The sequence below is a fragment of the Peromyscus californicus genome, unplaced genomic scaffold (assembly GCF_007827085.1).
Source record: "Peromyscus californicus insignis strain IS unplaced genomic scaffold, ASM782708v3 Scaffold_8__1_contigs__length_139910024, whole genome shotgun sequence".
NCBI lineage: Eukaryota > Metazoa > Chordata > Mammalia > Rodentia > Cricetidae > Peromyscus > Peromyscus californicus.
The window spans coordinates 126,579,717-126,651,805 of NW_026294606.1; the positions used below are offsets into that span (position 1 = coordinate 126,579,717).

General features: G+C 40.8%; 1 long non-coding RNA gene and 1 pseudogene across 1 annotated transcript; one reads left to right on the forward strand and one right to left on the reverse strand.

Moving 5' to 3' along the window:
- Window positions 1-14,490: 14,490 nt before the first annotated feature.
- Window positions 14,491-14,687, reverse strand: LOC128104601 (zinc finger protein 431-like; annotated as a pseudogene).
- A 10,080-nt stretch (window positions 14,688-24,767) lies between these two features.
- On the forward strand, window positions 24,768-37,086 carry LOC128104434 (uncharacterized). Its single transcript, XR_008216001.1, has 3 exons — window positions 24,768-24,868; window positions 25,616-25,656; window positions 33,555-37,086. It is a non-coding gene; the product is annotated as an uncharacterized LOC128104434 (long non-coding RNA).
- The last annotated feature ends 35,003 nt before the right edge of the window (window positions 37,087-72,089 follow it).

A 72,089-nucleotide genomic window follows, 5' to 3' on the forward strand; every position in this document is an offset into this window, starting at 1 on the left:
TCAGGATTATGTTGGCTCTCTTGAGTCTTTTGTGGTTACATATGTATTTTAGAATGTGTTTTTCTATTTCTCTGAAGAAGATTGGGGATATTTTGATTGAGACTGCATGGAATCTGAAAATTGCTTTTGGTAGAATGATCATTTTTACAATATTACTTTTACTAAAATCCATGATCATGAGAGATCTTTCCATCTTCTAGTGTCTTCTTTGATCTTTTTTCTTCAGAGATTTAAGGTTTTCATTGTAGAGATCTTTCACCTCCTTGGTTAGGTTTATTTCTAGATATTTTATTTTATTTGAGGCCATTGTGAATGGGAATGTGTACATGATCCCTTTCTCAGTTTGTTGTTGGTATTTTATAGAAAGGTTACTGATTTTTATAAGTTGATTTTGTATCCTGCCACTATGCTAAATTTTAATTGTTTCTATAAGATATTGGTGGATATTTTTTGGATCTCTTATGTATAATATCATACCATCAACAAATAGGGATAATTTAATTATTCTTTTTCTATTTGTATCCCATTAATTTCATTCTGTTGTGCTTTAAATACTATAATGTAAAGGAGTGGGGAGAGTGTTCATCTCTATTTTGTTCCTAGTTTTAATGAGATTGATTGCTTTGAGTTTTTCTCCATTTAAGGTAATGTTGTCTGTGATTTTGTCATATATTGTCTTGATTGTTTTGAGGTATGTTCTCCCCAGTCCAACTCTCTCTGAGATTTTTATCATGAAGGTATGTTGCATTTTTTGTCAAAGGCTTCTTCTGAATCTATTGAGAAGATCATGTGATTTTTATCTTTAAGTCCATTTATATGATTTCTTACATTAATTAACTTATGCATGTTGAACCATCGCTGTATCTCCAGGACAAACCAATTATCATGGTAGATGATCTTTTTTTATGTATGCTTGTATTTGATTTTCATGTGTTTTACTAAGTATTCTTGCATTTATGTTCACTGGGACATGGGACATTGGCCTGCAGTTTTCTTTGTTTCTTTGTTTTCTTCTCTCTCTCTCTCTCTCTCTCTCTCTCTCTCTCTCTCTCTCTCTCTCTCTCTCTCTCTCTGTCTTTCTCTCTCTTCCTCCCTCCCTTCCTTCCTTTTGTGGGTGCATGTGCATGCACATGTGTGTGTGTGTGTGTGTGTGTGTGTGTAAAGTAATATTGGCTTCTGGCTTCGAAGCAAGATTTCAGAAGTGTTTCAGTGTTTCTCCAGTTTCTTCTTTTTCTTCTTCTTCTTCTTCTTCTTCTTCTTCTTCTTCTTCTTCTTCTTCTTCTTCTTCTTCTTCTTTTCTTCTTCTCCTTCTTCTTCTCCTCCTCCTTCTCCTCCTCCTCCTCTTCTTCCTCTTCCTCCTCCTCCTCTTCCTTTCTTTTGAATAAGAAGTATTGGCTATATATTTCTGAAAGTCTGCTGAAATTTTGCTGTGAATCCATCTAGGCCTGGGTTTTTTTCTTGCTTTTTCTTTTTCTTTCTTTCCTTTTTTGGACTGGAAGACTTTTTTATTTCTGGTTCAATTTTCTTATTTGTTATAGGTCTATTTAGTTTAACTTTGGTGGTTTGAATGAATCTAAAATGTAAATCTAAAATCTTTTTCTATAGTTTTCAACTTTGTAGAGTACAGATTTTTAAAGGATTCCCTTCTTTCTTTGGTGTCTGTTGTAATGTTTCCCTATTCGTTTCTGATTCTATTTATTTAGGTCCTGGTTATTGGGTGTATTTATCTCATTTATCTTCTTAAAGAACTGGCTCTTACATTCATTGACTCTTTGCATTGTTTTGCTTCTAGTTGTTAATCTGCTCTGATGTTTATTATTTCTTGCCATATGCTAGAATTGAGCTAGGTTTATTCTTTTTTCTAAATTCTTGAGTTGCATCATTAATTTCTTTTTTTGTGTTCCTTCTGATTTTTTAATGTAACAACTTAAAGCTATTAATTTACCTTGTAGAACTCTTTTAATGTGTCCCAGAGGTTTTGTTGTCAACACATTTTTGTTTTCATTTTCACATACTTACAGAAATTTTTAAATTTCTTTCTTCATTTTTTTCTTTGACATTTAGTGTCCTAGGATGTCATCTATTTTATAGATGCTTCAGTGGTCTGCTGAGTAGAATTTATGTTCTTTGGTGTTTGGGTGGAATATTCTATGTCTATATTAGGTCCATTTGATTAATGATGTCATGCAATTATGATGTTTCTCTGTTTATTCTTTCTCCAGATGACCTGTCTACTAAAGAAAATGGAGCATTGAAATCACCTGCTATTGATGAATTTATCTTCATCTATTTCTTTAATTCCAGTAACTATGCTTTTCATGAACCTGGGTTGTCTTATTTAGGGTTTCTATTGTTGTAATGGAAAAAAAAGGGAAGAAAAGGGTATATTTTTATTAGATATCCACATCACAGTCAATCATCAAAGAAAGCCAGGGCAGGAATCTGGAGGCAGGAACTGAAGCACAGGCCATGGAGGAGTGCTGCTTACTGGCTTGCTTTTCATGTCTTGTTCATCCTGCTTTCTTTTTCCCACCCAGAACCACCTGGCCAGGGGTGGCACTGCCCCAAATTACATGGACCCTTCCACACCCATCACTAATCAAGAAGCCACCCTACAGACTTGCCTACAGCTAACCTTATGCAGGTATTTTCTCAGTTGAGAGCCCTTCTTCCCAAATGACTAGCTTGTTTCAAGGTGACAAAAAACTAACTAGCACATTGGTACACCAGCATTTGGTGCATACATGTTTAGGATAGTAATGTCTTCTTGGGTAATTGTTCCCATGGTTAGAAAGAATGCTTTTCTTGATCTCTTCTGATCAGTAGTGGCTTGAAATCTATTTTGCCAGCTGTTAGGATGGCAACTGAGTTTGCTACCTAGACCCATATGCTTGGGATACAGTTTCCATCCTGTAGTGTCTGTCTTTTTTTTTTTTTTTAATTTTTTTTTTGTAGTGTCTGTCTTTAAAGCTGAGTTTCTTATAGACAACAGAATGATGGATTATGTTTCCTAATCCATTCAGCCAGCTCTAGCTTTTTTGTTTGTTTTTTCAAGACTGGGTTTCTCTGTGTAGTTTTGGTGCCTGTCCTGGATCTTGCTCTGTAGACCAGGCTGGCCTCAAACTCACAGAGATCTTCCTGGCTCTGCCTCCCAAGTGCTAGAATTAAAGGCGTGCACCACCACTGCCCAGCCAGCTGTAACTTTTGATTGGACATTAATACTTAAAGGTATTATTGAAAAGGGTAATCATGATACAATCCACAGACCCAAAGGGGCTAAGTAAAAATGAAGGTTCAAGAAAGGAACACATAGATCTCCCTGGGAAGGGAAATAGAATAGATTTTGCAGGTGGACTGGGGGCTGGTAGGTATGGGAACAAGATGGCTCATGGGGGGGTGTGGAGGGAGAGTCTACTGGGAGAGACGACTGGAACTGGGGGTCAATGTTGAAACCTAGTGCAGTGGAAATTCCCTCGAATCTAGGAGAGTGACCCTAGTGAAGTCTCCAGTAATGGGGGATACAAAGCCCGAACTGGCCATCTTCTGTAACCAGGCAAGGCTCCCAGCAGTGGGACTAGGACATCCCACCTGAAAGATGTGCTGGAGTAATTGGGGCATAGAACTTGTGGGAGTGGCCAACCAAGAACTGATACAACTTAAGGCCCACACTACAAGAGGGAGTTAATGCCTAACGCTGTGTGGATGGCCAGGAACCAGAGGCTGGTCAGCCTGGAGACCCAGAACAGAACCAAATACTACTATACTACTGGAAAAAAAAAAGTCAATGAAATGATTCCTTATGATATCCTGCTGTACTCATAGATCAGTGCCTAGCCCAATTGTCATCAGAGAGGCATCATCTAGCAACTGATGAGAACAGATGCAGACCCACAGTCAAAAACTGGCAGAGCCAAAGGAACCCCATAGAAGAGGGAGAGGAAGGATTCTAGGAGCTAGAGGGGTCGAGGACACCATGAAAACATGGCTTACAGAATCAACTAAGTGGGACTCATAGGGGCTCACAGACTGAAGAGACAAGCATGGACCTCGTATGTGTCTGAGCTAGAACTCTGCATAGGTGTTATGGTTATTAGCTTGGTGTTCTTGTGTGACCCCTACAATGTGAGTTGGGTGTGTCTCTGACTCTTTTGCCTGTTCTTAGGACCCTTTTCCTCCTACTATGTCACCTCATCTAGTCTTGATATGAGGGTTTGTGCCTAGCCTTGTTGTAACTTGTTATGGCATATTCAGTGGATATCCCTGGAAGCCTGCTCTTTTTTTAAAAAGTGAAATGGAGTGGGAGTAGATCTGGGGGAGAGAGGAGTTGCAGTGGGGGTGGTGGTGGGAGGAGTGGAGATAGGGGAAACTACAGTTGGGTTGTAATGTATGTAAATAATAAAAATTAAAATTAAAAACAGAAAAGTGTATGTTGATTGCAGTCATTTGTTTTCTGTTTGTGTTCTTAGGCCTACTCTGTGTTTCAGTAATTAATGCTGCATTTGTTTTCTTCCTACAGTCTTTTGGTTATGCTTATTCCTCTCTTCATTCTGAAGTATTGCTTTCAGTATTCTGTTTAGGAATGGTTTGGTGGACATGAATATTTTAGCATGTTTGTATAATGAGAATTTTTTTTTCCTTCAGCTGTGGCTAGGTAGTGTAGTTTGGCAACCATGGCCACTTAGAACTTGGAATGCATTGCTTCAGGTATTTCAGCTTTCAAAGTTTCCTTTGAGAAATCAGCTCTTATTCTGATGGGTTTTCCTTTGTATGTGACTTGTGTATTTTCTCTTGTAGCTTTCCTACTCTTTCTGTGTTCTGTGCATTTAACTATGTAAGACATGGGGAATTTCTTTTCTGGTCTTATCTATTTGGTGTTCTAAGTGCTTCTTGTATCTATAGCTGTGTATTCCCTTAGTTTGGAGAGGTTTTCATATATAATCTTGCTGAAGATATGGTCTATGCTATTAACCTGGAAATCTTCTCTATCAACTATGCCTATAATTCAAAGACTTGTCTTTTGATGGTATCTCAGAGTTCCTACATATTCTTTTCCTGTGATTTTTATTTTTTCACATTGTTTAATTGTGTGATCTAGTTCCTCTCTCTCTTCAAGACCTGCTTGATGCACTCCACTTTAAGTTTTTCCTTTGAGTTTTCCAGTTGGGTTATTGAGTTTTCGAACTCTGTCTTCATCTCAGTGTCTATCTTGTATAACTTAACATATGGCTTCTTCTTTCATTGTGATAATGGATAACAAGACATGCCCATTTTTTATGACTAAAATGTATTCAGTTCTGAATACATTCTATATATTCTTTATCCATTCATCTGTTGATGGACACTTAACATGATTTTTATATTTTGCACATTTAAAAATGCTACAGTAAATCTGGAAGTTCAAATGTCTTTATGAGACACTAACTTCCTTTTCTTTGGATATTATTATGCAAATCCAATGCTTGAAATCCTCAACATAATGTTTTGAAATACCAGAGAAAGAACTCAGAGAACTCTGTGTGATTTCAACATCTTTTATTACTTGTACAATCACCAGAAGATGCTAGACAGAAGACAAGGGACTATACTGTACTTCTAAAGAGCAACAGTATCTAGAATGTTCAGAACAGAAAACAATGAGGTCATAGCACTAAAGACAGCATTATTGATTCATGTACTTTATTTGTCTACCAAACCTTATTTTTTTCCCCTCATTTCACGATCTTCAAAGAAGAGGAATGGCCAGTAGCTCTTGTCCCACATCAGCAGTTACTGTCACAATCTGTAGAACATCTGCAGGAACCAGGTTTAAGTTTCCTATGGATATAAACACAATGGAACTTCTGAGTCAGATGGCATTTCCAGTACTAACTTCCACAGCTTTGGTCCTGCACAAGAATTCTGTAGGCATTCTGAGGTTCACACCCACATGAGCCCTGACTTTAGTGTAAAATGTTAGATTCAGTAGGTTGTCTGCCTAAACTTACTTAACATTCATTTCCGTGTGCTTCCCTGCTGTCATGCTTAATCGTCTTGGTTAACTTGAATGGATTAATAAAGACCTAGAAGGTTATTGAAGCACAACTATGGCTGCTTCTGTGGGGACATTTCCAGAAAGGAGGGGAGACCTACAGACTAAAAATGAGGCTGAACAGGGGCCCAGGTTGAATAAAAAGGAAAAAAGAGAAAGCAAGCCACAGCAATGATACTATCTCTGCTTCTGGCCCACCACTTGACCCTCTGTGACCTAAAGACCAACATTGACTGCAAACTGAAGTTATGAGCCAATATTCTCCTTTTATTTTCCTTTTTCTCACATACTCTGTCAGTACTAAAGAACTAGTATACTGCTTGGCAAGAAACCAAATATATAGACTTGGATCCTGATATATTAATTTTGGTAATTTCATGGACTTTATGTGTGAACTGAATACTGTTTTAAGCTATAGAAATTTACCTCTAACATGGCATATGTTCAATAGATAGCACCCATTTTTACTATTTCCTTGTCCCCCATTTGTTAAGTTCACTGTGGTTCTCAACAGTTAGTTGGGACAAGAAGTGTGCCTGCCATTACCCTGTGCCTGGAGGAGAGCAATGGTAATGGGGAAGGGAGATGTCCACCCAGGGACCATGCAGCACTCTCAGAGTCCACCCTTTATTCTCTGTATATCTTACATCATTTATGACCTCCTTATTCAGGCTCCAAATAGCAACATTAAGACTTCTAAAGTCTTGACATAAGTTTTACTATGTGTGCTTCTGGAAGTTAGTTATAAAGCTGACTTTTTATAATTATTCCTCTTTATCAATTCATGGTCCTTTGGCCAAATCTACATAGCTGGTGATTTACAAACTTTTGATATCTATAGAAGTATGAACTCTACCATATCTATTTCTGCCTTGGTAGAATTGTTTTAGTTTTGCTTTTAAGTTTATTATTTATTTATTTATTTATTTATTTATTTATTTATTTATTTATGTGTGTGTGTGTATTTCATGTGTGTGCATGTGCAGTTAGAGGCTAGCAGAGGACACTGGATTCCATGGAGCTGGAGTTACAGGCAGTTGTGAGCCATCTAACATAGGTGCTAAGAACCAAACTCAGGGCCACTGGAAGAGCAGCAATCATTAACCACTGTGCCATCATTTCAGCCCCTAGAATTTTTAAAGAGACAATAGATGGTTACTCTAATTTTTTTATGCATGAAAATCACAGGACCATACCCATTGCTTTTGGTCTTAGCAGATCCTTATTTGATATATGTTTGAATCCTTCCAGGGTGACTTTAGACTTGCACCAGTTGATGGTTATGTTTTAGTGTCAGCTTGAGTAGATTGAGGGATATTATGGGAATTGGGAAGTCATTCCATATGGGTGTTTCTGAGAGAGAGATCCAGGACAGGCTCCAAAACTACACAGAGAACCCGTGTCTCAAAAAACCAAAAAAAAAAAAAAAAATCAAAAAACAAAAAACCAAAAACCACACACAAAACAAAAAACAAAAAAACAAAAAGCAAAACAAAACTCTAAGAGAGGGAGAGATGGCTCTGCAGTTAAGAGCACCTGTTGCTCTTCAAGGGAACCTGAGTTTGAGTCCCAGTAACCACATGGCAGCTTTCAACCACCAGTAACTGTAGTTCCAGGGGATCCAATGCCCTTTTCTGGCCTCAGGGAGCACCAGCCACAAACATGGTACACAAATATACATGTAGCAAAACGCTTATACATGTTTTTTAAAAATGGAGCAAGTATAGAGTATTAAATCACTTTACCAAATGAATTTTATTCTCATGAAGGACAAGATGCTAGTGGGGTAATTTTGTCTAATTTTAGTTTATAAGAATTATTCAGAGTCCAGTGAGATAGATCAATAGGTAAAGTGTTTTCATGGGGCTGACAACCTGAGTTCAGTCTCTGGAATCTACATCATAAAAGGATGGAATGGACACCTGGAAGTTGTTCTCTGACCTCTACAGGAGCACCATAGCATGCCCTTAGTCTGTTCCTCAATAAATAAATAAATAAAATCAAAAGAACTTAAAAAATTAACTCTGATGCTAAAAGAAAACAACCTTCCTAACACAACCAGAGTAAGAAAGCCCATTTGTTTCATTAATAGCAAACATAGAAAACTATCCCAAATAAGTTAGGTTAGAAAATATATTCATTACATACTAAATATGATGACTAGGTTATAGGCAACTCAAAGAAGCAATACACTTCTTATAGTGGCAATTGATTTGTTACCATATAATGAGTCAGAAGAAGGCATTCTGAACATAGTAAACTCATCTTTATAGGTGCCAAAGACAACTCCATGGACATAATTCTGGGCAAATTCTGAATGCAAGGATCTTGCCAACCATACAAAACAGCTTCTTTATCAGCTAATATCCATACAAACATGAAATTATAGGAATAATTTCCATTAAGCTCACATTGAAGACAAATATTCATACCTACTACTGTGACTACCTAGTATTGTTGTTATGAATCTTCAAACCAATGTGATTAAAGAAAAAGTGATAATGCTTCAAACTATAAATAAAAGCAATTTAACTATTTTCAGATGAGAAAATGACAGTATAAATTGATTGAGAAGCTATTGCAATCAAAATGTGTATTGTGTAAGGCTAAATATTTAAGCATAAAACATGGCACTTTACTTACTATCAGCAGCAATAAACAGATAATTTGTAGAAAATGGCACATACCTACCCAACTTTCTGGAGCTGGTGAGGTTCTGAATCCTAGAGTAGAATGTCCTAACACCACTTTACTAAACTAGTCTGATTCCTAACTGCATTTTGAATACTTATCTTTATATATTTTATACCCACATATGAGTGTAGCTCTCATTCCTCATCAAAGATCACACCTCATCACCCCTTGTCTCTGTAGAGATGGTAGAGAGACTGTAAGAGCCAGAGGACCAGGAAGTCTGCTGTGAGACTGTGTCTCCTAGGAATGACAAGGAAGCTATACCCATGGTAACTCAACAACATGACTGTGTATACAGAATCTGAACAATGACCACACCAGTAGACATGCTAGCATGGAAGGGGGACGGCTCGGGGGTCCCATCCCTAGATGGAGAACTACAGGCAACTAAGGACTGCTGAGAGAGGGAGAATTAGTCATCCTAGGGATGAGCCTCTAACTCACTGATTATCCGATACCAAGTGGTCAGCCTTAACAGCATATGCATACAAGCAACTAAATGGACTCAGCATGTTTTATTTATATACTTATGCAAATATATAACAGCACTTAAAGAAAAAGAAGACATAAATTTGAGGGAGTGAGGGTTACATGGAAGGGATTGAGGAAGGAAAGGGAGAAGAGAAATGATGTAAGTATATATTAATTAAATATATATTAAAAAAATCTAGATTAAACAAGCAAGTAGAGGGGCCAGGAGAAGTATAGCCAATAACGTATTGGGGGTGGGGGTGAATATAATTAAAGCACATTGGATGCATGTATGAAAATGTCACAATGTAGCCAATTATTTTGGAAATGAAAATATATGAGTAAACGTCATCATAAAGAAAAAGAATATTTCAGAGTGAAGGTGTGAAACTCCACAGCCTCAGGATGGCTGTTCTAACTGTACAGAAGTTCATTGCAATGTGTAGAATTCAGACCTGGTTAATTTTGGTGTGTGATGATTTTTACTTACAAGTTTTTATAATAAAGCTCTTTTTTCTTTTTTCTTTCTTTCTTTTTTTTTATTTCAAGATAGGGTTTCTCTTTGTAGACCAGGCTGTCCTGGAACTCATAGAGATTAGCCTGCCTCTGGTCATGAGTGCTGAGATAAAAGGCATGTACCACCACTACCCTGCAATAAAGCTTATTTTTAAAGGCAAAAATTGTGACATGCACAGAGAAAATTTTGGACATTGAAAGAGATCAGCTTACAAATGAATAAGCCATATTTATAGTGCTTACATTTACAGGAACTATATTAATCTTTTATATGTTGAATGACTTCATTGCATCCAATCCATATCCTCAGAAATACATGGAAGGGGGAGCTGTCAACCATCTTTCATAGGTAACTGAAGGAGACTTTAATAAATGATGGATAGATGTGTGAGCAATGAGGTGCAAGGTAGATAAGGACTAGTAAATGATCCGAAGACATGAACATTGAATAAAACACAAAGGAAACCAAACAAAACCCTGGGGAGAAGCAGGAAAATCTTACAGCTGATGGGAAAAGAAAGCCTGTAGATAGGATGTCAGGAAGACCAAGGAGCAAGAGGGATGCTGAGTATGAAAAGCTGCAGTTAAACCTGAGGCTTCCTTTTGATTAGTCACTTGCCTCTTGTAAATTGTTTTTGAAGCAGTGACATTTCCTTGTTTCCTAAGCCAAGGCTGTTCAACAGGAAGAATTACTTCTCTATCCTCTTATTTACTGTACTCAATCAGATGCTCATTTTCAGATGTGTTGTGCATCTTACCTTTCAGAAAAGTGGATGGTGGAGCTAATGCATCTGCAAGGCCATGGAGATGGTGTAAGGAATGATTCCTGAATCACAGTAATGTTCTCTGGAGCAGAAGGGATTTTTTCATATATGCTTGGATTCATGAACTCATGGCATTGTCAGGATCTATACTGTTTATTTAGTTCCAGAAACTTAATTCTCAGAGCCTCTCATTAAATATAAGTTTTTAATGTCATAATCTCTGGGCAATATATTTGCTAGGAATCTGGGGACCAAAGCATTAATGACAAAGTCCCAATTAATTTTGTTCCCTTGTGGTTATTGTATTCAGAAATGGTGCCACTTCCCCCAAGGGTCATTACAAAACTACTGGTAAGTATGTAAAAGGAAATAAAGAAGCATGTTATATAATGAAAATGAACAACTTATAAACAGTATTTAACACTTACAAGTATATGTGCATTCAATATTGAAGAAGATCAATACTAATGGACCTGAAGGAAGAGACACAATGCAGTAAATAACAGCAAGGGATTCCAGTGTACCACTTCCAGGATTAGGCAGATTGGGCAGCAAATTATACAGAAGCATTGGACTCCATAACTTTGAGCAAGTAGTGTTAATAGTCTGTAGCACTGAACCCAATCAAGACATAGATCACATTCTGCTTACATTCCAGGAAGCATCATATCTTGGGTTAGGAAACAAGTCTGAAACAGTTTAAGAAGACTTAAATAAAAGAAAATATCTTTTCTAATCAAAATTCCTGAAACTAGCAATTAGTAATAAGTTGGATTTCAAAAAATTAACAAGGCCTCTGTAATTTAAAACTATACTTCAAATAAACAATGGCCTAATAAAGAAATGGACTACAAAATCTAAAAATACCTTAGGAGAAACAAAATGAGAAATAAAACACATGAAGATTTATAGCACGAAGTAAAATCAATCCTAAGAAGAATATCTATATTAATAAATACTATCATGAAAATGTAGAGATGGCATGAGGAAACAACATCATACCTCAATGAAATACAAAAAGAACAAACAGCCTGGATGATTTCAGAATGAAGAAAAATTCAAATTATAAAAATATGAATAGCACACCTGTTAGACTTCATGACACATCCCTCTTTCCTTTGATGGTTGTGATGCCCTGAGGATGAAAGAAGATACAGAAACTCCTGATCGCATCTGTAAGCACAGCCAGCACCCAGGAGGCCAGGAGAATGTTGGAGTTATGCATTGCCACAGGATCAACTCCAACAATCATCATCCAGGTGACTTTGGAAAAGTTTGTATGAGATGTTACCACTGAAAGAGGAACCAGACCTTCTGCCAGATTGTCAGCCTGAACAAATTGTGGGCATGCTCAGTGAACAGACACTGGTAGATGCTGTAAAAAAAACAAGACTGGAGCTGCTCCACCATTGCTGTGGTGCAATCCACATACTGCAAAGTTCTGGGGAAGGGGAACTCCCTAAGCCCCTGTCACCATGAAGGCCAAATTCTTTAGCAGAAGGGCTGAGAAGATATAGGAAGTTGGAGGTACCTGTGTCTTGGTTGCTTGAAGCCACACAGGTAGATTCAAATTAAATGCTAACATTATTTTTAAAAAACTGAATAAAATACAATAAGCAGTATACAACTTTACCCAGCTGAGCTGTTTGAAAGGGTAAACAAAACTGATAAAACTTTGCTATACAAACTTTGAGAAAAGCAAAATAAATTGAGTCAGAAATAAAGACAACACCAGAAATATCTGAAATATAAAGAATCATATGGAATGACTGCTAATGATTATTATTGGTAAATATATTAAATTCTCTAGAAAAAATGGAGAAATCCTTGTACATGTACAACAGACAAAGAAACATACCAGCAAAAGATAGAAAGACCAAACAGTCTAATAATAAGAGGAAAATCAATCCATAATAGCCTTCCTTCACAGGAAAGCAAAAAGACATTAGTGGTTATTGAAACTGAATTTTGCAAATATTTCAGAAAAAAATAATACCAATATTTGTATGCTTTAGTAAACACTGAAGATGGGAGAGTCTTTCAAAACTCATCACATGAGAGCAGGCTAGCCCTTAGGCATAAACCTGGATAGGACACAGAAAGCTAAATGGTGGTGTATTTGACTAAAATAGAAGCTGGAATCTTTCACAAAATATGAGCAAACAAAACCCAATTGTACAAAAACAGATTGTACATCATGATTAAATAGTTTCCTAAGAGAGCAAGATGGTTCAATGTAGCAATCAATAAACAAGATACATTACATGCTCAGAATGAAGGAAAACACTGTATGATGTATCTAAAGGTTGACAGTGACCATATAATAGTTATCAATCTTTCAGGAATAAAAAGATGCTGGAAATTATGAGAAGCAGGGCATTTCTAACACAATCTTGGCAGGATGTGTTAGGCATTACATAAAGAATATGAACATAACACAATCCCCATCAAAATTCCAACTGAATTCTTCATAAAAATTGAAAAAAAGTGTCTTAAATTTTGTATGTAAACACTGAAGAAACAGGGCAACTAAAATAATCCTGAGCATTAAGAATATATTATATGAAAAAAATCTATTTTCAAGAAATGAAAGGTTTTAAAAAATTCAAAGAAAAGGAAAACTGCTCGAGGTATTGCCATCTCGGAATTCAAGTTACACCTTTATAGTAGAGTCATATTAATAAAGACACATGGTACTCACATAAAACCAGAACACTGATCAATGGATTAGAATTGAGGACCCACATATAAGTCTACACTCCTATATCCATCTGATTTTTGACAAAGAGGCCAACAGTGCACATTGGAGAAAAAAGCATCTTCAACAAAATGGTCCTGAACAACCAGATAGCTACATGTAGAAAAATGAAACTAGATCATATCTCTCACTCTGCATAAAACTCAACTCAGATGGGTCAAGGACCTCAACATAAGACATACTATCCTGAAACTGAGAGGAGGAAGTACAGGTTATGCTTGAATTCATTGGCACAAGAAATGACCTTCTTTTTTTTTTTTTTGAAGGCAAACAGCAGAATCATTTATTCAATGATGGTGAAGGCCTTATACACCCTCCTCCCAACACCCCGGCTGTGTCCTAATTTGGTGACATTGAGTGGTCATCCCTTATTGGCTGGGCATGATCAGGAACTCTGACAGTGATCAGGTGATATTGTATGGTCATCCATCATTAGTTAGACATGATCAGGAATTCTGACAGTGCCTGTTGCTAGGCTCTCAGGCAGACTCTGCATGATCAGGTACTTTGGCAGCAACTGTTGTAAGGCCCTCAGGCAGACTCCAGTTTGGCTCATAAGGAAGTACTTGGCAACTGGTTTGAGCCAATTTCCTTGACCCTATGGGCCTGTTCTACTACATTCAGGTAGTCAAAGACTATTGTAATATGCAAAGTTTTTAACAGATTATTTAGACACAAAGTTTTACTCCTGTGTAAAGTGCAAAACATTACCACACTGACTACGTTTATAGGATTTCTCTGCAATATGACTTTTTCTCATGATTTTGAAGATTCCTAATAGACACAAAGGCTTTACCACACTGATTACATTCCTATGGTTTCACTCCAGTATGTGTTCTTTTATGCATTTGAAGATGACTGTTATGTACAAAGGCTTTTACCACACTGATTACATTCATATGGGTTCTATCCGGTATGTGTTCTTTTATGTATTTGAAGAGCACTTTGTTGTGCAAAGGCTTTACCACACTGATTACATTCATAGGGTTTCTCTCCAGTATGTATTCTTTTATGCATTCGAAGAATTTTTGACATCCAAAGGCTTTACCACATTGATTACATTCAAAGGGTTTCTCTCCAGTATGTGTTCTTTCATGCATTTGAAGACTATTGTGACGTGCAAAGGCTTTACCACATTGATTACATACAAAAGATTTCACTCCAGTATGTGATCTTTTATGCTTTTGAAAGTTATTTTGACATGCAATGCTTTTACTGCATTGATTATACACAGAAGGTTTCTCTATAGTTTGGCTTTTTTAATTCCTTTCATGTTGTCTAGAACTTTGACAATGTTCTTCAATATTATGGTCTTCCCAACTATATCCTATAATAGTGAGATTCCTATAGTCTCTAGCATCACATCTTAGTAGAGATTCTTCTGGGAAGGATCCAGGAAAGTCCATTCTTCCCAAGTGAAGTCAACATGCACATCATCATAGATCACTGCATTCATGTCACAGTTTTCCAGCTCACCCCTTATCTCTCCTCAGTTCCCTGCAGCAGCACTCACAGCACACCACAAATAACTAATTGCACCAGCTCCTCTTCAAAGCCAAATCTGAAGCTGGACCTTTTTCTTTTTAAAAAAGAAGTGTGTACAAAAATGTTTTGCTTCCATGTATGTATGTACACTAGTGTGCACACCTGGTACCTGTGGATGTCAGAAGACAGCTTCAGATTCCCTGGAACTGCATGGAGTTATGGATGGTTGAAAGCCGCTATGGGGGTACTGGGAAACAAATACATTTTCTTTGTAAGAGCAACAAGTGCCCTTAACCACTAAGCCATCCCTCCAGCCCCAGCAAAGCACTTTCTGAACAGGAGCATTTTAGCTCAGGTAATAAGACCAACAATATTAAATGGGACCTCGTGAAACTAAAACATATTGTCCAGCAAAGAATACTACCATTGAAGTGAAGATATAGCCTGTATAATTGGGGAAAAATGTCTACCAGCCATACATCTGACAAAAGGTTAGTGTCTGGAATGTACAAAGGAAAAACAAACAAACAAACAAACAAACAAACAAACAAACAAACAAACCCAGATGTCAAGAAATCAAACAACCTAAGTAGAAATTGGGCAGGGGTGCTGTGCTGGGGGACAGTGTTACTTTTCCTTACAGTGGTAACAACTGGTGGTTTGGTCATGCCTCAGTGGATAACACTATACTCATTAGCATATGAGCAACATTAATTGGACTCAGTGGGCTAAAATAAATAAATAAGATGCATTTGTAAGAGAGACTTGTTAGAGGATCCTTGGGTAAGTTGGAGAGGGATGTACTGATGAATATGATCAAGATACATTATATACATGTATTAAAACATCAAAGAATAAATTAAAAATATTATAAAATGGGACATGGAACTGAACAGAAAGTTCTCAAAAGATGGAATACTAATGGATGTAAAACATTCTTTTAAATGTTTAGCTTCCTTAGCCATCAAGGAAATACAAATTAAAACTACTTTGAGATTTTTGTCTTACCCCAGTTAGAACAGCAAAGATTAAAAAAAATGCTCACAAGGATGTTAAGAAAGGGGAACACTTACTTCACAGCTTGTGGGAGTGAAAACTGATCAGCCACTATGGAAATCAGTGTGGCAGTGCCTCTAAAAGTTAGAAATAAATCTACTACATAATCAGGCTCTACCACTCTTGGGCATATTCCCAAATGACTCTGTATTCCACTATAGAAATACCTGCCCATCCATGTTCATTGCTGCTTTATTCACAAGAGCCAGGGAATGGAAACAGCCTAGAAATATCAACTGATGAATAGACAATGAAAATATCATACAATATTCAGCACAATATTTTCCAGCTGTTAAGAAAAAAAGGATTCTATCTTTTTGAGTGTGCCTTAAATTCAATCAGAAAGTGGTTGGTTGATCCATAAGATTGATGCCACTATTGTACCAGTGGATAATATCCTGCCAGGCTAGTCATTAGTATAACTTGCAAGGCTCACAGCTGGTTTGGTTGATGATTACTTTTCTCTTCCAGTAGCACATACAGCACCTTTCATCACTCTGAAAGCTTCCAGGTCAGTACCAGCTCAATTTCTTCATATGACTATAATATGTGGGGTTTTCAACAAAGGGCTTTTACCATCAAGTGATGGACAGTAACCATGAATATTGGCAACAACCTGCAATGTGTAGGAGGTATTTGGGAACTTCCTAGTAAATAACTCTTGGAAGTAATACTTTCTGTATGTATGTGTATAGAATTCCCTTTTAAACCTTTAGATTAGTGTATTCTATCTCCCCTCTCTTGAAAGTCCCTCCTCATTACCACTTAGTCATTTTCTGACATCTATAGGCATTCTAGATTTATCTAAAGCTTCAAAGATAACAACCACAAATGAGTTAAAATAATGTTTATCTTTTTTGTTTGGGTTACCTTACTCAAAATTATTGTCTCCAACTCCATCTATTTACCTGGAAATTTAATAATTTCATTTATTAAAGTTCAATATTCCCTTGTGTAAATATATACATTTTCATTATTTGTTCATCATATGATTTCCAAGCCCTGCACCATTATCAGACCAAGAGTCTATGGCTAGACAGATCATTGACCCTAGGAGGGAACCTACTACTATTATTCTAGTAAATAAGCATTGTATTAAACCAGCAACTAGTGACTTATCATTATACCCATAGAGTAAGGCAGCACTGAACCCTTATCAGAAAAGCTCTCTTTGTAGTAGATGACTATCAACACAGAGACCCTACAACTGACCAAGATGCAGAGAATAAGAAACTACAGAATGTTCATCCATAAATATGACATACAGTACCCCCTCCTTCAAAGGCTCTGGGATCAGTTTGAAAGAGGGAGTAGAAAGAGTGTAAGAGACAGAGGTTGTGATCAAGTACAGAAACCAGTGTCTTCTGGACACAGCAGGGGAGATTCACATATGTACTCCTCACAGTTGTTGCAACATGCATAAGACCCATGCAAGACCAAATCCCATCATGAAGAGAGACACATACTTCCACCCCTAGCCAAGGAGCTGTCAGCAGTTCTTAGTTGCTGCCAAGTAAGAAGTGTCAGTTTTCATGAAGAATGCATCCTCTGATAAGTCTACCATGCTCCCTCCAATGGAAGGCCACACATTCAAGAATATTTGGGCAGCACAATTGTTATTAAAGGGATTAAGGAAAGGAAACAAAGTTGGGTGGAAAGAGAAACAGAGTGGATATGGGAAGAGTTGGGAGAGGGAGGGTGAATATGATTAAAACATGTATGAAATTCTCACATAACTAATGAAACACACACATATATGAAGAAAAATTTATCTACAACTAGAAATGATCATTCTGAGTGAAGTTACTCAGAGGCAGAATACAAATGTCTCATGTTTTTTCTTATTTGGGCATGTTAGCTTTGAATTTTCAGAGATGTGTGTTTCATTTGCTATACACATAGAGGTAAGGAAATTAGTAATAGATTATATAGGGATATGTCAAGGGATGGGAGAATTGTCATCAGAGAGGCTTCCTCTGGTGGCTGATGAGAGCAGATGCAGAGGCTCACAGCCAAACATTAGGTGGAGCTCAGTGAACCCCTTGAAAGAGGGGGAGGAAGGACTGTAGGACCCAGAAGAATCTGGGACACCAGGAGAACATGACCCACAAAATCAACTAAGTAGGACAAATAGGGGCTCACAGAGACTGAAGTGGCAATCACCAAGCCTGCATGGGTCTGAGCTAGGTGCTCTGCATATGTGCTGTGGTTTTCAGCTGGGGGTTTTTATGGGACTCCTAAGAGTGGGAATGGGGGTGTCTCTGACTCTTTTGTCTGGTTTTGGGACATTTTTCTTTTAATGTGTTGCCTTGTCCAGCCTTGATATGGGGGTATGTGCCTAGTCTTACTACATCTTGTTATGCTGTGTTTGTTTGATATCTCAGGGAGGCCTGCTCTTTTCTTGTGGGGGACCCACCCTTACCTTTTACTCCAGGGTACTCTTGAGGAGTGAGGGATAAGAGATTTAGATAGAAGGATAGAAGGGAGAGAAACAGATAGAAATACAGGATAGCCTTAGGAGGGCCTGGATCCTCATCTGCCTGCCTCTTATATCTCTCCTAAAGGGCTTTTAAAAGGAATGCCAAGGGGCAGGGCAAAAGACCTTCTCTTGATAGGCACCTGGTAACCACGCACGTGGTCAAGCAATCCTCTAATGCAACTTTGCTGGGCAGAAGCAAGCTCAGATCTCATGAGGAAACCTTTGTGGGCCTCCACAATTCTCTCTTCTTGATATAAAAAGTCCACTCCCAGGCCCCTCAGATAGACTATGCCTGTCTTAGGTTGTCCTCCTTGATTGATCTTCCTTACCAATCTTGGAGATATACTTTCCATCAAACATACTCTAGCTTAGGTTGGAAGCTATCAAGAAGAAAGTCGCTCATCTTTGACTATCAGCCTCTGGCAGGAGGGGGTACAAAGCTTAACTCAGCTCTGGCCCAGGTCCCTACTGAGCTTGCAAACAACCACAGTGATGTCCATAGCTACCATACCTCTCAGTAAAATAGTAGAGGATAATAAAGATGGAATATCCTTTTTGGAATGGGTCTAAGGTGACTACAGCAGTCTCAGCTGCACCAAGCCCTTTTCCTGGATCAAAATTCTCTCCTAACAGATGTTCAATGAAACTTTCAAGAGACTATTTTGATTCCCAGGGAAAACAATCGTTTCAAATCATTTCAAAGTATCCACTCAAGTAAACAAAAACTCATGCTAATTATAAAGACACTTTTACAAACTAACTCAATTGTGAGAGGCTTATCCCTTTTGGGGAGGCCTACCTCTTTCTAAACAGAAACAGAAGGAGTGGAAACTTCTAGGAAGAAGACAGAAAAACTCCCCTAATTATGACACCTTCAGTTAAATTTTCCAGAGGCCACTGAAATCATAAAATTATATTTTAAGCTATTATAAAATGTATTCAAATATATCTGAAGTTAAAAGAGTCATAAAAACTTCAGAATGTTTCTAATGTGATTGATTTGGTTTATCTTTTAAAAATTAATGTTATCTAATTTGTCCAGACTAGACAGATATTGATGGAGTAATAAAAACATTTCTAATATGAACTTACATTTACACTTTTTACAGACTTATATTCAACATTTGGAGTTACATTTAACATTAACACCCTTCACAAACATATACTTATTTATAGTTTTTACAAACTTATATTCAAAAGGAAACTCTATAGAACTATTTTATAAACTTTATATTCAAAAGGAAACTCTATAGGATTATCTTACAGACTTTAGTACATATCTGGGAGAGATTTTTTTTTAGAAAAACTATTTACAAAAATTATATTCAAGAGGAAACTCCATTAGCAAACATTTTGAAAGAATCTCTTAACAGAACTAACATATTCAAAAGCAAACTCTATTAGCAAACAACTAGAAGAGGTTTCTTCTTCTTCTTCTTCTTCTTCTTCTTCTTCTTCTTCTTCTTCTTCTTCTTCTTCTTCTTCTTCTTCTTTTGGTTTTTCGAGACAGGGTTTCTCTGTGCAGCTTTGCACCTTTCCTGGAACTCACTTGGTAGCCCAGGCTGGCCTCAAACTCACAGAGATCCACCTGGCTCTGCCTCCTGAGTGCTGGGATTAAAGGTATGCGCCACCACTGCCTGGCTAGAAGAGGTTTCTTAAATATATATATATATATATATATATATATATATATATATATATATATATATATATATATAATTTAATTTTACATATCAGCCATGGATTTCCTTGTCCTCCTCCCTCCCCCCCACCTGTCTAGAAGAGGTTTCTTAACTGAACTATTAACAAGACAGAAAGTATGCAAATCATTTCTAAAGTTTGGAGTTTATAGCCAGCTTTGCTATCATTCTGAAAGTTTTCTTGAGAGTTTTAAGTCAAAGCCTAATTCATCTGAGCTTGACTAGGAATAAAATTCCCTCTTCTTAATTTTTTAAAGCTTCTTTTTAAGATTACAATGAGTGCTTTTAATGATGCCCATGTTTCTCTCTTGTATCTTAAGCACAACTCAATCCCATAAGCTTTTTTTCAAACTCAAAGCAATTTCCCAGTGTAAGGACCATTTTCTTCTGTTTTCTAAAAGATTGCAGAGTAGCTTGCTGACAAACAGTATTAGCATTTTAATTATCTCCTTAGAGGCAAGTTATTCACCTGTTCCTAGTTCTCAAGAGGTACGGCTAAGCTTTATAACATTGCTTGGAAAAGAAACTGCATTTTGAGCTAAAAAAAAAAAAACAAAACAAAACAAAAAAAAAACAAAAAAAAACCGGTTTTTGTGCAGTATCACCATTTTGAGCTGAAAAACTACATTTCCTATGCTGCCTTTCTCTATATTGTCATGCTATAGTACTTTATGTACTACATTTCCCATACTGCCTTTCAGGTCCCAGAGAAAACTTCCTTTCACATGGTCTGTATTAGTGCTTTTGCTTTTATCACAGGAGATTTTATTTTCTTCCCTAAACTTGCATTAGGACACCTGCATTACTGTTTGACAGGTGTACCTCTCTAGATTTTTCACATGACACTATTACCAGAGTGGATCACATTTGTCTGCATGCACTCAGAAAAGCATTTGTCTCCCACCTTACCTGGTCAGTGGAAGGAAATAAAAGGACGTGGACTAAAAGCTTTTTCAGAAAAGACTTTTCCCCAACAGAAATGAGTTTTCAGAGAATATTTTTCACAGCTGTGGACTCTGCTTAGCCCCACATACCAGCTCAGGGCTTGCAGTTGTGCGGGTGACTATTGCCATTCCCACTGGTTTTGTTTATAGGGCCAAATTTACCCTGCTTTTTTATGCTAACCGTTTTCTCTGGGTCCTGCACTGCCTCTGCCTTGGCTTCATGCTAGAGGAAGCTGTTTAACAATTTTAAGTGTTGGAATTCCTGGCTACTCCCCCAGCTACATAACTATGCATGCACTGGCAAAATGATTAGTCATTCCAGGGCTCTACATCCTACATAATCTGTGCACTGCTTGGTTACATAATTTGCATGTAGTGTGATCATGCAGTCTATGTGTATGTGTGGTGTAGCTCCATAAGCCCATATGTGCATGTGCAAGGGAATCCATAAAAAGTGAGTCACACACTCCTCCCCCCTTCAATCTTCAGGTCTCCAATTTCTTTCAGCTTTGTTGACTGCAACACACTTCTTTCTCTTAGGCTGGATCTACTACCTGTTAGCAACTTTCCTCAGCAGGTGCCACATGACTCTTACATCTCCAAAATTTTTGGAGTCTCCAAGGAAGTCCAGTCTTCACCTTCATAGCTTCACACAATGGCCTCTCAGGGCCTCCATGCAGGGAAAACCCTGCCACATGCCTGCCCCAGCACTTTCTTTAGTCACAGTGAGAGATTCCATAACACCATTCTTGTATCCTTGACTCTAGAGGTAGAACCATGTGGCCAAAGTTGCCAAATTCTGCTGCTTGCTGGAGTTGGAACATGGCCTCCTCATTCAATTACATTTTCACTAGCTTTCTTTTTTTCACGGTTTCCTTCACTATGTAAGCTTGGCTGTCCTGGAACTTGCTCTGTAGATCAGGCCAACCTTGAACTTAGAGATCCACCTGCCTCTGCCTCCAGAGTGCTAGGATAAAGATGTGTACTACCACACCTGACTCTAAGCTTTTCTTTAATTTCTTTTCCCAAGTTAGAAGCTTAGCTATATGGGATCTTTCCCTGAAGTAGCCACGCCATTTACTTCATTTAATATCAAGCTTTACATTAATCTGTTTATCTTCTTGAACATAGGACTTAGCTCTATCCCACTTCTTGGTACATTTCTCCTCAAATTGTAAATTTTGTAGTTTTCCTTTCTTTGCTTGTTCCTTTTCACTATAGATCTGTATAATAGTAACCACTTATAACCACACCACAGAGTCTATACTAGGATATTTTGAGATTTCTTCTGCCAATAGAATCAATCCAAAACTCTTCATTTTAGTCTCAGGCAAACTTTTCAGGCAAGGGCAAAAGGCAAGCACATTCTTCACCAAAATATTACAGGAATGGTCTCTAGGCCACATATTAAGACTCTTCTTCTCTGAAACCTCTTGAACTAAGCCTCCACAGTTTAAATTACCCTCAGCATCACTATCTTTCATGCTCTTTCTTGGTTTCTTCTTTAACCCATACATTATTCAGTTGAATTGCTTAATCTCCATGAGTTTGTGTACTTACTAAAGATTTGTATGCTGTCAGTGTTAAGTTTTACTGCATTGTAGTCAGATAGGCTATACAGAGTTGTTTTAATCTTTCTGAATTTGTTAATCTCTTTCATGTTTGAGAATGTAGTCTATTTTAGAGAACCTTCTATATACTGCTCAGTAGAACATATATTCTTTGGTGTTTGGGTGAAATACTTTGTATATATGTTAGGTCCATTTGATGTGTGATATCATTTATTCTGTGTCTCTCTGCTTAATTTTTTTTTTTTTTTTTTGGTTTTTCGAGACAGGGTTTTTCTGTAGTTTTGCACCTTTCCTGGAACTCACCTTGTAGACCAGGCTGGCCTCGAACTCACAGAGATCCTCCTGTCTCTGCCTCCCGAGTGCTGGGATTAAAGGCGTGCGCTACCACCGCCCGGCTTCTCTGCTTAATTTTTTGTTCAGATGACCTGTTGTTGTTTGACAGAAAATGGCCCCCAAAGGGAATACTGTTAGGAGGTGTGGCCTTGTTGGAGTAGGTGTGGCCTTTTTGGTGGAAGTGTGTCACTGTGGAGGCAGGCATTGAGGTCTCATATATACTCAAGACATGCTCAATGAGACAGAACACTTCCTGTTGCCTGCTTGTCAAGATGTAGAATCCTCCAGCACCATGTCTGCCTGCATACTGCCATGTCTCACTATGATGATAATGGACTGAACCTCTAAACTATAAGCCACCCAATTAAATGTTTTCCTTTATAAGAGTTGCCATAGTCCAGAGAGAGCTGACCTGAGCTAGTGGGAGCTCAGGGATTCTGGACCAACAGCTAAGGAGCATGCATGAAACCAACCTAGGCTCTCTACAGTTGAGTGACAGTTGTGTAGCTTGGTCTGCTTGTGGGGCCCTGAACAATAGGATCAGGTCCTGTCCCTGGCAAATGAGATGGCTTTTGGAACCTATTCCCTATGCCTTGCCCAACCCTGGTGCAGGGCCAGGAGCTTGATCCTGCCTCAACTTGATGTGCCATACTTTGTTGACTCCCATGGGTGGCCTGCCACTTTCTGAACAGAGGAGGAATGGATTGGGGGTGTTGACAGGAGGTGGTGGAGGGAACAAGAATAGAGGAGAAAGGGGAAACTGTGGTTGGCATGTAAAATAAATGAAAAATTTTAATAAAAAAAAGAAGAAAAAGAGTTGTCATGGTCATAGTGTCTCTTCACAATAATATAAACTCTAACTAAGACCTGTCTATCAGAGAAAGTAGGGTATTGAAATCACTAATGGTTTGGTGCTAATCTGTGTCTTCAATTCCAGTAGTGCAATTTTTATGCAATTGAATGTGTTAGGTCCAAAGTGGGCCCACTCCAAACCCCCAAATGACAGTGCCGGTGGCAATGTCATCAGTTGCAGTCTGGACTCAGCTCAGGCTGGATTGTGACAGGTAAACAGAAGGACTGATATTCAAATCAGAATTCCTCAGAAACCTTATAAAGTGGGTTTCTGTTTACCAGGAAAAGCCATTCCTTTATTTGCCTCATGCAGCCTCCTAATCCCAGAAAGGTCATCTACTTCTCTATTAACTCAAACAACTCACCAACAGATCAAAGCCCCACATTAGTTCCCAGACTGTTCCACCTAACCTGACTACCTCCTGCCACAACACAACCCCTTATAACTGGCAAGATTCTTCCGCCATTTTTGCCATCCTCTCTGACCCCCAAGAGAAAGCTTTAACAATCTGAGTAAACTTTTCTTTTTCACCCATGGAGTGTCCTAGTTCAGTGGTTTCACTGTGCCCTCCCTTACAGGGTGCTCTAGAGTTTGGTGTAGATATGTTTAGCGAGTAATGTCTTCTGGTTGAATTGGTTTTTTTTCTTTTTTTATTAGAATGAGGTGTCTCTCTTTATCTCTTCTAATTAGTTCCATTTGAATCAGTTTTCCCAGGTGTTAGGATAAGAATAAACAATGCTTGCTCTTGGTCCCCTTAGACTGCAGTGGTTTTTCCATCCTTTCCCTGTAAGATGTGCTTCTTATAGACAACAGAACGATGGATTTTGTGTCTTAATTCATTCAGCTCTCCTGTGCGTTTTGATTAGAGGATTGAGGTTTGTGTGGATTGCAGTCGTTGCATTGTTTATTTTGGGGGTTGTGTTCTCAGAGTTACTTGGTGTTCAGCAATGATAGCTTTTACTTTCTACAGTTTCTTTCTCTGCTCATTCCTCTCTCCAGCCCCAAACACTGCTTCCTGTGTTATCTTTAGGGCTGGTCTGTGGGTTATAAATGTTGAAGCTGTTTACATCATGGAAAGTTTCTTTGTCCTTTAACAATGACAGTTTGTCTGGGTACGTTAGTCTAGGTTGGCTGTTGTGGTCTTCTGGGACCTGGAGTGCATTGCTCTAGGCAATTCTGGCTTTCAAAGTTTCCACTGAGAAATCAACTTATTCTGGTAGGTTTTTTCTTTATGTGTGACTTGTGTTTTTTCTAGTGCAGCTTTCCATACTCTTTTTGTGTTCTGTTTATTTAGTGTCTTAAAGGTATGCTGAAGGAGGTTTCTCTTCTGATCTTGTAAGGGTATGTCTGTCATTGACCTAGGATTCTTATCCCTCATCCCTTCCTATAAATTCAAAGTTTGGTATTTTCATGGTGTTCCACATTTTCTACATGTGTCTTTCCTGAGAGTTTTTTTTTCATATTATTTTTCTTATTTCTTCTATCCTCTATCTTCAAATCCTAATAGTCTAGCTTTAGCTTGGTTCATTCTACTTATAAGACTTTCCCTTGAGTTTTCTCTTTGGGTTATTGAGTTTTCAATATTGTCTTCATTTCAGCTTAAGTTCTCTTTATTGAATTTGATTTTCAAATCCTGAGTTGTCTTTATCAGTTCATTCATCCTTATGTTTGTGTTTTCATGGGCATCACTCTGGCGTTCTAAGTTCACTGGGTTGTTGCTTTTTGTCTGCTTTAAACTCCTTTAATTCTTTGATGAAGCTTATGATTGTTCTTTTTAAATTACGTGTCCCAGGTTTCAACTAGGTAATTGTCATTGGTGAACACTTCTATAGGACTGGTGAATGGGGGAGGGGGAGCATGCTATTCTGTGACTTTTCATCTTATTTGTGTTTTTGCAAAGAGAACTGGGCATGTATGTGTACTTGTTTTGTTGAGTCATGACTGAACAGTATCTGTCCTCCAGGTCCATCTTAGACCACACATCCTGTGTTCTGGCCTTACCTGGTGAGTTTGACCTCTTATCTCTCTCCTACTTGTGTCTCTGTGTGTCACAACATGGGTGTGTGGGTTCACGCGGGTCCATGGAAAGAAGACTCAGAGGCATCTTAACAATGAATATAGTCTTTCATGGCTGCAGGGGGGTCCATCCTCAAAGGACTGAAGCACTAGCCCTTCACCTAGGGCATTTTTATTTATTTTTTTAAATTTTATTTTATAATTTAATTTAATTTTACATATCAGCCACAAATTCCCTTGTTCTCCCCCCTCCTGCCCCCCCCCCACCTTCCCCCCAGCCCACCCCCTATTCCCATCTCCTCCAGGGCAAAGACTTCCCTGAAGATTGAGTTCAACTTGGTAGATTCAGTCTAGGCAGGTCCAGTCACCTCCTCCCAGGCTGAGCCAAGTGTCCCTGTATAAGCCCCAGGTTCCAAACAGCCAGCTCATGCACTGAGGACAGGTCCCGGTCCCACTGCCTGGATGCCTCCCAAACAGATCAAGCTAATCAACTGTCTCACTTATCCAGAGGGCCTGATCCAGTTGGGGGCTCCTCAGCTACTGGTTCATAGTTCATGTGTTTCCATTCCTTTGGCTATTTGTCCCTGTGCTTTTTCCAACCTTGGTCTCAACAATTCTCGCTCATACAAACCCTCCTCTTTTTCACCAATTGGACTCCTGGAGCTCCACCTGGGGCCTGGCTGTGGATGTCTGCATCCGGTTCCCTCAGTCATTGGATGAGGTTTCTAGCATGACAATTAGGGTGTTTGGCCATCCTATCATCAGAGTAGGTCAGTTCAGGCTGTCTCTCGACCATTACCAGTAGTCAAGTGATTCCACTAAAATCAAGAACGAGGCAAGGCTGTCCACTCTCCCCATACTTATTCAATATAGTACTTGAAGTTCTAGCCAGAGCAATAAGACAACATAAGGAGATTAAGGGGATACAAATTGGAAAGGAAGAAGTCAAGCTTTCCCTATTTGCAGATGACATGATAGTATACTTGAGTGACCCCAAAGAGTCAACCAAGGAACTGATACGGCTTATAAACACCTTCAGCAACATAGCAGGATACAAGATCAACTCAAAAAAATCAGTAGCCCTCCTATATACAATTGACAAACAGGCTGAGAAGGAAATCAGGCATTTTTATTTCTAATCACAGTTTAGCCAGTTAATTTCTGTACCTTCAAAGCAGCCTAAACGGAGCTCCCAGAGATTAAAATGCCCAGTGCAAATTACTTGATTTCTCAGGTACCACCATTTCCGGCTTTCCTGAAGAAAGTTTTGCATAGGCCTTTGATCCTTGGGAGACTCTCTGATCCTTGACTCTCAGACAAGATTCACATAGGGCAGTGAGTGAAACAAAAGGCAAGAGAAAGAAAAGGTGTGGTTAAACAAAAGAAGGATTAGGGCTAGGTGCTACTCTCTGAAACCAGGCCATGAGCTCAGTAGGAATGTACTACAAACCTCTATACACCTCAAGCATCAGGCGGAGCCAGGCCCCACATCCAGTCTGAGAAGCCACACCTGCACCATCCCCTATGTCCCGGTTTTGACCAGGAGAGAACAAGGTCTGAAAGACAGAGGAAGCCAAGCAGAAATAGGATTTATGTCCTTGCCCAAGCCTGAAGGTTGGGTACTGTATGGATAGGACTCCCCAGACTGGGCCAGGACACTGGATATGGAACTTGAACTCTGTCTGAGGGTTTGGGTGGGTAAGTGCAAGTAGGTTAAGATGAATTGGGCAGACTTATCTGTCTGGGCTAGAGCACAGGATGTGCTGATCTGGGGTGGGCCTGGAGGATGGTTATGGCATAGGGCATTTTGGGATATGATCTGGTGAACAGAGAGGGCTGGACAGGCACAAAATGTGTGTCTTAACCCAAGACCCAAGGTTAGGGAGGTGTGGGTAGGGCTCCTCAGTTCATCCTGGGACACTGAATGTAGGCCCCAGACTCTGTCTTTCAGCTACCCTTCTTTTATCACCAAGGAATACCTACCTAGGGGTAGTACTGCTCACAATGGGCTTGGTCCTCCATATAATCCCACGGTGGACTGGGCTATTCAGTGTCACCTCCAAGATGCCACAACTGCTCTGTTGCTCAAAATGTGCCCTACTCACCATCTCTGGCTTCCCAAAAGGACAGCCTAAGTCCTCACTATGGCTCTCCACAAAGGACCTCCTGAGAGAGGACAGAACCTAATGACAAATCCCAGGATGGTTGGTCTGACAGAAAGGCCCTAGACTGACTGTGAAACATCATTTGCTATCTTGTATACCAGATTAGATGCTCATCACTAGAGCATCTGCAATTGGTCAGTTATTCAGGTCCTAACATCTGGCCCTGACTAGCAGTAGATGGAACCCATGGGCAAAAAGGACAATCACTATGTTGCAGCTTAGCATCAGTGGCTAATACCTGTAATCCAGCACTTGGGAGAAGTGATCAGCAGGATCAAGAGTTCAAGGCCAGCCTCAGCTACACCAGCTCCTGGCATAATAGACTAAAACATAATAACAAATCCAAACGACAGCTTCTTGACTCTAGGTATTTTAAGACAGAGCATCCCGTGGGAGAGTCTAGTGAAGAACCAAAGCACCTCCCTTTTAAGCAAGCCCCTAATCCCAGTTTGAAACAGGCCTGAGTTTTGAATTCTCAGAATTGCTGATATAAATTCCAGGAACTGCAAGTACAAAGTCAGGATGTCATGAATGGCCATCTGGCCATCTGGTGAAAACTGATTAACCACAAAAGGTCCCAATCTGCAGACAGCTCAAGAAAAAAGGCTTAACAAATGACCAGGGTTAAACTGGACATGAGATAACAGCAGAATTCTGGGAAGTCCCTAGGCACGAGCCAATCAGGATTGTCCCCATACTGACCCCCCCCCCCAACATGGTAACCTTGTGGTTTTTGCCTTTAAAAACTGTGCATCCTCAGGGAGGGGCACCTCCTCTAGCCCCCGCTGCTTCAGTGTGCTCAACAAGGTCCCTGCCTTGGCTTGAACTGTTCCAATAAACCTCGTTTTTGCATTTAGGTGAGTTTGTGTCTCTGGTGGTCTCTTCGGGGTCTTGCAACTTGGGCACAACATTTGGGGGTTTTACTGTGGTTCCCAGAGACCCCCTCACCCCCCCCAGATCCCCCAACCCTGAAGGTTTACACCAATCAAGTGAGTCTGTCTTGCCTATTTGTTGTTTCTGTTTTCTGTTTCTCCTTTCAATTTCTGATTGCTGCCAGCAGCTGTCCATTTCTGAGAGGTTCCACTTTGGTGGATGTGCCATAAAAGCAAACCTGGAGGAGTTGGGAGATGTCCCCTCTCCTCATCTGGGCAGGGATCTCGAGTCTGAGGCCACATTGCCAAGGACCCAGGAGGGTCCCTTCTCTGTATCTGAGAACTCTGGGGATTGGGAGACTCTGTTGACTTGTCCCCATCTCATTCATACGGTCTTTGGCATATCGAGGCTCCCTCTCCTGACATGTCAGCTGCCTGGACCATCTGTCAGCTGCGGAACTTTGTTAAGGGCCCTTGTTCTTCTTTTTTTTCTGACTGTCTTGTTCATCAGTGTGATTTGTTATATTTCTGCTCATCTTTCATTTGCTAATGCACTGCAACGAGTCTGGCAGGCAGCGGCTGCGAAGCCCAGGGGCTACTGTAGGGACCCAGGGCACCACTGAGTGGGTTAGGCAGGCTGTGAGCACCACAGGGCTCAGATGCAGTGGGTTTGGGGCCAGGCCCCTGCTCTCTCAGGAAGCCATGGGGTGGAGGCTTTGCAACACAGCACAGGTGGTGCCAGGTTGGCCCCGAGGCTGCATGGGAACTAGGTATGGCTGGGCGCTAGGGCGAGCTGTGAACACTGTGGGGCCCTGACATGGCCCCCATGTGGAGAGCCATGGGGCATGGAGCAGAACTGGCAGGAGCCAGCAAGGGCCTCAAAGGAGCACAGAGTGTGCCTGAACAAGGGCTGGTGGAGAACTAACTGCTCCTCCAGGGTCACAGCTGTGGAGTGGCCTACAGGTCTGTGGGCCCAGCTGGGGACAGGGAGTCCCTTCCAGTCTGCTACTCTTGTGCACTTGAAAATCTAAGGTTAACAGCAATCTTCTGTCCCCATGGTGCATGCCTTTCCTGTCCTCTTCCTCTCCCAAGCTGATGGGTGGGGCTCCTAAGACCTGCCCTAGGACTAAATCTGACAGAGGTTTAGCTCCAAGAATGGAATGAAATGTCACTGCCTATGGTTGCTAAGCTATTGTGGCTATAAGGCTAACCAACAGTTTCTTGTCTGTGGTACAGTGCTGATGCAAATTTAGAGTTATTCTTATTATGGTATATGCATGTATTTCTGTTCTTGCTTAAAATATTATAGCTTTACAATATATTCTAGACTACTGAGGGAAATCACAAGAAAGACTTTGGTTAGAGTTTCTATGTTTAAAAAGAAAGAAAAAGCAGAAATTGTCTGGAGTAAATGTCTGAAGGATCAAAGGAATGGACTGAAGGTACATGGAAGGTTGTAGAAGGTCAGAGGGGATGTAAACTATGTTTGTTGTGGTTTCTTATCCTGCAAATACTGAATTTAAAAGTTAATTGTGGTTGGTTTTCATTTTAAAAACAGCTGATGATTCTGAAAACTGTTTATGTTAAAGATATATATATATATATATATATATATATATATATATATATGTGTGTGTGTGTGTGTGTGTGTGTGTGTGTGTGTGTGTGTGTGTGTGTGTGTATGGACACATATATGACTTGGGTTTAACTATTTGTATGAGTGTAAGCTATCTTTAACTGTTATGTATATGTATATAAATTGGATCCAACTATACATATGTGTGCAAGTAATTATTGTTTAGAAAGACATGCTTTAAACAGCAACCATGTGGCTTTCCTCCATCTTGTCTGGTGACCTCATGGGCAGCCATGTGGCTGGCAACCATCTTTTACTAAGGTAATAAAGATCTATTCAGGTTAACACCTAAGTACTTATGTGTTTACCAAGTGTTCAACACCAAGATTTTAGAAAATTTAAATGGATGGTTATATATGTTTAACAAATAAGGTATTTGATAAATATTAAAGCTCAACATCAATGCTTTTATACATAGAAATATGCCTTGCTCTGGTATATTTTGTAATTTAAGATTTACCCATATAATAAATAAAAATGGTTTTAAAGACATAAAGGGATCATAGGGAACAGCTAAGATTTGCAAATGTATGGCAGGGCTAGAGTTCCAAAGAAAGTCCAGTTGCAATGGTAGACCTTAGCAGTTTTTAAAATGCCAATGCCAGATGATGATCACTGGAAGCACCAGCCATAATAAAATGGAGCAGGCAGGCTATGTATGTGCTGCCAAGGGTAGGGTCAAAGAAATCATGCAAGTGTTTAAGTAAAAAAACCAAAAAATTATAAATAGATCCCAGATATTGAACTTTGGGATTGTTTGTACTTTGGAGCTTGGTTTTACTTTATACAGATTGTGATGATGCCATGTTTTCTCCCCCTTACAGTAAAAAAGGTACTTTATTGTTGATATTATAGAAGACATTTGGTAAGAACAGTTTTTAAAATATTTAAATTGATAAGGCTATGGGACATTTTCAGTTTATAAAATGCTCTATATTGTTAATATTTGGACTTAAAATAAAAGGTTAAAAATTGGGGTCACAGCCACAAACAGCAAATATTAACCAGAAACTGGGATGTTCTTCTCTTGTGATGCAGCAAGACAATAACCTAAGCATTCTGGCAAAGGGCTTGAAAGAGCTTCTGACTCCATGAGTCTCCACCCTTTGGGGGCTGAAAAACCTTTCTACAGAGGTAGCCTAGGACCAACTGCAAGTCAGATGTTTGTAGAGAGATTAAAACCAGTGACTTGGAGAATGTTTCTCCTTATCCAAGGTACATTCAGGCCTAAGAATGTTATCTAGCCTCCTTGTATTTGCTAAATTTGTTAAACTTAAGCTATTTGGAAAAATTGATTCATATGTGTGTTTTATATTGATTTTTTGTTTTGGTCTCTTTACTGAACCTATATTTGATGCTAGAAGATCTTTAATTTAAAATCATTTTTTACATTTTTACAATAAGGCTACTTATTGTAGACTGTTAAAAAACACAAGTAAATAGTCATAAATGATCAAGTTTTTTATTTGTAGTCAGGCTAAGTACTGATTTAATATTACAGGGATAAGCTTTACCCAGTCTCTTGCATATGTTTTCAGGGTTGAGCTTAAAACAAGTAACTAGAAACAAAGATTGTCTATTCAGATATACCTGGACAGCCCTCATACTTCAGAGATCTGCAGAATATGGCATTTAAATATTGATCTAAAAGCTTATTGTATCAGACAGACTTCCAGATCCTAGCAGTGACTCAAGATTACGTATGAGGCACCACAATGTCTCTGCCTGGATTATGACAATGCTGTCCACAGGGCAAGATGTCCCAATGCAATGCCTGCCACCAGGACCCAGCCCAGACTGTGGACAAGCAGCAGGACACTGGAATTGATTACACTCTTTTGCCTGGACAAAGTAAAATCAGTCCTCTGTGTTCCCATATCAAAGCTCAGGTTGCCACCTCTAAGAATAGAGTTGGAAAATGTAACAAGAACTTCATTTCCCTTATTTGTGAATAAATTCTGTATGTGTATATTATTCATATACTTAAATATTCAGACCTAGGTGGTGTCTCCTTGTGGAATTTACCTTAAATCAGGAGATTTGCATGTGAACTGTTATTACTGCTAGTCCTTGAAAGTGGCCAAGGGAGATATCTGATTCCAGAGAAAGCCTTTCCCGAGGCTGTTCTCCAAATACCTGGAATGTGTATGTCCAGAGTGTGATCAGTCCACACTGTTAGCCTTTCTTAGGGAAAAGTCAATTGGGAAAACTATGAAGGCACACATGATTTTCATAACAGAAGACAGCTGATATATAACAAGCCAAGTAACACCAAAACCTCCTTGGGATTTGGCTTCCTCTGGAGGAATTCCCTGATCCCTCCAGGTAGTGACTTTGCCATAACCAGCTGAGTTCTTATGATATATTCCTGCAGCCTGCAGCACTCTCAGACAAGATCACATAGAGGACATATGAGAAACAGCAGGTAACTGAGAAACAAAAGATGGATAAAGGCTAGCTGCTCCCACACTAGAGCCAGATTAGGTATAGCCCAGGGGGAATTCTCCCACAGCCCGCCTTTCTTTTATACAACTAATTATTTTGGAGGTTATGTAGCCTCACAACATACACAGCTTTTCCACTACCTTTCTGTTTTACACTCTTATGTAGGTAAGCCAAACAACATTTTAAAGCTAATAAGTTTACTATTGTTAGCACAAGAGTAACCCAGGTTAAAATAAGAAATCTATTAACATAATCTGCAGGGTTAAATGAAGCTATCATATCTGCAAGGTTTTCCATAACATCTGCTCCTGTCATATCAGGTGACGTTTTTGTAAAAGTTTCCTTAATTCTTGCTGTAAATAAGTCATAAATCATTTGAGAAGTATTATGGTGACCCATCAAATCCATCTTAGCCTTTCCCCAATCCTACTTGCTTTCATTAAACTTTAAAGGTCTAATACAATAAGATGAAACATTCCAATCACATCTTAATTTCATCTGCTCCTTTAGCATTTCTAATGGGTTTCCTAACAATACAATAGTTTGTCTTAAATCAGCTAACTCACTAACCATCTCACTATTTATCTTATTTTGTTCAGTCCGAAGTTCTTTAGGGTGGCCATGCCACTCCCTGCCAAACTCAGCAGTGTCTTCTTTATGAAGCGCCATTCCCGCTGTTGCTGCTGTAGCTGTCAATGCAATAATTCCGATAATAACTACAATAACCAGTCCAACCATTTGTCGTGTCCTCTTTTAATATTCTTTCAGCAAGCTTCTGTACCAGGATCATCACAGAAGAATCTTGCCATGACCTCAGTAACCTCACCAGTATCCACCCATACAACAACATTTGATACCCACACAAGGCTTGAAGAACAGCAATTCCGGACACTTTGAAGGACTGGAGGAAATTCACACTCAGAGTAAGAGGACTCCAGGATTGGCAGGGTCGTGGGAAACTTCCATCTGAGGAGAAACGGTATATGCAGTTATTAAAATGCCTGTTAAAAGGACACCGAGTGAAAGTGAAGGAAAACAACTCGCAGAGTTTTTAACTACAGAGGTATTAATTAAACGGCATCACCATTATGTTCAGGCAACTACGCAGGTTCAATTAAAACTGATGGTATGGAAACAAGTGTTGAGAGCTTTGAGGAGAGCTCACCAAAGAGATGAGTTTATACCATTAAAAATTTCGTCTTTCTGTAGTATAATTTCAATTGCTCTGGAGCCGTTGCAGAGTGAGGAGTCATGTAAAGCTTCATGTGAAGTAGAACAGCAAAGTAAAAGGGAAGACATTCAGTACTGCTAACTGGAGGGCCATCCTCCAGGCAGCACCAGGATGTACAAAAAAAAAAAAAAAAATCCAGAAATGCGGCCAGGGCTGAACTTTTTCTATCTGAGGAATAAATAAGGAAACCCATGCTTTCTGATGGTAACTTTCTCTTTTACTTCATCTTGAAAAAAATTCTGAATATCTCTCTTGCTCTCTCTCCTGCCTAGCTATTAATCTTTTCTCTGAAAGGATATCGGCACTGGTTTGGTCAGCAGAAGAGTCACGAGCCATGGTTACCAGAGTTAGAATGGGCTTTATTAGAGAGAAGAGGGGATAGGATGGGAGAAGCCAGGTCTGGCAGAGAGGAGACAGAAAGAGAGGCAGAGAAAGAGAGAGAGAGAGAGAGAGAGAGAGAGAGAGAGATGGGGGAACATGGTGCCACCTTATAAAGTCCAGAACACATCTGCATACACAGGCCCATGTGCAGAGATCACCAAGTCACGTCAGTGAGACTACATGACCATGTAACCATGGGGCATGGGTCACACAGGACTATGACCCAGAAATGACTAGGTGGAGATGAGTAAGTGTTCCACTGGGCATGCATGACCATGGGTCATGGTTGGAATTCCTATCATCCCAGACTCTTACCTTTTATAAAAGATGGCAGATGAGTGGGTATGGGGCGTCATTTCTCCCAAAAACTGCTTCCAACTGACTTGGAGGGCGTCGGTTGGCTCTTGGGGGGAGTAGGGAAGGGAGCTTTCGAGGTAGACAGGCATCTTGGGATGGTGTGTTCTCTGTTGTCTGTTGCTCTAGAGCCGTGCATCCCTCTTGGCTTGGCACTCTGGCCGCTTTTGTGTCTGACAGGATGCTGGTGAAACAGGAAAAGCCTAAAGTAGGTCCGACCTGTCCAGATGGATTTAAGCTGGTTTCTGGAGCTTGGGAAAAATTTGAACATATTAAGAAGCAGCCATGAGAAAATTAGTGACCATATGTGGTGTTTAGTGCTCTGCTTGTATTGGTTAGTGTTAATGGAAGAGACAGGGAGATTGGAACATGTTAAGCTTTATCAGAGACAGATTATTTTAAGGCACCTGTTTCCTTTACTATTTTAGCATCCATGAGACTCGTGACCAATTGATAAAAGCATTTCACAGTAATAGATGGTTATATTAAAGTTTGTTTTTGCAGAGCCCAGATTAAAGTCTGTTTTTATAGAGCCCAGACACTTTTGGATCTGGGGGTATAAATACATTTTAGCTGTTACAGTTTCTTACTTGATGATCTCTGGACTCCAGTTCTATGGTGGTCCTGTACCATTAGCAAAACAGTGAGTTAGAACAGGGAACTGGGAAGAGAAAAGCTTGTGGTGCATGAGAACTTATTTCTTTGGAATTAGGGACAAGGCAAAGATCAGAGACCTGTAAGCACAGGCAGGTAGGTCTGGAGTGAGACACATGGAAGGCAGCAATGAAATGAAAGCTCCTATCTTAGCTGGAAAACTTTTTTTTACCTGGCTTCTCCCATCCTATCCCCTCTTCTCTCTAATAAAGCCCATTTTAACTCTGGTAACCATGGCTCATAACTCTTCCACTGACCAAGCCAGTGCCGATATGCTTTCACTCTCATCAGCTCTACACAGAGGAACCCGGTCTCAATAAATAAATAAATAGAAATAAAAATTAAAATAAATTAAAAATTGAGAAAAAAAAGCCCCACTCTCTAGTTGCTTGTGGAGTCCTGACACACCCAGATGATTTGTGCTCATATTTCACACAGAACACACACAAAGTAGTCTAGAAGAGAGACATGTCTAGGGTTTGTGGTGGTCCAGGGCAATTAGGGTTGTTTAGGATTAGCATAACAGATGCAGGTCAACAGTAGGGACTCAGATTGCAAAGCTGAGGTGCTTCCTGTACCCAGACATCCCTGGGAGCAGTGGAATGGGAAGTGCCTGTTTAACTGTGTCAGGTAGGGCACCCGGGAGGTGGGAGGGGACCTAGGAGACTTTTGGGATGGCCCTGTGTGAGGAGGGGTGTCACACCAACTCCAGTGTCATCCGTGTGACATGAACAATTATGTCAATAATAGCGGACAGGAGATACATGTCCCACAGGACTAAGCTCCCTGGAGGTCCCTGGCAGAGTGCTTATGCTTCCTTCTCAAAGAAGATGTACTTCACAGATCATGAGCTCCCTGGGCTATGGGTTCTGTATAACTGCTTTTCTGATAATGTTCTAATTAATCTATGAAGCACAGCCAAAATTAATGAATGCTTGGGTTGTGAGCTATGGAGGAAAGGGGAAGCTGAACATGGATCTTAATTAAATATAGCAGAATGAGCTATTTTGTAAAGACCCCAAGCCGCTAGATAAAGAAAGTATAATAGTTCAGGCACTTCTAGGGAATGAACACTCACCCACTAGGAATCCTTTAGGAATCCCAACTAAAGTGATTTATGGTAGAAAACGTTATCTCCTAAGAGACAGATGGTGGGCCCCTCTGTTGAGGAAGTTCAGCATGGGAAACTTAAAGGCTACAGCAGAACTCTTTCCCCTTACAGGCGTAAAAGTACAAGAGTCCATATTCCAACAGGTAAAAAGGTTTTATATTAAAAAAGATATATGATGAAAACTAAAAATAAAAAAGACGTAGAGAGGGTCTGCAGCATCCAAATTGGCTAAATGGGCCATGGGAACCAAATAAATAAATAAATAAATAAATAAAATGTATTATAAACTAAAAAACGGCTGGGATAAGATAAGGGATACAGCTACAACCGCAAGAAGTCTACACAAGTCTAGGGACTGTACTCTTTAAAAAGCACAGACTGGTCTTTGGGTCATAAAGTTCTTGTGGGTAAAGGGATATGTCTAACACCGATTAATAATTGTATGCTTGCTGTTTTTTAAAGATGATGTAATTGAATTATTGCCAAGCTCTTGTTGTTCCTAGTATGACTTGATAGTTTTCTTTTCTGTATATAAACTACTGATTTGCAGAAGTAAAATTGCAGCAGATTCAAACAACTTCTGAGTGTGTTGTCTGTCTGTCATTTGCTGAATCCTTGCTTTCCTGACTACCCAAGCCCTGGTTCTCCTAAGGTCATGGTACCGCCCCCCCCCCCCCATGGGCCAGTCCATGGTAGAGAGGACTCAGGCAGGGGTTCCCAGGAGTGACCTCACTTCTTTAACAATGACCCAACAATGCAGAACCCTGCAACCAGGCAGCCAGCTGCTTAGAGACAGCCTAGCAGGCTCCTTTGTCCTGATACTCTATATTCTTGTTGTTTTGGGATTACTCGAGTCTCAGACCCTAAGAAAGAGAAAAGAGGAGGCCATGGTGGTACCCGGAGATCCCGGGTTCACTTCTGGTTCCAACGCCTCTGGCCAAACTCAACCCAGGGCAGCCTGGAAACAATCCAAGTGCCACTCACCATGCTTCTGTCACTCTCCTCACAACAATTTCATTGGTGACTCCCACCAACTGTTGTCCCATATATGTGACTTGGGGCAGCTAGGGTGCTCACTTCCCCAGTGAAGCCAACCAGGGTGTGCAGGACTTATAGGGGTTACAGCTTCCGAGGGATGAAGGGAACCCACCCATCAGTCACCATGACATTTTTCATTGGAAAAGATCACATAAGCCTCATTTCTATAGAGGCAAATGTCCAGACATCAGAGAGTCCACATCATAGCTTGGGAGTTAAGCTTCAGCAAGGTGTACGTAGTGTGAAATGGGATGTGTGTGTGTGTGTGCGGGGGTGGGGGGGGTGGGAGGGGCAGGTTGTGCAAGAAGTCTGCTGAGAGATCCTCATCTGGACTGGGCCAGATCAGGCTTCCTGGTGAACATGGAGTCAGAGTGTGCCGCCAGTCCAACAGAGCAGGGGCAGTGGACTGGCTGTGACAAGATAGTACAGGTAATTGAAGATGGTGAAATATTTGTGGAAATTTAGAGATTTACTTCTAGTCCTACAAAGGGCTACATTAGAGGCCAAGGTCTCTAATTTGGGGTTGTTTCCAACACCCTCAGAGAACTGCAGGGCACCAGCATCCCTGAGGAGAGCTGAGGCACAGGCCACACATGCTTAGCTCTTCAGATGTGCAAATCCTGTCAGGGACATGCACAGCCCAGAGCCATGCTGCCTAATGACCACTCCTGCTGGGCTGGTCCCTGAGCTGAAAAGACCAGCAGCCCTCCCCTTTCCCCTCTCCTGGAGTTGGCTGCACTCTCCAGTGCAGGGGTTGGGGCATCAAGGCTTTGCCTTCTCTCCCTCAGGGAAAGGGATCCAGTTCCAGTGGCTCATGCATAAGCTCCTGTATGATGTCACTCGCATGTGCGCAACGTGGCCACTCCTGCTTCCCTGCCAGAAACCTTGAAAGATTTGCCTTTCTTGATTAGGAGGCAGAGGGGATATGTGGGGACTTCTGCTATTAAGGTGACCTGGTGATGCTCTGCTTGGTGTCTTCCCACAGCAGCTACTAACTAAGGGAAAGCAAATATGCTCACTCACCTTCCAGATGGTGAAACATCTAGTGTCATCCAGAATACTTTATAGTGATTGCAAGAGGACCTCAAGTCCTCCAGGGATGGAGGCTTGGTTTAATGCTAGGAGGTTATTCCTAATCTTCATTGTTTGTGGACACTCTTAAAAGTAACCCTGAAGCTGGGCATAGTGGCTCACTCTGTCATCCTAGAACATGGGAGGTTGAAGCAGGAGGATCAGGAGTTTAAGCCCTTGTAATTAGTTCAAGGCCAGCCTGAGCTGCATGAGACTCTCTATACCAATAAAGTGAGTGTGAGTGTAGTTCAGTGCTTAACCATTGTGAAGCCACATCATACCAGCAAACAAACCAGAAAGTGTCCCTGTTTTATATGTATATGAGATCAGGGTTTGCCTCATAGTTCCCCCATCCTCAAAGATCCAAGTTTGGAAAAGTCATCCCCTACTGTGGCCTGACATTTTAAATTGACGATCCCAGGCTGGATGGAGGTTTTTTTCTCTGTCTGAAACAACAGAGAAAGTTTTGACACTATGAGAGAATGCACACGACCTTCAAAAACTGAGAGAGCCCACTTTTAATATGATCTACTTGAATTATACTAAGACTCTATGCCTCTAAGGGTTAAGGCTTTTTTCTCTCTCATATATTTCAGACAGAATCTCACACTGTAGCTCAGGTTGGCTTGGCTTGGAACTCCTATGTAGTTCTGGCTGAAATTGTCCTGCTTCAGCCTCCTGATTGCTGAGATTACAGGCATGGGCAATGTGATTGCTATTCTTGGTTATCAACTTGAGTACACTTGGAATCAACTAAAACCAAAATGGCTTGGCACGCCTGTGAGGGATTTTTTTTTCTTAATAAAAATCATTTGAAGTGGGCAAACCTACTTTTAATCCAGATCTTTGAGGTGGGAAGAACAACCTCTGATCTAGACTACACCTTCTACTGGCATCTCAGAGAAGAACATGGAAGGACACTTGCTCTCTCTGCCTACTTCTTTCGGCAAATACTGAAGACCAGCTGAGACATCTACCCTCATGGATGAACAACATTGGGTTCTTGGACCTTCCACACATAGGCAGCCACTATTGGATAAGCTGGACCACAGTTTGTAAGTTATTCTAATAAAACCCCTTTCTCTATATATATATGGAGAGATTCATTCTATAAGTCCTGGCTCTCTCTATATATATATGGAGAGATTCATTCTATAAGTCCTGTTACTCTAGAGAACCCTGACTAATACAGGCAAACTGGTTTGACTTCAAATTTACTTTCAAGATATGAAGAATGATTAAGATGGGGGTATTTAAATGTACTGCTAATTATTAGGAAATCTCATCACCTCTATAGCAATATGCAGGTGTAGGTTATTGAAATATTAAGGAAAAATTAAAATTTACTTGCTATTTACTAAGTATATCAAATGGAAAGGGAAAGTGACTGGTATCATGGACATAAGGGACTTTGTGGATCATTAAAATAAAAATAGAAAACTCTGGGTGAGAATAAGGATAGTGGTACTTACTAGATATGTTGACACTGCTGGGATCCACATAGAACACACACACGCACACACACACACACACACACACACACACACACACACACACACACAGAGAGAGAGAGAGAGAGAGAGAGAGAGAGAGAGAGAGAGAGAGAGAGAGAGAGAACCCAAAAGTTTTTCTATCACCTTTATTGGGAAGTAGAGTTGTGTGGGTGAGGAGTGCACAGGCTCAAATATGAGGTTGGGTTCTAACAAGCCAGCATAGAGAAGCTGTGCCCTGGATGGGGGAGTATTAGAAAAGTGAGGTGGCTAATAAGGTCCTTGAGTGCGTGTGTGTAGTGAGGACTGTGAAGCAAGATTTAGTCTCTTAGGACAAGCAGTACCACCACAGCTAGGATCCGGAGGCAGGATGGTCAGTCTCTGATGACCGTGTCTAGCTGTTTGGAGAAATATACAATGGGGTACTGCCCCATGCTTTTGCAAAAAAGCTTGTAGTTGGTTTCATGTAGATAGTGACAGAAGGGCTTGTGTTCATCTGGAAATGCAGGTGTAGAGGACAGAGGGAGGAAAGGAGGGAGGGAATAAAAGAGAGAGGACTTAAGTAGCTATCAATTGCAGAGAGCTTTTTGGTTAGGTGTGGGATTTGTGCCCACTCCCCCTTCTCTGTGCTGGGATTTTGTCTGGTTTGAAACTGTACATGTCTTGTGCATGCTGTCATGATCTCTGTCAGTTCATATTTGCATCAGCCCTGTGGTGTCTGGAAGATTCTGTTTCCTTGGTCATCCATTACTTCAGGTCTTACAACTTTCTCACTCCTCTTCCACATAGAACCTGAGCCTTGCAGCGAGGGCTTTGATAAAGACGTCCTATTTAGGGCTGAGTGCTCCAAGTTGCTCACTCTCTGCATGTGGTCCATTTGTGGGTGTCTGTGTTAATTACCATCTAATGCAAGAAGAAGCTTCTCTGAAATGAGCAGCTAAATAATGAATAAATAAATTAAATAAAAAGGTACACCTTAACTCATAGAATGCATTTTAATAATTGGAGGTGATTACTAATGTTCTAACTTTATGTGACCACTAGATCTGTCACACTTTCATAACTATTATTACTGTAAATGATGTGTGTGTAGGTATTCATGTCATGAGATGTAGTGGGTAGCCATTCCATCCTTGATCTGAAAGTTCCCACCCCCATTGAGGCTTCAGTAACTGTCACACCTACAAGGCAGGGCCAAGAGAGGACCCCGAAGACCCGAGATCCGGATGCGCCATCTCTCTTGGTTCCTGGACCCTGGACGCTGGAGGTAGACTGAGCAGAGTTCTCCAGAGAACACCGCCAGACTGTGTTCCGTCTTTTCCAGACCCTGCAACCTACCTATCCCTTCATTTGTAAGTTATGCCACTAAATAAACCTCCCTTTTAACTACGTGGAGTGGCCTTAATAATTTCATCAATATCTGGTGCCTAACATGGTTAACTTCATTATTCATAGAATTGCAGGAAATCATCAGAAAAAGAGAACATCCTATATATTTATAACACATATCAGATCCCATACAGGTCTGCCAGGACCTCTAGCACAAGGTAATGATGAGATTGACCAGTTACTAATAGGTAATGTGCTAGAAGCCTCAGAATATCATAAGAAACACCATGTAAATAGCAAAGGTTTGAAGAAGGATTTCTCCATCACTTGGCAACAAGCTAAGGATATTGTGAAAAAATGTCCTACTTGTTCCTTCTATAACCAAACTCCATTACCTGCAGGGAGCAATCCAAAAGGTATACAAAGAAATGAAATTTGGCAGATGGGTGTGTTTCATTTTGCAGAATTTGGAAGATTAAAGTATGTACATCATACCATTGACACCTATTCAGGATTTCAATGGGCAACTCCTATGAGTTCTGAAAAGGCTGATTCTGTGATTACACACCTATTAGAAATTATGACCATCATGGGAATACCTGTACAAATTAAGACAGACAATGCCCCAGCATATGTCTCCAATAAAATGAGACAGTTCTTTGCTTATTACAATATAAAGCATGTTACAGGTATACCACACAATCCCACAGGCCAAGCAGTCATAGAAAGATCCAATTGAACTTTAAAGGATATGCTAAATAAACAGCAACAGGTAACAATGACTCCTAGAAATAGAGTGCATAGTGCTTTACTAACCTTGAATTTTCTCAATGCTGATGAGAAAGGAACTACAGCTGCAGAGAGACATTGGATGACAGACAAAACTTCTGAGCTAAACCAACTGGTTTATTTCAAGGATGTGCTGACCTCAGAATGGAAACCTGGATATGTTCTATGTTGGGGAAGGGGTTTTGCCTTTGTTTCTGCAGGAGAAGAAAAGCTATGGATACCAACAAAATTAATAAAAATTCGATTCGAACAGGAAAAACCCCTTGATGAGGAGAAGTAAAAGATCATCCACCAATGTGACATCTCTACAAGTTGTAAGAAAAATTTAACAATCAAAGATTGGGGTAGGGTTCTGTTTTTGTCTTTCCAGGATAATGGAAATATCCATCTTCCAGAAATCATAAGGCCTTGGATATCCGGATGTTTACAGCAGAAAGAAAGACTCTATTGGTACCAATCTACACACGGTAAAATCTCACTGTCTAACATCTCTATCTCTATCAATCTAGAAAAGTTGTGGTTCCAATTCAATTACAAACCAAGCTGGCTTTGGAGATGGAATTGGCTCACTCCTTCTCTAAACCCAAGCATATTGCTAAAAGAAAAGGTTGAGAGATTCTTCAGTCCCATATCAGAAGAGCCTTCTGGTGTGGGACAAAAGAAAACCAATAAAAAGGGACCATTGTCTTCAAGATTCTAATTCTCTCCATGCTTACTCTTGATTTCTCAGAATCCTTTCTTACATGTTATGTCCTCTTTAAATCCAAACTTTCCATTTTGATAAAAAACAAGTTTTTCCAATAACAATCTCTGAAGTCTCCAGAAGGAAGATGGGGCCCCAACAACAACAACTCTACCCAATCCAGAATGATGCCATGGTAATCATCATCATACTACACTTCTTGCTAGAATTTCAGACAATTTTACCCATTACTCTAAGACTTGCTGCGGATTCTACAGTTAGTCTAACTGAGATTCAACTATCTGAGCTTTCTCACAATACCCAACAGAGATAACATCACTCCCAAAACAGCAGGAAGCAATTCTAAGAAAACAATGCCCCTTCTTCCTAAGGTTTCATATTTCTCAGGGTTATGGATGATGGTTATAGGGTTGGGGGTGGAAGAAAATATTAAACTCAGTATTTTCCTTAAAAAAAAGTGTCTCAAAAAAAAGGGAAAAGAAGAAATGGAATTGATAGGTATAAGATATTATGGTAGATTATTGTATATACTAGTAAACAAATTTAGTAAAATAGCAGCCTTAGATAATTTGTACTGTAATTTGCACTGTAATGGATCCTTATATGTTGATACAAATGTAAACTATTTTTATATTCCTGTTTAAGATAATTTGTATATTGATACAAATACAGAACTATACTTGTTATAATGTACATATATTTCTACTCTTATTTGAATATTTGTATATTTATACAAATGTAAATTTATATCTGTCATACTGTATGTATGTTCTACTTCTGTTTAGGATATTCTGTATATTGATATATATTTAAGATTATTGTCATATTGCATATCACACTATACATTCCTACCTCTGTTATAAATATCTTGTGTATTGTCACAATTTTGAAGTCATCATCCTTTACCATACATTTGCTTATAGACTGTTTACCTTGTTTACATGAAGCCTTAGTCCTTAGGTTATTTTGGTAGATAAGACTTATAGATTTATAGTCACCTATGCTTGTCATCTCTATAGTTACATTGGTTAGGTTATCCAGATTTACAGATACATAGGTCAGATGGACATGTAATCTTCAAACACTTCATACTCCTAGAGAATATGGCATTTAGATAACTTAGAATTCTGTTGACATGAGACACAATTGCTCTTGGCAGCACCAATTTGATCCTGAGAGAATGTTGGGCTTCTAAGACATTTCCAGTTGGAAGTTTGTCTTCTTGGCACAAAATGGCCTATTGGGCAAAGAACTGCCCTTGCCTCAGCTGCTGACAATATGAGTGCTGTCCTTCTGGACAAGCGGGACACAAGGAAAAGTGACTTCTGAACTCTGCCAAGACAGGGTAAGATGGTCTTTCAGAGTTCCTGCTTCTGAAAATGGTCTGTCAGATACTCTAGGCCTGTAGCCAATTTGAATGCACCAACAATGCTGAGAACCATCAGGTGACTGTCCAGTCTGCCAGCTGTCTCTGTCTACTCTTGCAAGATTCCCAAAAGTTGCTTGCATCCATCTTCCATTTCTCAGGTAGTATTATATCCTTCTGAGGTCTTTGATGTGGTTGAAGACTAGATAGTTATAATTTTCCTTAGTTATGATAAAAGATAAGTTAGATATGAAACCTTAGACTCACAAATATAGGATAGATAGGATATCTTCTTTAATTTTGCCAAATACAAATAGACTAGATATTATAAATAGACTAGACAGTATAACTGTAATTCTTGATTGATAATTGTTTTGTTATATGTAATTTTACTATGTAAAAGTTAAAACCTTCAGTGTTTTTGATCTTAGCCATTCTGACAGGCGTAAGGTGGTATCTCAGAGTTGTTTTGATTTGCATTTCCCTGATGATTAGGGATGTTGAGCAATTCCTTAAATGTCTTTCGGCCATTTGAGTTTCCTCTCTTGAGAATTCTCTGTTTAGTTCTATAGCCCATTTCTTAATTGGACTGTTGGGCATTTTGATGTCTAATTTCTTGAGTTCCTTATATATTCTGGATATCAGTCCTCTGTCAGATGTGGGGTTGGTGAAGATCTTTTTCCATTCTGTAGGCTGTTGCTTTGCCTTGTTGACCGTATCCTTTGCTCTACAAAAGCTTCTTAGTTTCAAGAGGTCCCATTGATTGATTGTTTCTCTCAGAGTCTGTGCTACTGGTGTTCTATTTAGGAAGTGGTCTCCTATGCCAATGTGTTCAAGACTACTTCCTACTTTCTCTTCTAGCAGGTTCAGAGTAGCTGGATTTATGTTGAGGTCCTTGATCCACTTGGACTTAAGTTTTGTGCACGGTGATAAATATGGATCTATTTGCAACCTTCTACATGTTGATATCCAGTTTTGCCAGCACCATTTGTTGAAGATGCTTTCTTTTTTCCATTGTGCACTTTTGGCTTCTTTGTCAAAAATTGTATGTTCATAGGTGTGCAGATTAATGTCAGGGTCTTCAATTTGATTCCATTGGTCCACATGTCGGTTTTTATGCCAGTACCAAGCTGTTTTTATTACTATAGCTCTATAGTAGAGCTTGAAGTCAGGGATCGTGATGCCTCCAGAAGTTGTGTTATTGTACAGGATTCCTTTGGCTATCCTGGGTTTTTTGTTTTTCCATATGAAGTTGAGTATTATTCTTTCCAGGTCTGTGAAGAATTGTGTTGGTATTTTGATGGGGATTGCATTGAATCTGTAGATTGCTTTTGGTAAGATTGCCATTTTTACTATGTTAGTCCTGCCTATCCATGAGCATGGGAGATCTTTCCATTTTCTGAGATCTTCTTCAATTTCTTTTTTCAGGGACTTAAAGTTCTTGTCATATAGGTCCTTCACTTGCTTGGTCAGTGTTACCCCAAGTTATTTTATGTCATTTGTGGCTATAGTAAAGGGTGATGTATCTCTGATTTCCTTCTCAGCTTCTTTGTCCCTTGTATATATAGGAGGGCTACTGATTCTTTTGAGTTGATCTTGTATCCTGCTATGTTGCTGAAGGTGTTTATAAGCTGTATCAGTTCCTTGGTGGAATCTTTGGGGTCGCCCAAGTATACTATCATGTCATCTGCAAATAGGGAAAGCTTGACGAGGTCAAGTAAAACACTTGAAATTAGGTAATATACCTTGCCTGTTATCTAATATAATTATACCTAATATAATTATATCCAATAATAATATCATTATCTTACCTGTTATCCAATATACCTTGCTTATTGTCTCCCATTGTAGCTCAGGGAGCTTTTTCATCTTTATACACAGGAAGATCAGACCAGACTTCCAGATGATTCTAAAGGTAAAGGTGGCAGCAATCTCTGGCTCCCATCTTTGGTCGACTAACAGCACCTTGCTTTTCTGGAATTTCAAAAAAAAAAAAAGTTAAAACCTTCTTTTTTGAAAAAAAAAAAGGAAAGGGGAAGTGCTGTGGATTTTATATTATTTTATATATTGCTTTATATAAATAAAATGCTGATTGGCCAGTAGCCCGGCAGAAAATATAGGCGGGACAAGCAGAGAAGAGAATTCTGGGAAGTGGAAGGCTGAGAGAGAGATGCTGCCAGCCACCACCATGAAAAGCAACATGTAAAGATACCGGTAAGCCACGAGCCAGGTGGCAACTTATAGACTTATAGAAATGGGTTAATTTAAGATATGAGAACAGTTAACAAGAAGCCTGAGCCATTAGGCCAAACAGTTTAAATAATATAAGCATCTGTGTGTTTATTTTATAAGTGGGCTGTCGGACTGCTGGGGCTTGGCGGGACCCAGAGAGGAAACTCCAGCTACAATGATCTGTGTGGAGGTTGAAGGTAACTCTGTGGAACTGACTTTATTTTTTACCTTTATTTGGGTTCTGGTGATTGAACTCAAGTTGTCAGGCTTGCATCCTCGGACAACCCTTTAATCAGAAAACCCATTAATAGTTACTATTTCCAACACATGTGGGTACATGTGGGGATGTGAATACCAGACTTTGTGCTTTAGAGAGACGTGGGATCAAAAGCTCAGGAATCTTAAACTAAATCACTCTGGTCACAGACAGGGATGGTGTATTGGAGATAGTAATGATTAATGGGTTTTCTGATGAACGCTGATTACCTCCCTTCCAGGAAAATATTATCAACTTTCAGAAACTGGATTTGTGAGCTGTGCCATACAGTTCGGGGGATGCAGAACACAAATATGACAAATCCTATCATCCTTTCATGATGAAATCTAAGGACAAGGGCTGTAGAGATGGCTCAGTGGTTAGGAGCATTGCCTGCTCTTCTAGGTGACTTGGATTTAATTCTCAGCATCTGCATGACAACTCACAATGGTCTGTAACTCCAGTCCCAGGGAATCCAACTTCTTCTTATTGTGGTAAGGGTCATTCTGAGATTCTCCACTCTGATTCATGTTTTGGTTTTAGTAAATTAGAGGCATTTTATTACAAAAGACTGACCAGGACAGAACCAGAGAAAGTTTACTAGGTAAGGCTCTGGCTATTATTAGTCCAATGATTATAAAGGCAAAACCCACAAAGCTGTAATTTTGGAGACGCAAATTATCTCATTCTGTCTGGGTGTGGGAAAGGCTTGATTTTGTAACAGATGTCCAGCATCCAAGTAAGCGAGCGTTTAATACAAAAATGGAACTTAGCATTTAGACTATTTAATCTTGTGAACTGACCCTTATAAGAATAGCTGCGGCAATAAAATATTTTGCAACAACCAGCAGCTTTTAAGAATAGCCCAACTACGGCCGGGCGGTGGTGGTGCACGCCTTTAATCCCAGCACTTGGGAGGCAGAGCCAGGCGGATCTCTGTGAGTTTGAGGCCAGCCTGGGCTACCAAGTGAGTTCCAGGAAAGGAGCAAAGCTACACAGAGAAACCCTGTCTTGAAAAACCAAAAAAAAAAAAAAAAAAAAAAAAGAATAGCCCAACTACATCATGAAGTTGTCCATCTCAGGCTAGCAGGAAGGGTATATTTAAGGTAGGCACAACTTCCTTATGGCTATAGAAGCTAAAAGCAATTTTGTTTTTACAAGTCTAGCATAGTAAATTATTCTAAACATAATGTTCATCATCACACTCTTTTTGCCGTTGAAGGTACCAGGCAGGCACATAGTGCGTGGAAGTACATGCAGACAAAAACTCAAACACATAAAAAAATAAAAAGTAAAATTTAAAAAGAAATTGAAGGTCACACTCGCAAAACTCTAAATGCCAGGCATAGTGGCCCACATCATTATTCCCAACCCTGGAGAGGCAAAGGCAGGCTGACCTCTGTGAGTTTGAGGCCAGCCTGGTCCACAGAATGAATTCCAGGAGCTAGGCAGAGAGACAATACCTCAAACAAAACAAAAGCCAAACAAGCAAACACACCAGAAGAGCAAACAGGAAACTTTACTTTTATGTTTGGAAGGAAGGCTGAGGGGAGGGTTTAGAACAACATCTCTGTGTCCCCTTGCTTCAGCTTCTGAACTACTGGTTAAAGGTATGCCCCAACCTCACCCCTGCTGGGTATGTGTAGCCATAGGGATGAGACTTAAGACTTCTTGCATGCTAGATCAGTCTCTGTGAACTCAGCAAATCTCTCAGCTCTAAATTCTTTAATACACTCCATGACTTCAAATATGAGATAAGCATCCAGTGATGTTTTATGAGAAGCAATTATTTTGACTCATGGGCATTGTTTATGACATACCCAAGCTCCAGAATTTTAACTCATTTGCATATAATTTGAATTGAAGTTTTGAAACTGTAGCCTCCCATAAGCATATTGTATTATTCTTATAGGTTTAGATCTGATTTTAAATGGAAAATTTATGGTAAAGCAACTAGTAAACAGTAGAAAAAAAAAGAGATGCAACTAAAAAATGGGAACTTTTTTAAAAAACTTTTTTCATAATGCAACAAGGAAGTAAAAACAAAATTATAAAACATGCAAAGGACCCATTCCTGGATGCCAGGGCAAAGGGCAGGCCACATGTGCAGATTGTAAACAATGCTAAAAGCATCCTGGGAGAAAGGACAAAAGCGAGATTTCTCTGAGCTGTCAGTATGTATAGACAAACACTGTTACTGGCTGAGAGTATTGCCCAGGAAGCCATGGGAAGATGTTTATGTTCTTTCAGACAGGCTCCTCAGCAGGTGGAGGTGATCACATAAACGTCTGATCTCTTTGTAGTTTTTTCACCATTGCAAATGACTCGTGCCCTATTGGCACAGGAGACAGCACAGGACAGACAGCTCTTTCAGAAGGAAATGAGACGATGTAAGGAGCTCTGCCTTCCACCTTTGGCTCCCTTGATCCGAGTCTTCTGACTCCATTGATGATTCAGAAGATGAAAAGTTCTCTGCTAACCATTCATTCCTCTGCATCCCTACAGTTGGTGCTTCTGCACTGCCCCTGCGGATTCTGTTAGCTCAAAAGTAAGAGGATCTTGAGGCATACCTATCTCTGCCTCTTTGAAGTATCAATATATTTCTAACCCTTTAGACCTAGAGTTGATGATAATTTTCCTTAGAGCACAATATGATCCTATTCCCTACAAGATACTTAGGGATTTTAGACAAGTCATCTCCTCTCACAGACCTACATCTCCATGTATGATGGGATTGTTGAGAGGGATAGCTGAAACAGAGCATCTGATCTCCAGGACTGTTCCAGGACTTGTTAGAAACTGCTGATGAATCCCTTCATGTCAGGACTTGGTGGCATGAAGAGACTGTGTCTCCATCTGGCCTCGGAGAGATGTTAATGGAAATGCTGTCCTTTGACAACACTAGCAGAGAATGTCAATGGGCTCTACACTCAGTTCAAACAGCAGAGGGCATCTGGGAAGATAACATGGAGCCTGCAGTGACTCTGGGTCTCCAAGCTGCTTCCTCCTAGACAGGAGAGCTCTTGGGACTCCTTGCCTTATGCCTGTGGTCTGCTTTTGTTTCTGCCTTACCAAGCCTGGATACTCTTGCTTTTGTTTCTACTTTTAGGTTGTAAAGACACAGATGCCACTGCTTTCTGACTTCCTTAGATGTCTGGTTCAAAAGTGCTTTGGGTATGGATAATATTAAAACATATGTTGTCATGTGATATTTCAGCTCACTGAAAAGCTGGCTTTGAGATGGGATTTGACCCCCCTACTTCAGACCCAAGCATGTTTGTCTCAAAGTTTCTTTCAAACTCTGAGTCTAAGGCTATTCCTCTGACTCTGTGACAGGCAGGGAAGTGGGGAGGGAGGGAGAAAGAGAGAGAGAGAGACAGAGACAGAGACAAAGACAAAGACACACAGAGAGAGACAGAAAGAGACAGAGGGAGAGAGAGATGCCAGCGTAAAAAACATTAATGAAAAGAATTCCTACTTTAAAACATGGCTACTGTGTCAGGAGAATTGAAAATAAAAATGAAGGAACCTCAAACAAATCCTGAGCTGCCACTAATTAATTATTTAATGCTAAAACATTGTTTAGGTTGTGAATAGTTTCCTAGTATGTGTTCTTCAATATTATAGGAAACTCTCCTCTTGTCCCAAATCAGTTGGATCAGTTATGAAGAGAGCAATAAAATAATGATTGTCTGTTGGTGGAGCTGGCTTCATAGGTACCCTTGGCTTCTTCATTTTCTGGGACCGTGGGTAACTGTTAAGAAAAATGTTGATTTTAATTTAAACTGCACTTTTCAATGGCTCGTGGACTCCACAGGTCAGCTGTGCACTTGTGAGCACATCTGGTGATAGTAATGAGAACTACTCTGTATGTTTACCAGTGCTTCTCTGTCCTTGCTTTGAACCGTGAGCTATCTTGGAATAAAAGCTTCAGAGAATCCCAGTAAAGGGCTATGGAGCAGTAATCACCTGATTCTGTCAAATCTCAAATTCCTCTTCACTTCCTTGGCTCTAGTCACTAGTGAGTCTTGATAAAGAGAAACTTCAATTGAGAAAATGCCTCCATCTGATTAGCCTGTAGACAAAATTGATGTAGGAGGGCCCGTCCACTGTGAGTGGTGGTTCTCAGATGTATAATAAAGCAGGCTGAACAGACATGGAAAGCATGCCTCTAAGCAACATTCCTCATGGCTTCTCCTCCAGTCCCTGCCTCAGTTCCTGCTTTGACTTCCCTCAGTTTTGGACTATTATCAGGAATTGTAAGGTGAAATAAATCCTTTCCTCCCTGTGGTGGTGGAGTAGGTATGGCTGCCATGGACTCCCGCGTTTGAATGCTTGTCGTATAGGGAGTGACACTACTAGGAAGTGTGGCCTTGTTGGAGAAAGTGAGTCACTATGGAGGTGAGCTTTCTGGTCTCATATGTGCTCAAGCTAGGCCTAGTACACAGTTGCTTCTGCAGCCTGCAGATCAAGATATAGAATTCTCAGCTCCTTCTTCAGAACCATGCCTGCCTGCATCCCACCATGATGATAATGAACTAAACCTCTGAAACTGTAAGCCAGCTGCAATTAAATATTTTCCTTTATAAGATTTGCCATGGTCAGCAGGGTGGCGGTGGCACAGGCCTTTAATCTTAGCACTCAGGAGGCAAAGGCAGGTGGATCTCGAATGATCTTCAGCATGTGTGGCCTCATGCTTAAGGTAGGCGGGGTTGAATTTCCCTAGGCTTCTGTCACTCCTCCTGAGAATAAGGCCTGGGGGCGGGTTCAGAAAGAGGTGAGTCCTCTGGCTGTGCTGAAGGTGGGGAAGGGGGTTGAGGTCAGCGGGGAGCAAAGCTATGGTGAGGTTTCCAACATAGGGGAAGTTGGGGTTGCAGTTGATGAGCACATAACTGAGCGGGTCTGAGGGTGGGGCCTGACTTTGAAACAATTTACAGAGGACTCTTGGAAAAAGGGCAGGGTCCTTAGCGTTTGGGAATGTGGTGGAGTCAGAGATACAAGATACATACACACATGGGGATCAGAAGCTTGGAGTAGGCTTGGTACTGAAGGGTTGGTACTTCCTGGGCCAAGGTCCAAGCTGCAGGTGGAACCTGATATCTGAGGATCTGGGTTGTGGGGGCTTCCTGGCATACTTCTCACTGATCCAATCTTCCCATCCACCTTTCTTCAGCTGAACTGGTGTGCTTGGGTTGCTGTCTACTGTTCCTTTATCAGCTTTGCCAATTCTTGGAGCTTGGAGGATGCTGGGGATCAGCCTCAGCAATTTCGAGGGTCTCAAAAGGCAGGAATGTCTGGCAGGCACAAGAAAAGACTCTGATACAAGAGTTGGTACAAGGTGATGAGTCTTGTCAGATCTGGAGATGTGCATCTTCTCCACCTCCTCCCGATCTGACTCAACCCCAGTCTTTTATTGTAATTATACAAGGAAAATAGGGGATGAGAAGATTCAACAGGTAATTGGTTTTTTTCACAATAGTTTCAAAAGTTCCTTTTGGAAATCAGCAAAGTGTACCCCGTGCCCCTTGATTGCACATAGAAGTTCCCAGGCAGAAAGCCAAAGCATACCCGCTTATTCTTTTGCAGGTTAATAATTATCAGAACATCTGAGGTTAGCACCCCAGAGGCCGTCTACTGCAGTTTCTCAGAAAGCACAGAAATACAATTAATGGTTTAAGGTGCCAGACTGCCAGCTTCCTCTGAGCTTAATTAACTCCTTCTTCATCACTCTGTAATTAATCAAGTTGTCTTCTAACTAGTTCTGGGCAACTCTTGTCTTCTATCCCATCTATATGTCACTCCATCTACAGTTTTCTGCCACCAGCCTTTGGGGTTTTTTCCCATGACCTGCATAACGGCTTTATCTCCTGCCATTGTCACAATCTCAATATCATTTCTAATTTCATGGAAACCACCGCAGGAGAGAGAAAGAAGATCATAAAGAACAAATAGAGTAGGAGGATCACAAGAACCAGTAACAGTTGAATGGGTCAGAACATGGCATGCATACACCATAAAGTCTGCCCTCGGACACAAGGGTTGTTTTCTCCCCGGCTCACAGAAGGCATTTAGTTGGAGTTGTCTGCCGCGGACTGGGTCTCAGTAGGAACACCAGACCGAGGGAGAACGGGTTGAAGGTACTCAGGATAAGTGGGATTCGGCGAATGACAGACAGACACAGACACCAGAGTATGCTGTGAACTGCTGCAATTTTACTCAGATCAAGCAGTGTTTTTTATACAATCATTTGAAGAAACATGGCAATCGGCCAATGGGGCAATAGACATAGAATTAACAATGTGGTCACACAATTTTCTCAGAATGACTAGCAGATCTCATGAGTACAGGTGTTATTTCCTCTTTTGTGGTCCCTCATCCAGACAGAGAACATTACGGCCCTAGCTGAAGTTTTTCCTTCTACGTAGTTATTAGACCTTTGTTTTGTATCACAATTAAACCCTTCCCACCATCGTTCTAACCACGGTTTCATTTGTGTGAAAATATTTAACCTTTGCTTGCAGGTGAGAAGGCACCAGGGGGGTTGGGACCTAGCTATTCTTTCCATGAACTGTAACTTATGCCATTCTGTTTTCATACTATTATGATTCACCCATTGGTTCCCATGTTTATCATAAGCTCCCGTAAAGGGCAATGGCTCCAAATAATTATTATATCTAGGATCAAAGTTAGGGGGTTGCCACCACCGACCCTTGATGAGAAACTCTATTTGTCCCTTGATAATTCTTGTAGGACTGGTTAGTTCCTGTAACTGCTTCCTTGCAGCTGCTGTTGGCTGCGCGTATGGATTGCTTATGAGTTCCTGGACTTTTACTTTCATCTCTCCTCGCTAGACTCTTTGTCCCTCTAAGTCATAAGTTCTTTTTGTTCTAAGTCATTCATAAATTCCCCCAAACTTCTAGGACCCTCTTTAACTGTTTGCCTAAAAGCTTGAATTATAGGTGGGGGTATTGAGGCCACTTTTGAGGAATCATTATTCTCTTTATGGGGCACATCAGAAACATTGAGAGTTAACTCCCTGAAATCAATACACAAGGAAACAGCAATAGTCACAGCTGCAAAGAGAAAAAAGACAGAATGCCAGCCAGCTTCTGTAAGCAGATTTTGTGTGGTTCCGTGTAGCCTGGCACCATGATTCGGGCAGATTGATAAGGGGTCGCCGGGGGCATAGACCCGAGGGCCGCGAGCCCCCCTTTCCCACGTAACCACCTCATCCAAGGCATTTGTCACGCGGGCGACACCGTCGTGGGCGTGGCAGTTCCCCCTTTTTTGTTTTTAAGGCGGAAGGCATACAGGTCCTCACGTACACTGCCCAGAGATCTGGTTATTGTCCTGAAAAGACAAGGGAAAATCACGATAACACAAACTACAATTAAGGCAAGAATGCCTATGAAAATAAAATATTGAATCCAATCTAAGGGATTCATGGCCTTAAGGTCTTCTTGTAATCCTTGTGCTAAGACATTCAATGAGCCAGCTTGTATATGAGCTTGGCTCATGGCCGATATGTCCTTTTGAATAACCTCTAAATCATGAGTAATGGAAGAATCCTTCCATACCCCTAACAAATGATGCTTAACTTTATCCCAATTCTCAGAGGAATTGTAGGGAAGTGGAGTCACACAAATAGCTTTGTATTCTTGATGACATCTAGTTTCCATGAGTTTCTTAATATTGGCCACATCTTGTCCTAAGGCTAACACTACTTCCTCTAATATATTAATCTTTGCCTCTAATTTCTTGTCAATAATTGCTTGTTCAGATAATGCAAAGGAAATATTCTTATTTAAATCATTTACAAATTGAGCTGTATGAATCTCTTGAACCAGGGCGGTGGTGGCAATGGCAAAAGTAGTAATAATAGATATTAATGCTGTTATCCCTAATATCAATGCTGCAACAAATCTTTTTGGCCTTATTAATTCATGAAGCTGTCTAAGTACCTGTAAAGCTGAATTATCATACCAAGTCATGTTATGTAATTGCACAGGCATCATTATAAAAGGTGGTCTTTTCACAATCATCATAATCTGCATTTTTTGTCTTTCCCTTGGTGAAATACAATTAGTGATAATGCATCTAAAGCGAGTTACATGATATGAGTTAGACCCAAGAGCAGAGATATTTACACGGGCAGCAGAGCCTAGTAGCAGAGCAAAAGGATAGGAAATACATGCTCTAACTGCAATGGGAGATGGGGTAGTTTCTTTGGGTCTTTTTTGAGACACTGGGCCTGAAGCGGCAACAAGCCGAAACAAGTCTGGATGTTTTCTCATGTTTCCGGAGGGGGTTCTAGCGACCCACACTGGCTCAACATACCCAGGTGAAAACCACCTAGTGATTTTCTCTCCATGACCCACAAATGTATAATTATGGAACTTATCTTTATTCTTTGAGATATAATCTTCATACTTCTTTTCTCCAGAAGAGGCGGAAAAATCCCAAATAAGCAATTTAGACAGTAAAGGATTGTAGGAGGAGGCTGCGTGAGGAAACCCACAACGCAACCAAGTAGGAAAGGCGGTAACACCATCATCCCAAAATTGATTCTTATCCCGATACTTAGTAATACAGGAATCAAGAGGCATAAAATTGACAGACTTAAAAGTTTCATTCATAGTGGGAAGTGCCAGAGTAAGCAGTTGAGTCTCCCAGATCCATCTAGGATCTCCTTTCTTACCGGTAGAGCTGGGGGCATCAGTTAAAAAGGTTCTGTAGCTGGTAGAGAGACACCCGGGAGGAGCTACTCCTTCCAGGGCGAAGCAAATTGGTAATGAATCTGAGCTTCCTGCAAAGTTTATAAATGAGGAAGCACTTGCCCTTTCGTCTGAATCTTGGAAACCCCCGATGATCTCCGTCTGATTGCTCAATACCTTATAAGTCTCATCATCCAACCACCCCACTACATGTAAAAGAGGAGGACGAGGCACATAAGCCCAATAGGAAGAAGGACTGGTAGACGCCGTAGAGGCCCAACAGCAATCAAGGACAACATGGCTACAAATAGCATTTCTAAAGGAGGGTTAGAACATTGTTGTGAGGCAAGTGCTTTTGCTTTCGTCGCCAGATGTTTTAGCTGGGTCCATGTCGGAAGCTTCTGTGGCTTCAGGGTCAGCTTCTTCATCTCCTGAGTGAGCCGGGCCGTCGCTAACTTTTCCTTTCGCTTTTGCAGTTTTCTGCGGCGCCGGCCTGATGAGTCCGTCTGGAATCCATATGGGTGATTCCGCATCCTGTGGAAAGATACAAGCATACCCTCGCCCCGAAGTTGTTAGAGGGTCGGGTCCTTTCCAGGATCCCGAAAGCAAGTCTCTCCATAGTACTTGTGGCAATGATGATGCCGTCTCTTTTACTGCCCAATGCTTAAGAGCAGAGGAATTATTATTTGAGTCCATGTTCAAATGGTTTAATACAAATAGAGAATGACTTAAAACATGATGAGGGGACATATATGAGTTAGCATTCTGTGATCTTTCTACTTGTAATTTTAATGTCTGATGAGTTCTTTCTATGATGGCCTGTCCTTGTGGGTTATAGGGAATTCCTGTCGTGTGACTAATCCCCCATTGTGCTAAAAATACCTCAAAAGATTTTGAGGTGTAGGCAGGTCCATTATCAGTTTTGATATGCATGGGTTTCCCCATGATCATGAAACATTGTACCAGATGCTGAATCACATCCTTTACTGCTTCTCCTGATCTGGCAGATGCGTGGATAAAATGAGAGAATGTATCCATTGTTACATGAACATACTTCATCTTCCCAAAGGAAGGAATATGGGTTACGTCCATCTGCCATAATGCAAGAGGCTTCAATCCCCTAGGATTGACTCCCATCTTTAAACTCTGATTTTGTGGAGGGCAATGAGCACACTCCTTAACTATATGTCTAGCTTGTTCTCTAGTTATCTGAAAAGCTTGTTTTAATGCATTAGCATTCTGATGATGCAGAGCATGACTTTCTTGTGCCTCCTGTACTGTAAGGAGATTAATTCTAGTTAATAAGTCAGCCATGTGATTACCATGGCTCAGGGGTCCTGGTAACCCTGTATGACCCCGAATATGTCCTATGAAAAGTTTCTCTGTTCTTTGCCATAACAGAGCCTGCAGTTCCTTAAGCAGAGGCTTAATAGTAGAAGAACCTGTTAAACTTGCTGTTTCTATGGCAGGAAATAAATTAACTACATACTTTGAGTCTGTATAAAGGTTAAGGGTCTGGGGAAAATGTCTAAGTGCAAGCAGAACTGCATGTATTTCTGCTTGCTGGGCTGTTATCTGCGGTACAACTTCTATTAAAGGTTCCTCCCCTTCCGAGTATACCACAGACCTCCCATTTGCTGACCCATCTGTAAAAACCACAATACCCTCTGTTAGGGGTTGAGAAACACATATCTTTGGAAATATAAGAGGAACTTCTTTTATGAATTCAATAAGAGGGTCTTTGGGGTAATGAAAGGCGATTTGTCCTAGGTATCCCATTAAGGAGAGACACCAATCTTCTGATTCTTGTAATAAGAGCTCTAATTGTTCTTTATTATAGGGTATAATTACAAAGGCCGGTTCCTTGCCAAACAATTCTCTAGACCTAATTCTGCCCTTATGTATAAGTTGTGCACAAAGAGAGGGATAAGATATAAGTACCTTCTTATGTGTGTGTGGTAGGTGTAGCCACTCCAATACACCTCCCTGCCATAGGCAAGCTGTTGGAGTATAATCTGTGGCAAAAACAATTAAATACCATGGAATCAAATAGTCTACTTGATGTACTTTAGCTTTTTCCAAAGCCTGCTCTATATGTCTTAAAGCCTGCAAGGCTTCAGGAGTTAAGTGTCTTATTGACCTTGGGTGAGCTTCTCCATGTAATATTTGATACAGGGGGCTTAATTGACCTGTTGTGACATTTAAATATTTTCTTACCCAATTATATTTCCCAACAATTTTTGAAAATCATTGAGGGTCTTTAATTTATCTACTCTGATAGATGCCTTTTGGGTTGTTATATAATTATCCCCTATCCATTGTCCCAGATAACTAAGTGGCCTATTTTTCTGAATTTTTTCTGGAGCCACGACAAGGCCATAAGCTGTTAGACTACTAATTGTCTCTTTGAGAATTTTCTCTGTTGTATCTTTATTTTCATGAGCCAATAATATATCATCCATATAATGAATAATATATGCAGAGGGAAAAGTTTTTCTTATTGGTAAAAGGGCCATGTCCACAAATTTTTGACATAATGAAGGACTGTTCTTCATTCCTTGGGGTAATACATTCCAATGAAATCGTCTATAGGGTCTCTTAAAATTAACTGAGGGTATACTAAAGGCAAATCTAGGGCGATCCTGAGGCTGTAATCTTATTGTAAAAAAGCAATCTTGTAGATCAATGACTATAATGTGCCAGTCCTTCGGTATGGTCACAGGGGATGGGAGTCCTGGTTGTAGGGCCCCCATATCCTCCATTGTAGCATTTACTGCTCTTAAATCTTGTAGTAGTCTCCATTTTCCTGATTTCTTTTTTATGACAAATACAGGAGTATTCCATGGGCTATTAGATTCTTCTATATGCCCTTTTTCCAATTGTTCTGATACCAGCTGTTCTAATGCCTGTATTTTTTCTTGTGTCAGGGGCCACTGACTAACCCATATAGGCTGATCAGACTTCCACTGTATAGAGTCTGCATAGAGATCCTTTGCAGTGGCCCCTATGTAAAATGCTGCTCCAGCTCAGAACTTCCTGTTACTAAATGCACATCAAGTGACTCCATTAAGTCTCTTCCCCATAGGGTAAATAGTAGAGAGGGTAGCACATAAGGTTGTATAAACCCTTCTTTACTGTCTGTTTGCCATTTTAAAAGCTTTGAACTCTGCATTACTCCGGAAGCCATCCCTATTCCCATAAGGGAGGATCCTGTTCTGTGTGTTGGCCAAGAAGAAGGCCAATCCTTTCCTGCTATGCAGGTCCTGTCAGCACCTGTGTCCAAGAGTCCTTGGAAGGTCCTGCCGTCCAGGATGATTGTCTTAAAGGGTCGTCGCCCTAATTCTTGTACCCAATTGACTCCTTCTACGGAGTCTGAAGAGCCAAACTGTCCTGACCCCCTATGGCTTTTCATAACAGGGTTAGGCATTTTTATGTAGGGGAGTAGAACAACCTGTGCGATTCTCTGTCCCTTGTGTAATTGAATGGTTTCTTTTAAAGGCCTGATCATCACCTTTATTGTACCTAAGGTATCTGCATCTAGCACTCCAGGGAGTACTTCAAAGCTGGTAGCAGTATTAGAGCTTCTCCCCAAAATTAATCCTATCATTTGTGGTGGCAGGGTTCCTGTAATTTTTGTATCTATGACTGTTACCCCATCCCACAGGGACAGGAGCAAGTCCTGAGGACATGATATATCTAATCCAGCACTCTCTGGAGTAGCTCTAGGCAGGTTATGGACAGTGAATTCTGGCGCAGCAGGGTTTAGCCCTGGTGTTAACTGTACGTCCTTTTGGACATTCCCCTTTTCTTTCTCGGGGCTAAGGGGGAGCCCCGAAGCTAGTTTTTTGTCTGACTGTCGGGCTTGAGGGGAACTCCCTCCTTAGTGAACCTTGACTTGCATTCATTTCTCCAATGCTTCCCTTTTTTGCATCGTGGGCAAATGCCAGGAGGCGCTCTTCCTCCTCTATTCTCAGCATTCGGGCATTCCTTTTGCATGTGCCCTGATTTTCCACATTTATAACAGGTCGGGGAGCTATCAGCCCCTCCGCTACTTATTTTCTTAACATTGGCGCTAAATCGTTGTCCTTTCATTGCTGCAGCGTAGGCCATTCCTTGCACTACGGCTGGTGAGGCATCCATGCATGCTTTTATATAATCCTGTAATGAGCCTGTCTTCCTGACGGGCCTAATTAAGTCTTTACAAAGAGTATTGGCATTTTCTCAGGCTAACTGTTTCAGAAGCATGTCCGTCCCCTCTGAAGGGGGAAGCATTCTATGTATTGCTTCCTCAAATCTAGAGATAAAGGCTTGATATGTTTTTTCATTCCCTTGTATAATCCCTGATAACACCATGCTCTTTGTCCCGGGAGGCGGAATGCGACGCCAAGCAGCGACTGCATTGCTAGTAATAGCCTCCAAGACATCACGAGGCAAAGCAGACTGAGACTGAGGCATTCTTCTCCCTTTTCTTTTGTATATCTGTGCATAGCCTTCCCTACCTTCCTCCATTCCGTCAGTGTCAGGCTGCCATCCTCTGTGAGCCAGGGACACAATTCCTTCACGAGTTTAAGGAATTCTGCCAAGGCCTCTGGTGTTACCTTCAAGCCCTTTTTTGCCAACATATGTCTTATCACAGATGCAAATAATTTGTCCTCCTTTGAGAGGTGGTGCCCCATGCTTACCTTCTGGATTACCTGTGCTTAACCGGTGAGCCTTTACCGGCGGGTCTGCAGAACCCTGACAGGAGCCGATCCCTACTTATGAAAAGAGAGAAAGGAGAGAGAAAATTACCTGTCCTTCATGTCCCTGTTCGAAGCGCCACCTGCCGCGGACTGGGTCTCAGTAGGAACACCAGACCGAGGGAGAACGGGTTGAAGGTACTCAGGATAAGTGGGATTCGGCGAATGACAGACAGACACAGACACCAGAGTATGCTGTGAACTGCTGCAATTTTACTCAGATCAAGCAGTGTTTTTTATACAATCATTTGAAGAAACATGGCAATCGGCCAATGGGGCAATAGACATAGAATTAACAATGTGGTCACACAATTTTCTCAGAATGACTAGCAGATCTCATGAGTACAGGTGTTATTTCCTCTTTTGTGGTCCCTCATCCAGACAGAGAACATTACGGCCCTAGCTGAAGTTTTTCCTTCTACGTAGTTATTAGACCTTTGTTTTGTATCACAATTAAACCCTTCCCACCATCGTTCTAACCACGGTTTCATTTGTGTGAAAATATTTAACCTTTGCTTGCAGGTGAGAAGGCACCAGGGGGGTTGGGACCTAGCTATTCTTTCCATGAACTGTAACTTATGCCATTCTGTTTTCATACTATTATGATTCACCCATTGGTTCCCATGTTTATCATAAGCTCCCGTAAAGGGCAATGGCTCCAAATAATTATTATATCTAGGATCAAAGTTAGGGGGTTGCCACCACCGACCCTTGATGAGAAACTCTATTTGTCCCTTGATAATTCTTGTAGGACTGGTTAGTTCCTGTAACTGCTTCCTTGCAGCTGCTGTTGGCTGCGCGTATGGATTGCTTATGAGTTCCTGGACTTTTACTTTCATCTCTCCTCGCTAGACTCTTTGTCCCTCTGAGTCATAAGTTCTTTTTGTTCTAAGTCATTCATAAATTCCCCCAAACTTCTAGGACCCTCTTTAACTGTTTGCCTAAAAGCTTGAATTATAGGTGGGGGTATTGAGGCCACTTTTGAGGAATCATTATTCTCTTTATGGGGCACATCAGAAACATTGAGAGTTAACTCCCTGAAATCAATACACAAGGAAACAGCAATAGTCACAGCTGCAAAGAGAAAAAAGACAGAATGCCAGCCAGCTTCTGTAAGCAGATTTTGTGTGGTTCCGTGTAGCCTGGCACCATGATTCGGGCAGATTGATAAGGGGTCGCCGGGGGCATAGACCCGAGGGCCGCGAGCCCCCCTTTCCCACGTAACCACCTCATCCAAGGCATTTGTCACGCGGGCGACACCGTCGTGGGCGTGGCAGTTCCCCCTTTTTTGTTTTTAAGGCGGAAGGCATACAGGTCCTCACGTACACTGCCCAGAGATCTGGTTATTGTCCTGAAAAGACAAGGGAAAATCACGGTAACACAAACTACAATTAAGGCAAGAATGCCTATGAAAATAAAATATTGAATCCAATCTAAGGGATTCATGGCCTTAAGGTCTTCTTGTAATCCTTGTGCTAAGACATTCAATGAGCCAGCTTGTATATGAGCTTGGCTCATGGCCGATATGTCCTTTTGAATAACCTCTAAATCATGAGTAATGGAAGAATCCTTCCATACCCCTAACAAATGATGCTTAACTTTATCCCAATTCTCAGAGGAATTGTAGGGAAGTGGAGTCACACAAATAGCTTTGTATTCTTGATGACATCTAGTTTCCATGAGTTTCTTAATATTGGCCACATCTTGTCCTAAGGCTAACACTACTTCCTCTAATATATTAATCTTTGCCTCTAATTTCTTGTCAATAATTGCTTGTTCAGATAATGCAAAGGAAATATTCTTATTTAAATCATTTACAAATTGAGCTGTATGAATCTCTTGAACCAGGGCGGTGGTGGCAATGGCAAAAGTAGTAATAATAGATATTAATGCTGTTATCCCTAATATCAATGCTGCAACAAATCTTTTTGGCCTTATTAATTCATGAAGCTGTCTAAGTACCTGTAAAGCTGAATTATCATACCAAGTCATGTTATGTAATTGCACAGGCATCATTATAAAAGGTGGTCTTTTCACAATCATCATAATCTGCATTTTTTGTCTTTCCCTTGGTGAAATACAATTAGTGATAATGCATCTAAAGCGAGTTACATGATATGAGTTAGACCCAAGAGCAGAGATATTTACACGGGCAGCAGAGCCTAGTAGCAGAGCAAAAGGATAGGAAATACATGCTCTAACTGCAATGGGAGATGGGGTAGTTTCTTTGGGTCTTTTTTGAGACACTGGGCCTGAAGCGGCAACAAGCCGAAACAAGTCTGGATGTTTTCTCATGTTTCCGGAGGGGGTTCTAGCGACCCACACTGGCTCAACATACCCAGGTGAAAACCACCTAGTGATTTTCTCTCCATGACCCACAAATGTATAATTATGGAACTTATCTTTATTCTTTGAGATATAATCTTCATACTTCTTTTCTCCAGAAGAGGCGGAAAAATCCCAAATAAGCAATTTAGACAGTAAAGGATTGTAGGAGGAGGCTGCGTGAGGAAACCCACAACGCAACCAAGTAGGAAAGGCGGTAACACCATCATCCCAAAATTGATTCTTATCCCGATACTTAGTAATACCGGAATCAAGAGGCATAAAATTGACAGACTTAAAAGTTTCATTCATAGTGGGAAGTGCCAGAGTAAGCAGTTGAGTCTCCCAGATCCATCTAGGATCTCCTTTCTTACCGGTAGAGCTGGGGGCATCAGTTAAAAAGGTTCTGTAGCTGGTAGAGAGACACCCGGGAGGAGCTACTCCTTCCAGGGCGAAGCAAATTGGTAATGAATCTGAGCTTCCTGCAAAGTTTATAAATGAGGAAGCACTTGCCCTTTCGTCTGAATCTTGGAAACCCCCGATGATCTCCGTCTGATTGCTCAATACCTTATAAGTCTCATCATCCAACCACCCCACTACATGTAAAAGAGGAGGACGAGGCACATAAGCCCAATAGGAAGAAGGACTGGTAGACGCCGTAGAGGCCCAACAGCAATCAAGGACAACATGGCTACAAATAGCATTTCTAAAGGAGGGTTAGAACATTGTTGTGAGGCAAGTGCTTTTGCTTTCGTCGCCAGATGTTTTAGCTGGGTCCATGTCGGAAGCTTCTGTGGCTTCAGGGTCAGCTTCTTCATCTCCTGAGTGAGCCGGGCCGTCGCTAACTTTTCCTTTCGCTTTTGCAGTTTTCTGCGGCGCCGGCCTGATGAGTCCGTCTGGAATCCATATGGGTGATTCCGCATCCTGTGGAAAGATACAAGCATACCCTCGCCCCGAAGTTGTTAGAGGGTCGGGTCCTTTCCAGGATCCCGAAAGCAAGTCTCTCCATAGTACTTGTGGCAATGATGATGCCGTCTCTTTTACTGCCCAATGCTTAAGAGCAGAGGAATTATTATTTGAGTCCATGTTCAAATGGTTTAATACAAATAGAGAATGACTTAAAACATGATGAGGGGACATATATGAGTTAGCATTCTGTGATCTTTCTACTTGTAATTTTAATGTCTGATGAGTTCTTTCTATGATGGCCTGTCCTTGTGGGTTATAGGGAATTCCTGTCGTGTGACTAATCCCCCATTGTGCTAAAAATACCTCAAAAGATTTTGAGGTGTAGGCAGGTCCATTATCAGTTTTGATATGCATGGGTTTCCCCATGATCATGAAACATTGTACCAGATGCTGAATCACATCCTTTACTGCTTCTCCTGATCTGGCAGATGCGTGGATAAAATGAGAGAATGTATCCATTGTTACATGAACATACTTCATCTTCCCAAAGGAAGGAATATGGGTTACGTCCATCTGCCATAATGCAAGAGGCTTCAATCCCCTAGGATTGACTCCCATCTTTAAACTCTGATTTTGTGGAGGGCAATGAGCACACTCCTTAACTATATGTCTAGCTTGTTCTCTAGTTATCTGAAAAGCTTGTTTTAATGCATTAGCATTCTGATGATGCAGAGCATGACTTTCTTGTGCCTCCTGTACTGTAAGGAGATTAATTCTAGTTAATAAGTCAGCCATGTGATTACCATGGCTCAGGGGTCCTGGTAACCCTGTATGACCCCGAATATGTCCTATGAAAAGTTTCTCTGTTCTTTGCCATAACAGAGCCTGCAGTTCCTTAAGCAGAGGCTTAATAGTAGAAGAACCTGTTAAACTTGCTGTTTCTATGGCAGGAAATAAATTAACTACATACTTTGAGTCTGTATAAAGGTTAAGGGTCTGGGGAAAATGTCTAAGTGCAAGCAGAACTGCATGTATTTCTGCTTGCTGGGCTGTTATCTGCGGTACAACTTCTATTAAAGGTTCCTCCCCTTCCGAGTATACCACAGACCTCCCATTTGCTGACCCATCTGTAAAAACCACAATACCCTCTGTTAGGGGTTGAGAAACACATATCTTTGGAAATATAAGAGGAACTTCTTTTATGAATTCAATAAGAGGGTCTTTGGGGTAATGAAAGGCGATTTGTCCTAGGTATCCCATTAAGGAGAGACACCAATCTTCTGATTCTTGTAATAAGAGCTCTAATTGTTCTTTATTATAGGGTATAATTACAAAGGCCGGTTCCTTGCCAAACAATTCTCTAGACCTAATTCTGCCCTTATGTATAAGTTGTGCACAAAGAGAGGGATAAGATATAAGTACCTTCTTATGTGTGTGTGGTAGGTGTAGCCACTCCAATACACCTCCCTGCCATAGGCAAGCTGTTGGAGTATAATCTGTGGCAAAAACAATTAAATACCATGGAATCAAATAGTCTACTTGATGTACTTTAGCTTTTTCCAAAGCCTGCTCTATATGTCTTAAAGCCTGCAAGGCTTCAGGAGTTAAGTGTCTTATTGACCTTGGGTGAGCTTCTCCATGTAATATTTGATACAGGGGGCTTAATTGACCTGTTGTGACATTTAAATATTTTCTTACCCAATTATATTTCCCAACAATTTTTGAAAATCATTGAGGGTCTTTAATTTATCTACTCTGATAGATGCCTTTTGGGTTGTTATATAATTATCCCCTATCCATTGTCCCAGATAACTAAGTGGCCTATTTTTCTGAATTTTTTCTGGAGCCACGACAAGGCCATAAGCTGTTAGACTACTAATTGTCTCTTTGAGAATTTTCTCTGTTGTATCTTTATTTTCATGAGCCAATAATATATCATCCATATAATGAATAATATATGCAGAGGGAAAAGTTTTTCTTATTGGTAAAAGGGCCATGTCCACAAATTTTTGACATAATGAAGGACTGTTCTTCATTCCTTGGGGTAATACATTCCAATGAAATCGTCTATAGGGTCTCTTAAAATTAACTGAGGGTATACTAAAGGCAAATCTAGGGCGATCCTGAGGCTGTAATCTTATTGTAAAAAAGCAATCTTGTAGATCAATGACTATAATGTGCCAGTCCTTCGGTATGGTCACAGGGGATGGGAGTCCTGGTTGTAGGGCCCCCATATCCTCCATTGTAGCATTTACTGCTCTTAAATCTTGTAGTAGTCTCCATTTTCCTGATTTCTTTTTTATGACAAATACAGGAGTATTCCATGGGCTATTAGATTCTTCTATATGCCCTTTTTCCAATTGTTCTGATACCAGCTGTTCTAATGCCTGTATTTTTTCTTGTGTCAGGGGCCACTGACTAACCCATATAGGCTGATCAGACTTCCACTGTATAGAGTCTGCATAGAGATCCTTTGCAGTGGCCCCTATGTAAAATGCTGCTCCAGCTCAGAACTTCCTGTTACTAAATGCACATCAAGTGACTCCATTAAGTCTCTTCCCCATAGGGTAAATAGTAGAGAGGGTAGCACATAAGGTTGTATAAACCCTTCTTTACTGTCTGTTTGCCATTTTAAAAGCTTTGAACTCTGCATTACTCCGGAAGCCATCCCTATTCCCATAAGGGAGGATCCTGTTCTGTGTGTTGGCCAAGAAGAAGGCCAATCCTTTCCTGCTATGCAGGTCCTGTCAGCACCTGTGTCCAAGAGTCCTTGGAAGGTCCTGCCGTCCAGGATGATTGTCTTAAAGGGTCGTCGCCCTAATTCTTGTACCCAATTGACTCCTTCTACGGAGTCTGAAGAGCCAAACTGTCCTGACCCCCTATGGCTTTTCATAACAGGGTTAGGCATTTTTATGTAGGGGAGTAGAACAACCTGTGCGATTCTCTGTCCCTTGTGTAATTGAATGGTTTCTTTTAAAGGCCTGATCATCACCTTTATTGTACCTAAGGTATCTGCATCTAGCACTCCAGGGAGTACTTCAAAGCTGGTAGCAGTATTAGAGCTTCTCCCCAAAATTAATCCTATCATTTGTGGTGGCAGGGTTCCTGTAATTTTTGTATCTATGACTGTTACCCCATCCCACAGGGACAGGAGCAAGTCCTGAGGACATGATATATCTAATCCAGCACTCTCTGGAGTAGCTCTAGGCAGGTTATGGACAGTGAATTCTGGCGCAGCAGGGTTTAGCCCTGGTGTTAACTGTACGTCCTTTTGGACATTCCCCTTTTCTTTCTCGGGGCTAAGGGGGAGCCCCGAAGCTAGTTTTTTGTCTGACTGTCGGGCTTGAGGGGAACTCCCTCCTTAGTGAACCTTGACTTGCATTCATTTCTCCAATGCTTCCCTTTTTTGCATCGTGGGCAAATGCCAGGAGGCGCTCTTCCTCCTCTATTCTCAGCATTCGGGCATTCCTTTTGCATGTGCCCTGATTTTCCACATTTATAACAGGTCGGGGAGCTATCAGCCCCTCCGCTACTTATTTTCTTAACATTGGCGCTAAATCGTTGTCCTTTCATTGCTGCAGCGTAGGCCATTCCTTGCACTACGGCTGGTGAGGCATCCATGCATGCTTTTATATAATCCTGTAATGAGCCTGTCTTCCTGACGGGCCTAATTAAGTCTTTACAAAGAGTATTGGCATTTTCTCAGGCTAACTGTTTCAGAAGCATGTCCGTCCCCTCTGAAGGGGGAAGCATTCTATGTATTGCTTCCTCAAATCTAGAGATAAAGGCTTGATATGTTTTTTCATTCCCTTGTATAATCCCTGATAACACCATGCTCTTTGTCCCGGGAGGCGGAATGCGACGCCAAGCAGCGACTGCATTGCTAGTAATAGCCTCCAAGACATCACGAGGCAAAGCAGACTGAGACTGAGGCATTCTTCTCCCTTTTCTTTTGTATATCTGTGCATAGCCTTCCCTACCTTCCTCCATTCCGTCAGTGTCAGGCTGCCATCCTCTGTGAGCCAGGGACACAATTCCTTCACGAGTTTAAGGAATTCTGCCAAGGCCTCTGGTGTTACCTTCAAGCCCTTTTTTGCCAACATATGTCTTATCACAGATGCAAATAATTTGTCCTCCTTTGAGAGGTGGTGCCCCATGCTTACCTTCTGGATTACCTGTGCTTAACCGGTGAGCCTTTACCGGCGGGTCTGCAGAACCCTGACAGGAGCCGATCCCTACTTATGAAAAGAGAGAAAGGAGAGAGAAAATTACCTGTCCTTCATGTCCCTGTTCGAAGCGCCACCTGCCGCGGACTGGGTCTCAGTAGGAACACCAGACCGAGGGAGAACGGGTTGAAGGTACTCAGGATAAGTGGGATTCGGCGAATGACAGACAGACACAGACACCAGAGTATGCTGTGAACTGCTGCAATTTTACTCAGATCAAGCAGTGTTTTTTATACAATCATTTGAAGAAACATGGCAATCGGCCAATGGGGCAATAGACATAGAATTAACAATGTGGTCACACAATTTTCTCAGAATGACTAGCAGATCTCATGAGTACAGGTGTTATTTCCTCTTTTGTGGTCCCTCATCCAGACAGAGAACATTACGGCCCTAGCTGAAGTTTTTCCTTCTACGTAGTTATTAGACCTTTGTTTTGTATCACAATTAAACCCTTCCCACCATCGTTCTAACCACGGTTTCATTTGTGTGAAAATATTTAACCTTTGCTTGCAGGTGAGAAGGCACCAGGGGGGTTGGGACCTAGCTATTCTTTCCATGAACTGTAACTTATGCCATTCTGTTTTCATACTATTATGATTCACCCATTGGTTCCCATGTTTATCATAAGCTCCCGTAAAGGGCAATGGCTCCAAATAATTATTATATCTAGGATCAAAGTTAGGGGGTTGCCACCACCGACCCTTGATGAGAAACTCTATTTGTCCCTTGATAATTCTTGTAGGACTGGTTAGTTCCTGTAACTGCTTCCTTGCAGCTGCTGTTGGCTGCGCGTATGGATTGCTTATGAGTTCCTGGACTTTTACTTTCATCTCTCCTCGCTAGACTCTTTGTCCCTCTGAGTCATAAGTTCTTTTTGTTCTAAGTCATTCATAAATTCCCCCAAACTTCTAGGACCCTCTTTAACTGTTTGCCTAAAAGCTTGAATTATAGGTGGGGGTATTGAGGCCACTTTTGAGGAATCATTATTCTCTTTATGGGGCACATCAGAAACATTGAGAGTTAACTCCCTGAAATCAATACACAAGGAAACAGCAATAGTCACAGCTGCAAAGAGAAAAAAGACAGAATGCCAGCCAGCTTCTGTAAGCAGATTTTGTGTGGTTCCGTGTAGCCTGGCACCATGATTCGGGCAGATTGATAAGGGGTCGCCGGGGGCATAGACCCGAGGGCCGCGAGCCCCCCTTTCCCACGTAACCACCTCATCCAAGGCATTTGTCACGCGGGCGACACCGTCGTGGGCGTGGCAGTTCCCCCTTTTTTGTTTTTAAGGCGGAAGGCATACAGGTCCTCACGTACACTGCCCAGAGATCTGGTTATTGTCCTGAAAAGACAAGGGAAAATCACGGTAACACAAACTACAATTAAGGCAAGAATGCCTATGAAAATAAAATATTGAATCCAATCTAAGGGATTCATGGCCTTAAGGTCTTCTTGTAATCCTTGTGCTAAGACATTCAATGAGCCAGCTTGTATATGAGCTTGGCTCATGGCCGATATGTCCTTTTGAATAACCTCTAAATCATGAGTAATGGAAGAATCCTTCCATACCCCTAACAAATGATGCTTAACTTTATCCCAATTCTCAGAGGAATTGTAGGGAAGTGGAGTCACACAAATAGCTTTGTATTCTTGATGACATCTAGTTTCCATGAGTTTCTTAATATTGGCCACATCTTGTCCTAAGGCTAACACTACTTCCTCTAATATATTAATCTTTGCCTCTAATTTCTTGTCAATAATTGCTTGTTCAGATAATGCAAAGGAAATATTCTTATTTAAATCATTTACAAATTGAGCTGTATGAATCTCTTGAACCAGGGCGGTGGTGGCAATGGCAAAAGTAGTAATAATAGATATTAATGCTGTTATCCCTAATATCAATGCTGCAACAAATCTTTTTGGCCTTATTAATTCATGAAGCTGTCTAAGTACCTGTAAAGCTGAATTATCATACCAAGTCATGTTATGTAATTGCACAGGCATCATTATAAAAGGTGGTCTTTTCACAATCATCATAATCTGCATTTTTTGTCTTTCCCTTGGTGAAATACAATTAGTGATAATGCATCTAAAGCGAGTTACATGATATGAGTTAGACCCAAGAGCAGAGATATTTACACGGGCAGCAGAGCCTAGTAGCAGAGCAAAAGGATAGGAAATACATGCTCTAACTGCAATGGGAGATGGGGTAGTTTCTTTGGGTCTTTTTTGAGACACTGGGCCTGAAGCGGCAACAAGCCGAAACAAGTCTGGATGTTTTCTCATGTTTCCGGAGGGGGTTCTAGCGACCCACACTGGCTCAACATACCCAGGTGAAAACCACCTAGTGATTTTCTCTCCATGACCCACAAATGTATAATTATGGAACTTATCTTTATTCTTTGAGATATAATCTTCATACTTCTTTTCTCCAGAAGAGGCGGAAAAATCCCAAATAAGCAATTTAGACAGTAAAGGATTGTAGGAGGAGGCTGCGTGAGGAAACCCACAACGCAACCAAGTAGGAAAGGCGGTAACACCATCATCCCAAAATTGATTCTTATCCCGATACTTAGTAATACCGGAATCAAGAGGCATAAAATTGACAGACTTAAAAGTTTCATTCATAGTGGGAAGTGCCAGAGTAAGCAGTTGAGTCTCCCAGATCCATCTAGGATCTCCTTTCTTACCGGTAGAGCTGGGGGCATCAGTTAAAAAGGTTCTGTAGCTGGTAGAGAGACACCCGGGAGGAGCTACTCCTTCCAGGGCGAAGCAAATTGGTAATGAATCTGAGCTTCCTGCAAAGTTTATAAATGAGGAAGCACTTGCCCTTTCGTCTGAATCTTGGAAACCCCCGATGATCTCCGTCTGATTGCTCAATACCTTATAAGTCTCATCATCCAACCACCCCACTACATGTAAAAGAGGAGGACGAGGCACATAAGCCCAATAGGAAGAAGGACTGGTAGACGCCGTAGAGGCCCAACAGCAATCAAGGACAACATGGCTACAAATAGCATTTCTAAAGGAGGGTTAGAACATTGTTGTGAGGCAAGTGCTTTTGCTTTCGTCGCCAGATGTTTTAGCTGGGTCCATGTCGGAAGCTTCTGTGGCTTCAGGGTCAGCTTCTTCATCTCCTGAGTGAGCCGGGCCGTCGCTAACTTTTCCTTTCGCTTTTGCAGTTTTCTGCGGCGCCGGCCTGATGAGTCCGTCTGGAATCCATATGGGTGATTCCGCATCCTGTGGAAAGATACAAGCATACCCTCGCCCCGAAGTTGTTAGAGGGTCGGGTCCTTTCCAGGATCCCGAAAGCAAGTCTCTCCATAGTACTTGTGGCAATGATGATGCCGTCTCTTTTACTGCCCAATGCTTAAGAGCAGAGGAATTATTATTTGAGTCCATGTTCAAATGGTTTAATACAAATAGAGAATGACTTAAAACATGATGAGGGGACATATATGAGTTAGCATTCTGTGATCTTTCTACTTGTAATTTTAATGTCTGATGAGTTCTTTCTATGATGGCCTGTCCTTGTGGGTTATAGGGAATTCCTGTCGTGTGACTAATCCCCCATTGTGCTAAAAATACCTCAAAAGATTTTGAGGTGTAGGCAGGTCCATTATCAGTTTTGATATGCATGGGTTTCCCCATGATCATGAAACATTGTACCAGATGCTGAATCACATCCTTTACTGCTTCTCCTGATCTGGCAGATGCGTGGATAAAATGAGAGAATGTATCCATTGTTACATGAACATACTTCATCTTCCCAAAGGAAGGAATATGGGTTACGTCCATCTGCCATAATGCAAGAGGCTTCAATCCCCTAGGATTGACTCCCATCTTTAAACTCTGATTTTGTGGAGGGCAATGAGCACACTCCTTAACTATATGTCTAGCTTGTTCTCTAGTTATCTGAAAAGCTTGTTTTAATGCATTAGCATTCTGATGATGCAGAGCATGACTTTCTTGTGCCTCCTGTACTGTAAGGAGATTAATTCTAGTTAATAAGTCAGCCATGTGATTACCATGGCTCAGGGGTCCTGGTAACCCTGTATGACCCCGAATATGTCCTATGAAAAGTTTCTCTGTTCTTTGCCATAACAGAGCCTGCAGTTCCTTAAGCAGAGGCTTAATAGTAGAAGAACCTGTTAAACTTGCTGTTTCTATGGCAGGAAATAAATTAACTACATACTTTGAGTCTGTATAAAGGTTAAGGGTCTGGGGAAAATGTCTAAGTGCAAGCAGAACTGCATGTATTTCTGCTTGCTGGGCTGTTATCTGCGGTACAACTTCTATTAAAGGTTCCTCCCCTTCCGAGTATACCACAGACCTCCCATTTGCTGACCCATCTGTAAAAACCACAATACCCTCTGTTAGGG